The sequence below is a fragment of the Ostrea edulis genome, chromosome 5 (assembly GCF_947568905.1).
Source record: "Ostrea edulis chromosome 5, xbOstEdul1.1, whole genome shotgun sequence".
Lineage (NCBI taxonomy): Eukaryota > Metazoa > Mollusca > Bivalvia > Ostreida > Ostreidae > Ostrea > Ostrea edulis.
The window spans coordinates 10,045,197-10,117,285 of record NC_079168.1 but is presented as its reverse complement, the minus strand read 5'-3'; the positions used below and the strand labels follow the sequence as shown (position 1 = coordinate 10,117,285).

At 34.5% G+C, this 72,089-nt stretch overlaps 1 protein-coding gene across 4 annotated transcripts; it reads right to left on the bottom strand.

Moving 5' to 3' along the window:
• Positions 1-32,781: 32,781 nt before the first annotated feature.
• On the bottom strand, positions 32,782-68,057 carry LOC125649534 (calcitonin gene-related peptide type 1 receptor-like). Of its 4 annotated transcripts, none has more exons than XM_048877118.2 (13): positions 67,714-68,057; positions 57,825-58,053; positions 56,776-57,677; positions 47,098-47,198; positions 45,996-46,102; positions 45,438-45,612; positions 42,822-42,972; positions 42,282-42,348; positions 41,315-41,381; positions 40,847-40,938; positions 39,763-39,889; positions 38,631-38,672; positions 32,782-37,089 (listed from the first exon to the last, which is right to left on the bottom strand). In XM_048877118.2, exons 3-13 carry the CDS (start codon positions 57,281-57,283, stop codon positions 36,856-36,858), a joined length of 1,671 nt encoding a protein of 556 aa, XP_048733075.2. In that variant the 5' UTR covers positions 57,284-57,677; positions 57,825-58,053; positions 67,714-68,057; the 3' UTR covers positions 32,782-36,855. The 4 variants fall into 4 exon arrangements, with proteins under 4 accessions (XP_048733075.2, XP_048733076.2, XP_048733078.2 ...); XM_048877119.2 differs by having other exon boundaries at positions 56,776-57,461; XM_048877121.2 differs by having other exon boundaries at positions 56,776-57,155.
• Between the last annotated feature and the right edge of the window lie 4,032 nt (positions 68,058-72,089).

Genomic DNA, 72,089 nt, shown 5'->3' with positions numbered 1-72,089 from the left:
AAAATATCATACACATTGTCTACGTAAAATTATCTAAATTTTCTAAACGCAAATAATTTTATGATGAGCTAGCTACTTTGTTCATTTCGTTAATCAGAAAATATATCAACGATAACCTGTTTGAGAACCCGCCATCATTTTTCTGCTTGTGAATCTATCGCCACAAAAGACATGAAACTGATAGTTGATGAGACAAGAAGCAATAAATGAAAATGTGTGAAAAATGTGTCTAAAACAGCTGCAATTGTCTTATAGTTCGTACAATAAACACTTTTCTTTTCCTCTGTGTCATTCAAGTCCAGTTCACTTTGATCAATAGGAATTATAGTCGTGACTGACGAACAACCACATGCTTTAGTTTGGTGAACAATCCAAATTAGATTCCTTGAAATTGACGATCCCGGAGTTTGATCACTTTCTGTGAAATAGATGTCTGTAATAATAATCACACTGAAGGTAATCAAAGAACTGTAAGTCAGAAGGACAAGCATGTAGATAGAAAATAACGAGACTGTGATACTGGATTTGGGAATATTGGAAGTAACCAAAGTAAGAAACACGGATAATGACAATAAAACAGTGACTGCAAACGATATACGTTCACCCGATTGCACTGGTACAATGTATGCAAAAAGATTGATAATCGCTAAAAATAGGATTGGAGCGAATATGTTCATCAACAGAAATTTATTTCGCCGTTGCAGTTTTATCATTACTTGAAATACAGAATTGTCCATTTCTTCGTCTGTGTAGGCTGTTGTACGAACTGCAAGAAGTTTCCACAGTGGGTTTTCGACGAACTTGGAAAGGCTCACCTTACTGGGAATAAAGTACACTTCCTCTGGAAATGCCAAAGTTATGATGTCAATATAACACGTGTGGATATCGAAAGGGAAGTATCTGGAATTTGGTGAACATATAGTAGAGGATCGGAAACCCAGAATATATTTCGCACTTCCATTATAAAAATACATCACAGTCAAGTCATCACTTTCGATGGCAAACATATCGAATGCGTTCGGGCTAAACAATTGCGGTATCCACACTTCTGTCTGAGGGAAACGAACAAAGCCTATGTTATGATAAAGTGCTGGATTCCATGTCAGAATTTCATCTTTCCACGATAGATACATACCTGTAGAAATAGATAAAATTCCAGCTATTTCGTCGTAATTAATGATAGATTTCAGTAAAATGTCTACAAAAACCTTCACAGGGTTCAAGTGATTGAGAACGGGTCTCAAATCCCTAGAATAATTTGTTAGAAGTTTATCATGAAGAGATCTCTGTACTTCGTAAGTAATTTCATCACAAAATGTTGAACGCGTTCGTGAATGCAAGAGCAAGAAAATTAGAAAGATCTGCCTGAAGGAAATCATTCTACGATCACTTGCATGCACAGTATGTCACGATGAGACATTAAATCATAGAAATAATCAACGAATTATAAATATCAGACGACCACGCGTTTTTCCCTTCAGATCAATTAATTGTAGTTCTGTAACAAAGCTGCTTTATTGGCGTGATATTTTCATAATGGTAGCTATTACAGACGAACTTTTGTGTCTCAAATGTAAATATCAATTCCCATTTATTTATATACTATCACACAAGGGGCGGAAGAATGCCTGGTTTGAGATACATTTGCAAAGTATGACACGCATTACACTATTCCATAATAAAGAATTATGATGTGTTTTAAATCAATGAATAGATTATGCCAGATATTATGAAACCACGACCGTTATAATAATGGTAACATCATTCTGCACTGCATTCAACTGAGTGTACTTTAAAAGAAAAATGTGGATAATTCCATACTGGTTATTTCCAATGAAATTTCCCCCAACTTATTATTAGACTGAAAACAAAACAAAACAAAACAACCACTATACTGTAAAGATATTGAATATTACCTTCAGGTTTATGAATACAGGTCATGATAAGGCATAGGTGGACAATGGTGTAAAGGTACGCAAAAATATTCACATTATCGAGTGAAAATTCACTGAATTCATGACATAAGGGTGCAAAGAAAAGAAAAATATTTAAATCAAAAACGTATAATGGGTAACCCACAGCCGTGGTTTAATTCATCATTGTCGACACTGTGAGGCTGGCCGACATTTTTTTGTTGTTGCCATGCAAGACATAATTGCAAAACTGAATCTTCATTGAATTGACTTGTAAACGCCCTATTCAACCATATCCATACGGTACATATGGACAATGTAGATTCGCAACACTGTCTAATCTGCCAAGCATGTGCGAGGCAAGATTACTGTAAAAAGGAACCTTTAGGGCATACATCTCTCTTGTACTTATTTGATTACCATCGATATTTATCATACAAAAATTAAAACATTGTCAAGAAAACAAGTACTGGGGAAATAATGGCCAAAATGATAGATCATGCAAAAGATACAATTAACTAAGATTTTCAAATTTGTACTTTAGAATAACACTGAATTTTCTTTGAATAGCTGAAGTAGACGCTTTTTATACATTTTATGTCATATTTACCTCTTCACAAGAATGTGCCAACAATTCTTTGATAATTATATTGATCATAATTTTCAAAGTTCAGGCATGGTGTATTTCGGTAAATATCTATGGAAAGTATTAATTTTTTCATGAAACATGATTCATGATCTGGTCATTGTAGTATATTATTCCTATGGTGTGAATAAGTGTTGCATTCAAACCCATTGCTTATACACTGTGTGTGTTTCAGTGTTACAAAAAGTGGTGAAATAGTTCCCCATGAAAAGATGAAGATAACGAACAGAGAACAATCCCATAACTCCAAACGAAATACAAAAATAAAAGGTCGGCAAAGTCGGACCCCTGGACATACCATAGGTGGAATCAGGTATCTAGGAGGAATGAGGATCTCCTGTCGACCGGTCACACCACCCGTCAGTCCTATATCTTGATCAGGTAAACAGAGTAGTCGGTAGTCAAAATCAGTGTGTAAAGAATGGTGTAAAAATTGGTATGAAACCTTCCAGACAGCATTTGACCCAACGACAGGTTGCATTGCCAAAGCAGATCGTCATAACAACCATACAATTTGCGAAATGTAGACTTTAAACGCAATAGCTGGAACCCTTGTAGCATGAACGTATATTTCAATAGCTTGTCTCGATTAAAAAAAACTGATCATTCATAAAAAGTGCTTGTGTATCGAATTAGTTGAGACATATAAACACTATATGCAGATAATGGGATATTGATACGTAAATATTTTAAGTTGGCGATAAAAAGCTGAAATAATCCCGTTTGTCATCAAGTTGTTTTGTTAGTTTGCCAATAGAATGTCAATGGAGGTTCTTAATTTTGTATTTCTTACAGGAGTTATGAGATTGATCACTGATACTTATCTTCACCTTTTCAGGATGCTATGATGTCTTTTGTTTTTAGTTCGCTGGGTATATAGAATTGAGAAAGAATGAAAATGAATATTGCTAATGGATAAAAGGTTGTCGATATATCTAGATGTCAAATCAAAGGCCACAGAAAAGTGTTTTTTCTTCAAATCTACAGATTTTGAATGAATTTTGACTCGTAAGGATATAAACACAGGCCAACTAAGAGAGAAGTACAATTCTATTTATTGGGAATTCCAACAGACTGTTGAAGATCTGATCATCAAAGACAACGACGATATTGTCATGTTTTGTGATTTCAAGTTTCCTAAAAGTTCTTTAGAAGTTTATAGAATCCACATTTGATTTCCACCACGTCTGGCACATGTTGTGGCACAGTACGTTTGAAGTATCTCCTTCAACGATGTTGATATTTTCATGAGGAGCAAAGATAGGGGCTTGGTAGAACATCTACTGATCCGGTAATGTATGTTTGTTTGTAAGGGTTGTTGTGAAATTTAGAAATTCAGTATATATACTGTAACTTATATTCATCCATCTGATTAACTGAGATGTTAAATGTGTCTAAAAGTGAAGCATGAGTTTGAAGAATTTCATATTTTGAAATGGCAGTTGAAGTAAAAATACGAGTACCAAATGTGGAATTAATGCAAAAGTCGGTTTAAAACACAGTTGTAATAAAAAACCTTTCAAACAAACAAAAATGTTTTTACAAACTTGAACCAAAAGATATTCCTCAAGTAACCTATCTAAATTTTGTGTTCACTTCTGGTTTACTAAACACAGAAGGAAAGATGGTACGTACTTTTGTTTTGATGTGTCTAATACGGGATTATAATATTCCCCGTATACTTTTAATACATTCTGACAAGGTTTTCAAGTTTTTCTTTTTCATGTTTAGCCCATCGTCTTGCATAATGAGTCTGGAAAAGCATATTTCGAATATATATGTGTTACCACAAACTACATGGTAAACTGAGTATCACACAACAGGAAAATAAAAGTCCTATGATTTCCTAAGCACGTAATGTACCACAAAACATAAATAAACCTTCAAGGACAATCTGTCATATCCTGATAGTTTGTTTCGTAATTGATAGTTACGTCCCAATAACTGATGTAAATAATATATCACCACTTCAATAAATCAATTAATATCACTACTTCAGTTGTTAAAAATGATTACATGGCATATCCCATTTTACAGTACATGGAGTAAAGAATAACTATAACATTTTGATTTTTATATATCTATTGACCACGTTTTCTTTTAAGTGCACACAGTGACCCTAATGGGGGTTTCTACACATGATGAACACATGACTAACCATCTTACTAGAATTCTTACTATTTTGACATTGGATATAGGGACCATAAAATTTGAAAAATTGACATGTAAAATGTTCAAATTGGGAAAATTTGAAAAAGGACTCCTTTCTGCTTAATAATCGATGGAAGTAAAGAAAAAACTTTTAATACATTTTTACTTACGATTAGGCAAAACATTATACATATATTTATAGCAAAATCTTTCTCAACGATATTGCCCGTCTCTGTCTAAACAATTCTAATAGTTGAATGTATTGAATTTAAATTCTACACATGTTGAACACAAGAATAACCATCTTGTTAGATTTAATTTGATCTATTTTGACAAATCACTGACATGTATTAATGTTATCCTCACGATAAATTAAAAACTAGATTTTTTGACATCATAGACAGTTGCTTCGTCAACAATAATGGAAAACGCAAATATCCATATCTAGTGATCAGTCATCCAAAAAATTACTTTGTTAAACACTACTCTGATTCCACCCACAAGTACTCTGAAGTTGAAAATAAAGATATGCTAGAGTTCCTCATTGACAATATCTTCGTGGTCTGTGGTGATCAGGTCTTCCAACAGTCTGTTGAAATTCCCATGGGCTCGAATTGTGCTCCTTTGTTAGCTGACCTGCTTTTATATTCCTATGATGCTGAATTTATTCAAAAACTTCTATGTGAGAAGACACATTCCCTTGCTGTGGCCATCCATTCGATAATTACAGATATCGACCATGTTTTATCTATTTACAAATAATAATTTTCATTCATATGTCAATTCGATATATCCCTGTGAACTCGAAATAAAAGACACCACAGAGTCGTCTTCTTCTGCTTCATACTTAGATACTTTATTGAAAGCAGAAATTAACGGCAATTAACAACTCAACTTTATGACACACAGGATGATTCCGGCTTCTACAATGTCAACGTCCCATATTTATGTAGCAATACTTCATGATCACCTGTATATTGTGTTTATTTCTCTAAACTGATTCAATACACAAGATGCGTATGGTCAATTTTTAAATCGAAGCAGGTTACTGACAACTAAGTTGATGTTGTGATTTACCTCTGTGTATGACACCAAGGGAGGCAGGATAGAGTGAAGACCTGAGCCAGTACTTATTTTCCTCTTCGCATGTGGTATTCTCTCATGTTACGGTACCAAGAGGTCTCGCTCATCACGGTTACCCGTGGGTGCGCCTTCTGCCTATTGAAGGCCGATGACCTTCAGGCAGTTGATGAATCTCTGGGTTCCGCCGGGGTAATTTGCACATTGTATAAATAGATTGTGACTCATACTCGCCTCAAATTGTAACTGCTCTTGCTTATTCAATAAAGATTTATAATTTATGATTTGTTGTATTAGTTGCTGCATCTGGAATTAAATTTACAAATCAAATAAACAATCTACAAACTCTGAGCAAGGCCTACTCTGAGAATGATCTAATCACCGAACAATTTAAAATGTACATGTAAAGATATCGATGTATATTTTAACTGAAATACAAATGAATGATAAAGTTGTGCATAAATATAATATAATATTTCTATCACAATTAAATTCCCATCAACATTTTACAATCAAAATGTTATCAGGACATTAGGCTGCCAACAATTTACTACTATAATTCGGATCTCCTCTTCTGACATAACATAGTTTTCCCAAGGAACGATTTTTTTTAGAATTGTGGCTCCGATTATGCATTTCCAGCATTAAAGTAAAGTCGAATTTTGCAAATGAAAACAATTTATATTAACTAGAAAACTGACACGGTCAGCAAGGGCCCCGCTGAGGGTTATTAGAGGAAAGTGACATCTGTAATTGATATAGCAATGTTTGGAGCTGGTATATATGTTAGAATTAATAATATATAAAGATACATTGGAATGCCAATTTGTGAAAAAGGCATCATGATGATGAAGCATATTTATGAGAGACTTATGCAATTTAAATTACTTCTGTTTGACACACACTCGTGACATCCACTCAAACACAACAGAGTGTAACAAAATCCCATTCTAATAGAGGATTCAAAATGGATAACTGATACAAAATATAGTACATCCTATTCGAAAAGGATTATGAATTTGACATATTGATGTCTTGGAAAAGGAAATTCTGACATCGGGGCTCTAAGCGTTTTCAAACACATTGTCATTTGATAAAAGTGTTCTACAGTTTTAAAAATAGAGATTAATATGTCTTTACATACATAAGTGAGAAAGTTTCCATTATTCCTAGCCGAGACATACCATGTATGCGCAAAAAATTCATGAGCGAATATCAAAATACTCACGTCTTACCGTCAACAAGCGCAGTGAAACACGCCATTTCGAGATTTTCGCCGACGAAAGCTCGATAACAGTAATGAATAAGGTACACTCATTTTGTATCTATTTTGTGACTTTCTTTATTAAAAGGAACAGTTTTCTAATGTGTAACGTGCAATTACTACATAATTCAATAACTTGAAGCATGAAGCAGTTTCACTTTGCAACCGGATATAAGAAATTTTATTTCGCATTCCGATCCCGATCGAAAGTTGTTGACTGGGAATGACGTGTTTTAATTCAATATACATGTAACATCAAACATTTTTTATATCACATTAAAAAAAACCAAATATATACACATACACAATGTTGTAGAGTTATTTCTTGTAAATTTTCTATATATCAATACAATGCATATCATAATTCAAATTGAATTATCTCCCTTAGACAGTGGTAAATAAATACGGTCACAATAAGAAAGATGATGACATTCAAACAGACAGACAAAGTGACATGACTTCAAAATCTATAGGTATCTTCCTCTTATTGTAAAGTATTTCTGTACAAAATTTGAAAACTGTACAATGAAAACTGTTCGAGTTATCGTGTCACAAAGAAAGTGTTCATAATGACAAAGATAATGACACACATACAGACAGACAGACAAAGTGACATGACCCCAAAATCTATAGGTGTCTTCCTCTTATTGTAAAGTATTTCTGTACAAAATTTGAAAACTGTACAATGAAAACTGTTTGAGTTATTGTGTCACAAAGAAAGTGTTCATAATGACAAAGATCATGCCGTACAGACAGACAGACAGAAAAAAGTGAAATGACCCCAAAATATTGGGCTTCTTCCTCTTATTGTACATTATTTCTGTACAAAATTTGAAAACTGTACGATAAAAACTGTTTGAGTTATCGTGTCACAAAGAAAGTGTTGACGGACAGACGGACGGACGGACAATGTGATTACTATAGGGCTTCCCACATTTCATGCAGGGCCCTAATTACATGAACTTTTAAGGACTCTTGATTGGGAAAAATTAGAAAATTGGGAAAATATAGGTGATTTTAGGATAGGGAATCGATCCAGTAACTGAATCCAAAAACATGCCGAGAAAAGTTCATAAAACATATCTGTGGTGTTTGAAAAAGTAGTCTCATTGCGGAACGCTACAGGGACGCAAAAAGTCTAGAACTAGTTTACGCAGGGACGCAAAAACTTTAAAAGTAGTTCACGTAGGTTTTCTTTTTCAAGTTCATCACTGAGCTATGGTTCAGATATCGCAAAAGCGCATAAAACTGCATAAAATTATATATCACCACCGTATTTAATCAGAGGTAAGTTCTTCAACCATCATCTTTTGTTTTACTCACGACACAATGCCGAAATACGAAAAATGTACTTTTTGAGACAAGTCAATAAAGAATTTCTTCTGCATTTTTGAAATGTAGAATAAAGGGATTAAAGAAGAGCGCATATTCGTGTCAAATCGAAAAGTAGAATGCATTATGCTTCATATACGTTTTGATGGTTAAATAAATGTACCCGGAATAAAAAAAAAAAGATGTATATTAAAGTCAGCGATTAATTCATTAGATCCATCGTCTCATCCGAAGAGTGCACTCTCAGACTTACCAGCAGGGTATTTAAGTTTGATATTGACAGAAGTGGTTGGTACACTAGGATGACGATACTAATTATGACTTATTCATGCGTACCTTTCAAAGATGTGAAAATGTCTTATAAGCAATACAAAATAAAGAATTGGGCAAACGCGGACCCCTGGATATACCAGAGGTGGGATCAGATGCCTAGCAGGAGTAAGCATCCTCTGTCGATTGAAGACACCGCCCGTGAGCCCTATATCTTGATCAGGTTAACGGAGTTATCTGTAGTCAAAATCAGTGTGTCAATCAATGCTATAAAGAGTACACAATTAAGAGCTGGGCAATGATTTATCTCATAAATACTATAAAGAATACAAAATTAAGAGTAGGACAATAATTGATCTCATACATGTAAATGCTATAAAGAATACAAAATCGATAGTAGGCAAACACAGACCCCCGATGAGTTGCCTTTGAAAAATAAGCATCCCCTGTTGACCCGTCAAACTAGCTGTAAGTCCTATATATTGATTTGGTAAACGGTGTAATCCGTTGCTAAACTTAGTATGTAAAGAGCGACCTAGCAATTAGAATGAAACACGTCAGACAGCATTCGACCAAACTGCAAGTTGTATTTCTCAATGAGGCAATTATAACGACTTTTTTTTTTTTTACGAAATGCTGACTTTAAACGAGACTGTTGAAACTCCTGTAGCATAATATTATTTATGAGCAACCAGCATCAGTTTGAAAATTGATCATACGCAGAACATAATCTCCGGTATCGAATCAATAGAGAGACAGCAACACCATATGCAGGTGATAATGGAATATTGCTACATTTAATAGGATTTGATTCGATGTGCAAATCAATATTCTTAATTGAATATTTTATCCGTGGTGTGAACATTTCAAAACAAATCTCCACCTGCCAATATGAATTTTCCTGATGTTTCAATATTGCATTAATGAGTCAATAGTTATCAAGACGTTTGTAAAAACAAATTTCCTGGTTAACCAAATGTTTTGATACCTGGTTTTCCTTTTATTAAACCTTTGTTTCGTGAATTTTGCATCGGATACCTTGAATTATATGTGTATAATTAAACAGTAACTGTTAATTTTTACTTCGGGGATTGATCATAGTGAAGCAGTAACAGCGACTTATAAAAGCAGATCTGTCTGAATGTCACTCAATAAATCTGTCCTTGAAACTTCATAAACTACAACACAATGGGGGAAAACAGAAACGTTTGGTATAAAATCAATTGGTGAAAACATATAAAGTAGCATTCCATGGATCGCGATACAAAGGTTTTGAAAGCAACATAGAACTCAAAAAAATTATTTACTTTTGTTATTTTTCACATGTATTTGAAACAAATTGTTCTCAAAATAATTCTTCACGTGTATAAATTTTCTTTTTCCGTGACATTACACGTAATTTAAATTGCATGCTGAGGTTAGAATTATTCGATTTCTGTATATGGCAAACTTTAAAAGCATATTTTGAATACTTATCAACCCGAATTTTTAATACATGTATGGAGATGTTTGATTGGTTGTTTTACGTCCTGTCGAGAATTCAGCTGTAAGTGATATACTACAAATTCAGACCAATCGTCGGCACTCAGAGCCATAGCAGTGGATGTTCTTTAAACATCAACTTGCTGCAACTCGGGATCTCCGTTTTTAATGTCATATCCGAAAGACTCTTGATTCTTACTTCTAAATGCCGAGCATTTCGCGAAAGAGCAGTCACTACTGATTCTTACGATTTTGGTTTGACGCGGTCGTGGCATGACGGGAATCGAACTAAAGACCTCCCGATTACGAAGCGAACGCTTTACCACTGAGCTACAGCGACCAGTATGTATAAAAATGTATGAAGACGAATGGAGATGGGAGACGGCAAACAAATAAATGCATCTTGCTCGAGAATTAAAAAGATTAGTTTATTGTCGAATTCCTACATTTCCCTCTTCTAATGGATTTTCTTTAGAATTTGAGGTTTGCAGTCATTCCGTTTCGTATGTACAGTTCCCCAAGTTAATGGTAATCAGCTGTTATTCATCAGCACATACATGTATATCTAAATACACGATGCTTCCCCGGAGGTAGATGAAAGGCGGAGATAGCAAACAGTGATCAATCTCGTAGCTCCTATAAGCAATACAAAACAGAAAGTTGGGCAAATGCAGTCCCCTGGATATTCCAGCGGTGGGATCAGGTGCCTAGGAGGAGTAAGCATCCCCTGTCGACCGGTCACACCCACCGTGAGCCCTTTATCTTAATCAGGTAAACGGAGTTATACGTAGTTAAAATCAGTTTGCCAAGAACGGTCTAACAATCGGTACCAAACACGTCAGACACGCAGTTGTGTAAAGTAGGGCCATAGAAATATGTCAGGAAAAAAGCGTTAATAAACGGATCAATTTGTGACAAATTCTGTAAACACAACCCTTTTATACAAAAACAATATGTATAAATCATTAAGTGCATATTGACCTCTTATACATTTTTCACCAGACCGACAGTCTCTACATCAACTCTGTATCACGTGATCAAACAACAAGATAAAAAAGTATCGTGTATGTATAAATCGTTGAATTGGCACGATATCCAGATATCAATGCAAGTTGAAGTTAATATAACTTCAAAACATATTAATTTCTTAATTTGAAAAGTGCTGAGAGCAAGTTTATTGTGACTTGTAACATGTCTAATATTTGTATTGAATATGCAAGATGCAACGATTTTTGCACATACGAAGTTGAATCTAGCCTGAAAAACATATTTTCTGTTGAAGTCAGAACTTGCTCTCCTAACTTTCCTTTGGCACTGAAGTTCACATGTCACATAAATCAAACATCTTTCACTTAAAAACCTCGGGGTGTCGTGCCAATGATGGACTTTTTATGTACGGAAACCCTGTTTATGCAAATGAGTCCATTGTGAAAGTAACTATACGTGTATATTAGGGGCGATATCAAGATCACAATATAATATGAATATTACTTTAGCATGTATGCTATATAAAGAAGAAATTGAAACTTTTTCAATATCAAAGAGAATTAACATAACCCATTTGACAGAAACTTTTACGCGATTGCAGTTTACCGTTTGACAGCGGTGGTAAATAACGAAACAATATTTTGACATTTCCAACCGCAAAAGGACTGTAGATATGTACGTCATGACCTTCGTCATGACGTATTTTTCATTGTGACGTCCTGCAATATGCCACTGCGGTAAAGTATATTTATGTACAGCACTGGTATTAAAATTTTTATTGGGAAAGTCTTAACTCAACCGCGCAGCATTTGCCCTTATGATAGGTTGTATGGGCAAATTAGATCGTTATAGCGACCATAGAATTTGCGAAATGCTGACTTTAAACGAAACTGTTGGAACCCCTGTACCATCAACTTGTTTCTCGATAGTCTGATTCGATTTAAACTTGTTTGTCAGTAGCTTACCTCAATTTAAAAACTAACCATACGTAGAACAAGTGTATCGAATCAATTGAGAGATGTAAACACAATATGTAAGTGATAATGGAATATTGCTACATAGATATGGGAAATTGACGATGGAGAAGTTGAAATCATCCTGTTTGTCATAAAATTGAGTTGTTAGTTTGCTGTTAATATCTACTTTCGATAAAACATCTAAGTATGAAGCAGAAGTGGACGACTCTGTGGTGTCTTTTATTTCGAGTTCACTGCGATATATTGAATCAACATATGAGTAAAAATCATCTATTATACTTGTAAATTCATACTCAGTCATGATTTCGTTCTATCTGTATCACGGACGAAAAGATATTTTAAGCCATGCTTGCAACCATTGATTACAGCAAAATCAGATCAAGATTTACAATCTATTTTTGCAAATATACGATGTTAGCATTAAGGACCTGAAAAGTAAACCTTAATTTTGGAAAAGCGTAGTTGAAAACGACTATGTTGGATTCTATTGTTTTCCTTTCAAATTTTAATTGTTCACAATAATCTTTTTAAGATATTGATATTTATTGAAAAGAAACAAAACGCCACAGTACTATACGTCACTCATTCGCGACAAAAACATATTGGATACCTTCAAACCACCTCTAGGGTGGTGTTGCTGATTCTAGAATCAGTATTTGCTTTCAAAAATCAATATATAATCAGGTTTCAAAGATCTCGTTTAAAGTCAATGTTTCGCAAATCTTCACCTTTCATATGGTCGTTATTACAGTCTAATTTGGCAATACAACCTATCATTGGGTCAAATGCTGTCTGACTTGTTTCATACCGATTGTTAGGCCGTTCTTGACGCACTGATTTTGATTACGGATAACTCGGTTTTCCTGGTCAAGATAGATGACTCCCAGCGGGTATGACCGCTCGACAAAGGATGCTTACTGCTCCCAGGCACATGATCCCACCTATCGTATTTCCAGACTCTGTGTTTGCCCAACTCTTTATTTTGTATTGCTTATAAGACTTATGAGATTGATCACTGTTCGTAATTTTCACCTTTCATTCATAATTCGGGTTAGGTTTTATCGTAATCAAAGAAGATTGAAAAGTTCACAGTTCATAGGAGTGTATTTTTAAAAGAAGGAAAGCAAACTGTAGAATAACGACCGCGACATTCCTTTCTTCTATTCAATAACCGTGGTAGAAGACTGGATAAGGTTTACTAATGTTATGCTGTATACACTGAATGTCGAAACAAGAAAACTGTTTATGGAAACTAATAAGCATGACATATCCATTTTACAAATAACCTTTTTAAAATTTTATTCTCCAATAACTGAGTAAACTCCAAGTGTTTCTGCATACATGAAACAATATAATAAAAATGCATTAATGATCATTTTAGGAATTTGGTATTATATGAATATTGCATGTAGTTGAGGGTAACAATGAAAATTTTCACTTCGAGAAAACCATCGTCAACCGAGGCGCAGCCGTAGAGACAATGGTCTCTCGAGGGGTGAAAATTTTCAATGTTACACTTAACTACAAGCAATATTTGTTTTATTATACTGAATGTTATATAAACAACAAAACATAAAGACTTACGTCTGTTGACATTTGAACAATCACTGTCAGGCGATATTTCAAATATCGATGCGGGTATTTTATTTTATTACAAACGCTCAAACGACGTCGTCTAACAAATTACGGCGAACCGCACGTGCATAGATTTGACGCATGTGATAATTCTTATAATATCACAGGTTGTAAAGTACTGCTATCCGTTGCTAAATACTATCACCTGGAACGCGTACTTTCTGTTCTCAGAGGGTAACAATGTTTTTTCAAATGCTTCTAGACCAATCAGATTCAAGTATTTTACATGAAAGTATAATAATTTTAAAACATATAATCATGTTGCATATTGTGCCACAATATACGCAAGAAGTGGTGTAAATCAAATATTTACGTTAGTTGGAATTCCCATGAACACAATCTTTGCTCCTTAATATATATATTATGTAGCCTGACCTGTTTTTGTATTCCTAGGAGAGATATAATATGGAAAAGTTTCTACATCAAAAGAAAAAAATATCTTGATATGGCCTTCAACTCGATATCGAGATAAATTGCCGACATTTAATTTTTTATAGGAATTATGAGATTTCTTGTGTGACCGGTCGATAGGGGACGCTTCTCCAAGGCACCTGGTCCCACCTCTGGTATATCCAGGAGTCTGTGTTAGCCCTAATGCTCTATCATGTATTCATTAAAGAAGTTATGAGATAGATCACTAAACGTTATATTCAACTTTCGTTGATTTCTGTTTCTTCCCTTCTTCATTAACAATATACACTTCCATTCATATGTTAAATCGATATATCACATCCAATTCGAAATATATGACACCACCGAGTCCTTTACATCTATTTCACACTTACATACTTTCCTGAACAAAGTTGTCAACGGCAAACGAATAACTAAACTTCATGATAAACGGGATGAATTCAGCTTTTCCATTTCCATACTCACGTAACAATATTTCATTATCACCTGCATGTAATGTTGAGATCTTTCAACTGCTTCGATACGTGAAACAATTTTTTGCGTATGCTCATTTCTTAAATCAAAGTAGTTTAAGAACAAATAAGTTGACGTTACAGATGTTTAAGCAGCTTCATTTAGTCTTTAAAAAAATCCTAATTATGTGGTCGCTATAACTATGTAATTTGCAAATGCAACCTGTCATTAGGTCGTATAATATGAATATCAAACTGATCATAATAAAATGGTTAATGATGGACGTGGCCAGTCAGCATGGAATCCTTACTCTTGCTAGGCATCTGATCCCGCCTCCAGTATTTCCAGGGGCCCGTGTTTTCCCCACCCTCAATGATTGTATTCTTTACAGGATTTATGACATTTTAGCTCTTTATTTCTGAAATATATTGATCGGATTTTGGTCGAAAGAGATTCAAATTTATGGCTTTCTACTTATGCAGCGATTGTGCAATTAATCAATCATTCTTTGAATACTGACTGTAAGCTAAATGATTCACTTTTAACGCAGATCTTTTGGTATCCAGCAGATACTTTTCCTTGATGTTCTGTTGACAATCATTATTCTTGTTCTGAAAAAAGTAGAATCGTCGAGAGTCAATGTTTACATTGTCGAGGTACACATTAACGCTGAAATTCTAATATTTGATCATTTTGTTCAGGATAAATTTGAATTATTCCAAAACTTATTGTTGTTATATGATTCAAAATAGCACATGCAATTAGTAAACGTTTTCTATTGCATGCCATGTATGATAAATGAAATCGCTGTCTTTTGAACACATTTTATTGACAATAACGTAGTGAATGGAAGAAAAGCTTACAATTTACTATCTCATCTACTAAATGAAAGGCGAACATAACAAACAGTGATCAATCTCATAACTCATATAAGCAATGCAAAACAAAGAGTTAAGTAACCACGAAACCCTGAACACACATAAATATAAGAATGGTAGTCATGCAAATAAATTGTAAATTTGTAAATATAACTAATATTTACATTAGTGCAGATAAATCTCATTGCAATGCACAATATGATCCCAGAGGGATCCGGGTTTGAAATTGTCCTCAGTATACCTTGCTTGTTGCTTGCTATTTTCATCCCGACCCGACCATGGTACAAACTCTCTAAACCATCGTCAGTAAACACGCTTTACAACGAAACTAAACCACCACCATTTTTATCACTCAGTACAACAGTGTATCACTCTTGTCACCAATGTAGTTTATCGATACTTGTCGTTTTTGCGTGTTATTTGTTTATGTAATATATGTCTCTTGATAAAGACGCGGGTTGCGTCGAAAATTTGAGTTTTAAATAACCAACAGTGTCATGGCCTTTTCAGTGCTTATATATATATATATATATATATATATATATATATATATATATATATATACATGCGCATTATTTCTAAATCAAAGACATAAAATTAATTCAGGTTTCTAAACGCAAATACTTTTGTTATGAACGCTTGACTTTGTTGATATTTTTAATCAGATAATATATCACCAACAACATTTTTGAGAATCCACCGTCATTTCTCTGTTTGTGAATTGATCGCCACAAAGGCCATGAAAATGACAGTTGACGACACAAGAAACAATGCATGAAAATGAATTAAAAATGTGTCTAAAACAGATGAAATCGTCTTGTAGTTCATACAATAAACACTTCTCTTTTCCTCTGTGTCGTTCAACTCCAATTCGTTTCGGTGATTATCTATTACAGTCATGTCTGATGTACAACCACATGTTTTAGTTTTGTGAACAATCCAAACTAGTTTCCTTGAAATTAACGACCTTGGGATTTTATCACTTTCCGTGAAATAGATGTCTGTAATAATAATCACACTGAAGGTAATCAAAGAACTGTAAGTCAAAAGGACAAGCATGTAAATAGAAAATAACGAGATCGTGATACTGGATTTAGGAATATTGGAAGCAACCAAAGTAAGAAACACGGATAATGACAATAAAACGGTTACTGCAAACGATGTACGTTCACCAGATTGTACTGGCACAATGTATGTACAAAGATGGATAACTGCAAGAAATAGGATTGGAGCGAAAATGTTCATCACGAAAAATGCATTTCGCCGTTGCAGTTTTATCTCTACTCGAAATACAGAATTTTGAATCTCTTCATCTATGAAGGTTGTGGTACGAACTGTAAGAAGTTTCCACAATGGGTTTTCTCCAAACCTGGAAAGGATCACTTTACTGGGAATAAAGCACACTTCATCTGGAAATGCCAAAGGGACAGTGTCAATATAACACGTGTGGATATCGAAAGGGAAGTATCTGGAATTTGGTGGACAGATAGTTGAGGATTAGAAACCTAGAGCATAGTTCGCACTTCCGTTATAAAAATATATCACAGACAAGTCATCACTTTCGATGGCAAACATATCGATTGCGTTTGTGTTAAACAATTGCGGTATCCACACCTCTGTCTGAGGGAAACGAACAAAACCTATGTTATGATAAAGTGCTGGATTCCATGTCAGAATTTCATCTTTCCACGGTAGGTACATACCAGTAGAAATAGATAAAATTCCAGCTATTTCGTCGTAATTTATTATAGATTTCAGCAAAATTTCTACGGAAATCTTGACAGGAACTAAGTGATTAAGAACAGGTATCACATCCCTTGAATAATTTGTAAGAAGTTTATCATGAAGAGATCTCTGCACTTCGTAAGTAATTCCATCACAAAGTGTTGAACGGGTTGTTGAAAATAAAAGCAAGAATGTCATAACGACTTTCCTGAAAGAAATCATTTTACTAAATGAAATAAATTATATATCTACGATCACTTGCATGCACAGTATATCACGCTGAAACTTTAAATCATACAAATCCTTAACGGAAAATAAATATCGGGCGACGACGCGCATTTTTTCAGCAGATCAATTAATTGTACTTCTGTAATAAAATTGCTTTATTGGTGTGATAATTTAACTTCCGGTATATCCAGGGGTTCGTGTTTACCTAATTCTCTATTTTGTATTCCTTATAGGAGTTATGGGATTGATCACTGTTCGTTATATTCACCTTTCATAATGGTAGCACCTCCTATTTCAACTTTGTATTTCAAATTTAAATACTAATTTCCATCGATTTATTTACTATTAACTCTTTGTACAGAAGGAATGAAAGGGTATCTAGTTTGAGGTCCATTTACAATGAATGACAGACATGAAAAGCACGATATTCTATAATTAAGATCGAAAAATTGATCCTGCTACATCCTGTGGAATAACGTCCGATATAATGTAAAATTTAAAGAACACATCGTATGTTTCCAAAATTTACAACATTATTATAGAAAAGCTTTTGAAAACGTCAAAATAATGGTAGTGTTGTAGTGTATATTGTACTTGTAAGCTGACCTTGTCCTGGGACTGAAATAAAGATATGTTTACATAAATATGTTTTATGCATTGTACTTACTGTTTTCAAAACAACACCCCACCCCCTCCCCATTGTGGTTGTTGATCTTGGCAACTAGGTAATGAGTAAAATCTTAAAGTTTTACGTTAGAATTTTACAATGAAAATTAACCTGTGTATTGACACCAAAATGGAATAAGCCAAAACACATCATTGACTAATGTTATATTATAAAATCAAGCAACAAATTTTGTAGATCTTCTCATTCCGGTTGACGGCAATGAGACGACTTGTAATCACCCCTAAACATCAATCGTAAAAAATGTAAATTTTCAATTAAACAAAAAACCATATGACTATGATTCCGGTGAAAGTCTATCATATATATGTGTCAAAATTGTCACCAAGTAATTCAATACATACAATATTGTTAAATCAAATCATTCAATGTCCATTCACAGGAACCAGACGGGCATTCTTCCACGTGGCGGAATTGGAATATTAACAATTTAAGGCACCCTCACCAAGTGGTGGAAGCGGATAGTTCCTGGAGCCAAGACCTTGCCACAAAATACCCCGACCAATTTCTAGTATAACTTTGGATACACTTCCCATCCATTCGTTATAAATTGTTCTAACCCTGCACGAATATTGTTGAGAAAATTGCATTGCCTATATTTGATATATGGACCGATTCCGCCTCAAAAAGCTCCATGTTCACATGTTTGATATCCAAATACTTGATATAACATCCCCTATTCCTTACTGTATAAGCCGCCACTGAAGTGTTGATTCTTTTTGCAGAATTTGTAATTTTTCTATATTATCTGATGAATACCATTTCTTTCTAGGCAATATTTGTTACCATACTAGCTTTGTATTGGGTAAAAGTTTCCTACTTTTGTCAGTTGTAACTTTCATATCTTGTATAAGCTGTTTAACTGGTGTGTATCCAATATTATTACCACCACAATGTACAATAATATAATCAAGAGGGTCATCAAAAATGTTTTGATCTTGTTGTACGTTTCATACCAGCCCATACCCCCTTTTCCTTGCCACAAAATAGACACAATTAATCTATCCATTAGTCCCAAGTTAACTCCATCTGGTCTGCCCCAATTCTAAATGAATGAGACTTGTACTTTTTACCCTCTAACCCTATTATCTACAAAACGTTATCTAAAACTGCAGTATCCTGGTATCTAGTGTGTGGTTATCCAATAAAATGACAAAACAACCTCCATTCACTGATGGTCGTAATGCTAGATATTCTTGAATAATCTTAATTGGTTGTATTTCAGACCCAAATTCGCTATTTTGAATAGTATTTTTTTCTCCTTCCCCTATTTGATCCACTTTCAAATGCTTTAGTTTTATTTGTATTTTAGTTTTACCTGTAAACATTGTTGTCTTCATAATCAATTGCATGTCCCGGATCTTTTTGGTTTTTTACTGTCATTTCCCCAACTTTAAAGAAACCAAACAATACTAAAGTGTAGGCTGCTTGAAACAGTTTGTATTAGTTGTACAAACCAAATGCAAACTTTGTAGTATTTATCTAAATATATGTGATGTAATTGGCAGTCTGGCATCATTTTTCTTGACCTTTCTTCTGTATATTTCTAAGAGTTTTTTTAACCAGAAAGCTTTGAGTTTCATCCCGATCGTTTTGAAGTTTTAGTTTGTAAAAGAAATAGCTGAAATGTAAGTTGCCACTGAGAGATTTTTTGCTGACATGTAACCTATAAATAAAACTATTTGCTCTAATGTATAAGGGGCCATATTTTGCTAAGGTGTAAGGAATCCTGGGAATCCTTAAAGCATCTTAGTCCCTGCTTGTATGTTTCCTGGGTATTTTCGGCTGTTGTTAGATGTAACAAGTTATTTACTTAATTTCTAACATCAACTTCTGAAATTCTACTGGTATTTTTTTTGGTATATTTTTTTTGCTTGTAAAGCCATTTTCTGAAATGTTTTAAATTGTTTACGTGACAGTGCATCTGCGATATTATTTTGTGTACCTACTATGTGTTTTGCTTTGAATACTATGTTGTTGTTTTTTTTAACAGCATACCTTTCGTATCAAGAAGATGATTCATTTTTGTTTTATTGTTTGTTTGTTAAAAATTGACTCCAGTTCATGGTTGTCAATATACTTAATGATCCATTTGTTCTTAAAGCACATTCCGCTCCATATGTAAATGGCTAATACAATGGGCACCAGCTCCAAAAATGACTCTTCTTTAAAAAATCTCTAATTCTTATTATGTTGGCCAAGATCAGAAATCCCATCTATATTCCCAGTATGCACCACATCCCAAAATTTTTGATATTGAATCAAATTTGGATTCTCAAATAATCGAAAGAACATTAAGTACATTTAAAATACCAAAACCTTTTATAACCCATTAGCATCGAATATTCGCTTTTTCAACACTTTACGCCATTATTACTCAGGAAAAACTAAAGCCTAGGCCTCTTGAAATCATAGGGAGCGGATATTTAAATAAAAATGGTGCTCAAAAATAATCATGATGAGGCATTGAAAAATTACTTTGTTAAACATCATTCTGCTCTCAAGTTGATATCTAAAGATGCTGGAGTTCCTTATTGGCAATAACTATGGAGTCATTGCAGATCATAATTTGCGAAAGTTGGAATTCCCATTAACAGAATTTGTGCACTTTTATACATATATTATGTGGGCTGGCCTGTTTTTGCAATCCCAGGAGACAGATTTTATTCAAAAACTTCTACATGAAAAGAAAATATATCTTGTAGTAGTCTTCAACTCGACATCGAGATACACCGATGACGTTTTATTTTTATAGGAATTATGAGATGCCTTGTGTAACCGGTCGACAGGTGATGCTTACACATCCTAGGAATCTGACCCCACTTCTGTTATATCCTGGAGTCCGTGTTTGCAAGTCCTCTATTTTGTATTCCTTAACGGATTTATGGGATTGATCACTGTTCGTTATCTTCAACTTTCATTGATCACTGTTTGTTGTCTTCGCTTTTTTTTTTTATAAACAATATTCACTTTCATTTATAAGTTCAATCCATATATCACATTAAACTCTAAATAAATGATACCACATGCGTCCTCCACATCTATTTCATATCTATATATTTTCCTGAGCAAAGTTGTGAACGGCAAACGAATAACTAAACTTTTTGATCAACGTGATGAATTCAGCTTTTCTATCTCTATACTCATGATCTTCCTTTATCAACTGCATTTATTGTATAGATAGCTCAACTTATTCGACACGTGAAAGCACATTTTCCATATGATCAATTTTTTAAACCAAGGTAGTTTAAGAACAAACAAGTTGATATTAAGATGCTTCAGCAGACTCGTTTAAAGTAAACATTTTCCAATTCTCTGTGGACGTTATGATTATGTAAGTTGCAAATTCATTCTGTCCTTAGATCGCATGCTGTGGGACACGTTTAATATGAATATTAGACTGTTCTTTACATATTGATTTTATTAACAGATGACTTCTTTTACCTGTTTATGATAAAAGGGCTAACGGTGGGTTAGCATGGAGTGATATCTCGTGATTGTCACATGATATAATTTCTGGTATTTCCAGGGGTTTGTGTTTGCCCTAATCTCAATGATGTAAAACTTATACGGTACCAATTTTGATGCACCAGACGCGCATTTCGACAAATAATGTCTCTTCAGTGATGCTCAACCGAAATGTTTGAAATCCGAAATGATGTACATGTATTCTTCATAGGATTTATATGATTTTGTCATAATTTCACAAACATACATTGTGCAATAAAGCATATCAACAAAATTCGCGATTTTCTCGTTATTGCAGTGTTTGGTGAGAAAATAATAGCTCTTTATTTTTGTTTTCAATATATTCATTTGATTTTGGTTGTAAGAGATTTGAACTTATGGCTTTCTACTCAAGTACAGGCTATACAATTAACTGATTGGTTATTGAATACTGAGTATAAGTTTAATGATTCACGTTAAAAGTAAACGAAATCTTCATTAACCTATTATGACTCAAAGAATTTCTTTAGAAATCTAATATAGAGTTACCAGTTAATACAAACATTATGTTATGCTCTGTGTATTTTGACTAGTTCGTCACGCAGTTCATTTTGGTATCTGACAGATACATTAGATTGATCATCTTTTGACATTGGTTATTTTTGTTCTAAAAATGCCTCAAAACGTGGATTCGTTGAGAGTAAAGGTTTACATGTTCGAGGCACAACGCAGAATTCAAATTATTCTAAAACGTATTCCTGTTATTTGATTAAAAGATAACACATGTAATTAGAAAACGTTTTCCTTTGCATGAAATGTATGATAAATGTAATCATTGTCTTTTCAACATATTTTATTGAAAACAATGTAATAAATAGAAGAACATCATACAAATTACTAGATTCTTTCCTAAATATAAGAATGGTAGGTATGAAAATAAATTGTAAATATAACTAATACATACATTGGTACAGATAAATTGAATTACAATGCACAATATGTTTTGTCATTGAATGTTAAACGATAAGATAAACATTTCACTATGAACTGTCTGTGCTGATCAAATAGAGTAAATAAATATATATCCTTAAATACATTTACTTCTGTGTTTAGTAAACCATTTTTATAATATTATGATGATGATTCTGATGACATACGGCCTAGATAAGCTTCAGTAATACTTTCAACACGTTAAAAATTGAAATTCCCGTTATCTATCGAGGCTGCCATAATGTGGAACTATTTTGTATTCAAGATCACAAAAATGAATACTGTTGACGTTACACCGTCTGTTCCGGTTTTGATGAGATTCTAAAATCATCAAATATGTGTATGTGGTAGATTTTACGAATAGATAGGTTGATGCCTTACTGTCAAGCAGTTAATTACAATAATGCGAAAGGGAGATGTACAAAGTTGTTTGTTTTTTTTCGAAATTCCTGACCCAACCAAGTCATCTGAAAAGAAAACACTATGTAAACTGTGGACCCATCATTTGCGTAATGACAAGTTGAGGTTCGAGACATTTGTATGAAGAAAAATGTACCGTCTGGCTGGTCTGTGACTCGACTGACGTCTTCTTTTCTTAATTTCTTCTTGCGAAAGAACGGGTTCAAATTTACACGGCTCCAAACTTAACTGTTCGGGACTTGTCATGTTTACAGTGCCGTTGATAATATAAACCGCAACCGACGGTTTGACGTCATCAATAAAATTTCAATGGCCGTTCTCGTAGCGGCGGGTAATTTAAGATACATGATAGATTGATATTGATTTAATTGTTAATCAAGGATTTTTGTTGTTAAAGTCTGTCATTTACGATATCAATAAGTAATTATTTATTCATAAAAGCAACAACGAGGTTAGGGTTGCCTTTCCCTCAAAGGAAATTTGAAATTGCAACAATTCCTCGTGATAAATTAAAGACTAGATATTTTGACATAATATACAGTTGCAACAAAAACGAAAAAAAAGTAAACATTCATGTATAGTGATCAGTCTTCCAAAACATTACCTTGTTAAAAATCAATCTGATTCATGCACAAGTACTCTGAAGTTGAAATACAAAATATGTCGGAGTTCCTCATTGACAATATCTTGGTAGTATTTTGTGATAAATCATCCAACAGTCTGTCGGAATTCCCATGGGCACGAATTGTGCTATTTTGTTAGCTAACCTGTTTTTGTTATAATTTTATGAACCAGTATATTCAAAAGCTTCTATATAAGGTAACATATATGGCTTTGACCTTCAACTCAACCTTTAGATACATCGACTACGTTTTATGTATTACCAATGATCATTTTCATCAATATGTCGATTCGACATATACCCGATATTTACCTGTGAACTCGAAAGAGAAGATACCATAGAATCCTTCAAATCATCTTCCTACTGAGATTTTCTATTGAAAATAAATATTAACGACAAACTAGCAAGACAACTATATGACAAACGGGATGATTTAAGCTTTTTCATCGTCAACTTTCCATATTTATGTCGTAATATTCCATTATCACCTGCATATTGTGTTTACATATATATCAACTGATTCAATTCGCAAGAGCTTGTTTTATGTATGATTGATTTGTAAATCAAGGCAGGGTATTGACGAACAAGTTTATGTTAGAGGGTTTTGAATAGTATCGTTTAAAGTTACCATTTAGCAAATTCCATGGTTGTTATAATGATCTAGTTTGCCAATACAAACCATCATTGGGTCAAATGCCGTTTGATGTGTTTCATACCGATTCTTAGGCCATTCTTGACACACTGACTTACACTAAGGATTACTACCTTTGCCAGATCGGAATACATGGCTTACAGCTGATGTGACCAATCGACAAGGGATGCTTACTCCCCCTAGGCACATGACCCCCCTCTGGTAAATCCAGAGGTCCGTGTTTGACTAAACTCTGTATTTTATATTGCTTATAGGATGAAATTGATCAATGTTCGATATTTTCACCTTTCATATACACTATTATCTATAAATCAAAGAAGTAACATTATCTTAAATGATCTTGTGATTAGCACGCTACCATGTCTATTTTGTTAATCAGATAATCTCAGATAACATGTTTGAGAGTCCACTTTTTTTTAGTCTGTTTGTGAAATTATTGCCACAAAGGCCAAAAAAATTACCGTAGATGACACAAGAAGGAATGCATGAAAATGTATGAAAAATGAGTCTAAAACAGACGAAATCGTCATGTACTTCGTACAATACACGCGCTTTTTTTCTTCTGTGTCGTTCAACTCCAGTTCGCTTCGGTGATTATCTATTACAGTCGTGTCTGATGTACAACCACATGTTTTAGTTTTGTGAACAATCCAAACTAGCTTCCTTGAAATTAACGATCTTGGGTTTTTATCACTTTCCGTGAAATAGATGTCTGTAATAATAATCACACTGAAGGTAATCAAAGAACTGTAAGTCAGAAGGACAAGCATGTAAATAGAAAATAACGAGACTGTGATACTGGATTTAGGAATATTGGAAGTAACCAAAGTAAGAAACACGGATAATGACAATAAAACGGTTACAGCAAACGATATACGTTCACCGGATTGCACTGGTACAATGTAGACAAAAAGATTAATAACTGATAAAAGTAGGATTGGAGCGAAAATGTTCATCATGAAAAATGCACTCCTCCGTTGCAGCTTTATCATCACTTGAAATACAGAATTTTGAATTTTATCATCTATGAAAGATGTGGTACGAACTGTAAGAAGTTTCCAAAGTGGGTTTTCTTCGAAATTGGAAAGGATCACTTTACTGGGAATAAAGCACACTTCATCTGGAAATGCCAAAGGTATGATGTCAATATAGCAGGTGTGGATATCGAAAGGGAAGTATCTGGAATTTGGTGAACATCTTGTAGAGGATCGAAAAGCAAGAAAATAGCTCACACTTCCATTATAAAAATGTATCACAGGCAGGTCATCATTTTCGATGGCAAACAGATCGATCGCGTTCATGTTAAACAATTGCGGTTTCCACACTTCTGTCTGAGGGAAACGAGCAAAGACTATGTTATGATAAAGTGCTGGATTCCATGTCAGAATTTCATCTTTCCACGAAAGATACACACCAATAGCAACAGATAGAATCCCAGCTATTTCATCGTAATCTATGATAGATTTCGGCCAAAAGTCTACAAAAACCTTCACAGAGTTCAAGTAATTGAGAACGGGTCTCAAATTCCTTGAATAATTTGTAAGAAGTTTATCATGAAGATATTTCTGCATTTCGTAAGTAATTTCATCACAATATGTTGAACGCGTTGTTGAATGTAAGAGCAAGAAAATCAGAAAGACCCTCCTGGAAGAAATCATTCTCTAAATGAAATAAATCTTAAATCTACGATCACATACACGTACAGCTTATCACGCGTACTATGAAACTTTAGATCATAGAAATCACAAACGGAAAATAAATACCAGTCGACATGGCTCACTGTCTTCAGCAGATCAATTCTGTGATAAAAGTGCTTTATTGGTGTGATACTTCCACTTCCGGTAAATCCCTGGGTCCGTGTTTGCCTAACTCTCTATTTTGCAATCCTTATAGGAGTTATGAGATTGATCACTGTTCGTTATAATCCCCTTACATAATGGTAGCAACTTCAGAGTAAGTTTTGTATTTTAAATGTAAACACTAATTTCCATCGATTTATTTGCTATTAAATATACGTACACAAGTAATGAAAGGATAATTTATTTGAGACCCATTTACAAAGAATGACACGTATTTGAAAAACACAATATTTCATTATTAAGTTGGATCAATTGATTGATCTTGCTACATACTGTGGAACAACGGGCGATATAATGTAAAATTTAATGTCAACTTGAAAGGTATTTCTGAACTACATTGAAATGGGTATACCTTGAACGAAGATACTTCCAATCTGGTACTTTTCAATGAGATTTACACCATTTATTACTAGACGATTCAAACGCAAGGGAAACAACCAATATATTGTAAGCATATTGAATATTAGTTTCAGGTTTATACTCCAAGTCATGTTAAGGCATAGAAGGCAAAATGATCTACGGATAACTCAGTTTACTTGATACCAAAAATTATTTGCATTATTGAGTGCAATTCCTAGTAGTGATGTTCCATTATTACCTGCATATGGTGTGTATACATCTCAGCCGATTCGATATACAAGAGCTTATTCTGCGTAGGATCAGTTTTTAAATAAGCGATGCAGGCTACTGACAAACAAATTGATTTCAACTTTCAACAGTCTTGTTTAAAATCAGCAAATTCTATAGTCGTTATGGCGATCTAGTTTGTCAATACAACCTATCATTGGGTCAAATGCTGTCTGACGTGTTTCATACCGATTGTTAGGCCGTTCTCGTCACACTGAAATTCGTTTTGAGGTGAGTAAAACATTTTACTTTTACATTTTCACTTGGTTAATTTTACGGTCCTGGGATAACTGTTGTTTCAAAGTGTCTATGATTTTGTTTGATAACTTATTTTGTTTGTATAGTGTGTATTTATTTAAGAAATAGGAGTGAGTAGAATGTATTCATATGGCTCTCGTATTTTTAGTATCATAATGTGAATATAATTCATAATGATTCTAAATTGTTTAAGTTACAGTTAATGCAGTTTAGTTTCAAGTGAACTAAGTGTGTAATTTGTGAAGTAAGCATTTAATGTAAGTTTAAGTAATACAGCGCTACCACGTGTAATTACATAAGTTCTCCTAAGTAATGTGGACTATGTGAGTAATGACTTGTATTAATGTGTACGTAACTTAATGTGTATTTATTGTGTGTGTAGGCCACGGTGTAATGACTCATGGTACTTGGTGTTCCACGTAAACCGGACCAAATGTGGACATCCATTGCTATTAACGAATACCTGAGCCAGCAGTGGATAATGATTATGTACAATATAAAGTGAAAGCGTTTGAAATCTTGTTTTTGATTGTTAATAATGGAAGCCATCCCGGTCAACCTGTAACAATGCAAACACATAATAAATTTGTATTTCAGAAAAACATTTAAAAGAGGTATAGCGCATTTGCTGACGATACGGCCGACTCAGAAATCTAAATGGAAAACACCGGTTTCGTATAATAGACTGGCGTGTTATATTTAAATATAAGGCCAAGGTTTTTGATGTTTCGTTAACCCCTATTTGGAATGATGAACAGTACAATATTTTCATAGACCTGTGCATTTATATTACACAACAACCCTTTTACATATGGCATTACTTAACTCACTGTTCTGACATGATTGCAGTGCCTTTAATAAATGTAATAAGTTCATTTGCCTTTGGTTGATAATTCGAGTGTTTAGGTTTGCCTAAATATCATATGACAGTTGCTACATGAGTTTTTATATTTTCTTTTGAGAAGTAAAACTGTATAACACTTCTTTTCCTCCCTTTTTACCTATTACATGCTGTGCATTTGTGTCCTTTTTCTTGTAGTATTTGTTATACCCCCCGAACGAAGTTCAGGGGGGGGGGGGGTATATAGGAATCACTCTGTCTGTCCGTTTGTCTGTCTGTGCAGATTCGTGTCCGGACCATAACTTCTTTATTCTTTGACTTAGGCATACCATATTTAGAACACAGGTGGTTCACCATGAAACGATGTGTCGAGTACCGTCATGACCTCTATATGACCTTGACCCTTGACCTCAAGGTCAAAATTAAAGGGTTTTTTTTTACAATGGATTCGTATCCGGGCCATAATTTCTTTGTTCTTTGACATAGGCATACCATATTTGACACATGAGTGTATCGCCATGAGACGATGTGTCTTGTACCTTCATGACCTCCATATGATCTTGACCTCAAGGTCAAAATTAAAGGTTTTTACAATGGATTCCTGTCAGGGTCATGCCTTCTTTGTTCTTTGGCATAAGCATACTATATTTGACACATAAGTGTATCACCATAAGTTGATGTGTCGGGTACCTTCATGACCTCTATATGACCTTGAACTTTGACCTTAAGGTCAAAATTGATTATAGGGTTTTGACATAGTCATACCATAAGACATGGGTGTATCACCATGATACTATGTGTCATGTACATTTATTACCTCTTTATGACCTTGACCTTTGATCTCAAGGTCAAAATTATAGGTTTATGCCATGGATTTGTGTTCGGACTGTATCTTCCATTTTTTTCTACAAAGGCATACCATATTTTTACACTCAGGAAAGAGGTAATTTATACCTATTAACAACACCCTTGGGAGATTGGGGTAAGCGGGGGGTATTCTTAGTGAACATTGCTCACAGTACCTCTTGTTTAGCTTTTCGTCAGTCACATTACGGTTTGAAAATCCTGAGCACACAGGAACATGTTAGTGTAAACAAACGGAACTACAATAATCTCGGAATAAATTCTCTTTCTTTAAATCGTAACTTGCAAATATTAGAAGTTATGATGAAAATGACTGATATTTGTTATAATATATGTATCACATTTAAAACACACCCCCCCCCCTCAAGAAAACGACCCCCAAAAAAAATGAAAAGCAAAAAAAAAAAAAAAAGTTTGGAAAAATATTGGACTTGAACTCGGAATGTATGGTTTAAGTGTAAGATTACCGAACACCTAAACCATTTGGGCCACCCAGGCATGTGAGTTTAAAGGTTTAACGTTTGACAGGCTGATAAATCTCAAGGTAAACTTTGAGAACGGTTTTTTTTCATATTTTATCCATTTTCAACAAGGGGGCCACCTTAAACCAAATTTCCTCAAACGAACTTATATACAGTCATAATCAAGTAAAACAATTTCAGTGTTTTATTTCTGGTTTAAGGTGGCCTTTTGCAACAGATTGCAATTTTTTATGCCCATTACGTTACATCTACTATATACTCTATATAATCACGGTGATGTTTATGCTTATCAAATAAACATATTATCAACATATCGATATCTTTATTAAGTAATTTGGGTAAACACAAGTATAAACTGACATTGTATAGCAGAATATTTGTAAAAAATGATATTCAAGAAAAAGGTATTTATGTAGGCGAAATTGGATACCAAGTGCGCTATACCCCTTTCTTCAAATAGCTATGTGCCAAATATTCCTTTAATCATTATATAGATGATAATGATCTGAAACTTCAGGCATGGTGCATTTTAGTATGTCTGTGGAGATAATTCATTTTGTCATAAAAACAACATGATTCATGATCTAGTCATTGTATATTATTTCTATGGTGTGAATCACAGGCAATAGCATCGCTTGGGGGTCGAATTTACTATATAAAGAGTAAAGGTATAGAACTCTAAATATAGGGTACCCAAGTTAGCCGATGTAAAAACAATAAATTAATTGATATAAAATTCTACTTTGTATTTTAATTTATTCATACATAATCAATCTACATTACTACCAAAGTTCATCCCGAAATTCCGTATACTTCCCAAGATATGCAGAAATGAACTCCGAAAAATGCCTGTTATTTTTTGGTTGACTTTTAGCTGGGCCCTGACACTATACGACTACACAGAGTGTTTGAGCATTGCAACAAGATATCAAATAAAATGTGCAGCATAAATATCATTTTTAAAATGAATTTCTAACCCCAATACATAAAATGAAGTCCGTAATAGCTCCAAGTGACTGAATTTTTTTAAACCGTCTGTACTTTCAAATCCCAACCATTAACGGTAGTTATGACTAATTACCCAAAAGAGATGGAAGGACCCATAACGATTTAGAGACTCAAATACTAATAATGATCAATATTGACTCATTATAGTACATGAATTATGCTAATAACAAGCCTTTATAAATATACAAATGTCTTATTATGTCTATTTTTATCTAAATCACAGTATCACAGGTGTTTGACGATTGATAATAATGATGTCAAAGTGGGTAGTTATAGGCACCGATGAAAATGATTGTGATAAAATGAAAGTACACACGGTTTTAAGTTTTCAGTCACTTGGAGCTATTACGGACTTCATTTTATGAATTGGGGTAAGAAATTCATTTTAGAAATGATATTTTATGATGTACATTCTATTTGATAGCTTGTTGCAATGCTCAAACACTCTGTGTAGTCGTATAGTGTCAGGGCCCAGCTAAAAGTCAACCAAAAAATAACAGGCATTTTTCGGAGTTCATTTCTGCATATCTTGGGAAGTATACGGAATTTCGGGATGAACTTTGGTAGTAATGTAGATTGATTATGTATGAATAAATTAAAATACTGAGTAGAATTTTATATTAATTAATTTATTGTTTTTACATCGGCTAACTTGGGTACCCTATATTTAGAGTTCTATACCTTTACTCTTTAGATAGTAAATTCGACCCCCAAGCGATGCAATTGCCTGTGGTGTGAATAAGTGTTGCATTTAAACCAATTGACTACAAAATGTGGCAGTTGTCTTCTATGCTACAATTTCGAACAAATGGGAAACGAATTTCAACGTATCTTTCAATGTTCAAAACAGAGTACATTATAGTAACTCTTACTTTAAAAGACGCAAGTCAAAGAAAAATTGACAGGCAGTTATTGTTCACGTTTTCGCATATAATATATGGTAAAGAAAGTGTTGCACGTCTCATGTTAATTTCCCTAAAGGTGTTGCATGAAAGATCGAAATAAGTTAATCAAATATATGATAAAACCAATTGGAACATATGTCTTGATTTAATAATTTTAGAAAATAAGTTTAAAAGACGTGTATTGACAAAATTAGCCAAAATATTTCGAGTTTAAATCAAGCAATAAGCGAATTATATTATTTTTAGCGTTAAAATGGAGGGGTATCCCCGAATTTCAGAAAAACTGCCTCCGTGAAACAAAATGAATTTATCATGAACATGTTCTTCGAGTTTTCCTCTTTAAAAATCTGGCGCTTTGAAATTTTGTTTCACGAGGGCATTTTTTTTGTAAATTATAAAAAAAAAAATGGAAACGACTTCACTGGTATTATTTTCAACTTCACCTGTACGTCAATTCTTCTTAGTAATGTATGGCCTATGCTTGGTTCAGTGGATAAGGTCGTCGACTCATATATATATATAAAGAGGTTTTCTATTTTTAAAACTACCGAGTTCGACTCCCTCACAAAAGCATTTTTTTTCATATTACGTTTTTCATTTAGATCTTTTTTTCTTAATTGAAACACGCTTCTAGTTTTTATAAATGTTTCACATCAAATATCTGTTTATTACCATGTGCCGAGTTTGAAATAAACTTCCATCCTGGACACTGTCTAGTTTGTGAATAGGACTCTCAAAAAACACAATGAATACAGCATGCAATACCTGTGTTTTAATAGCCGAGGCTGCTAACGAGAACTTGTATGTTTTTCTGAATGAAAGTTGTTGATAAAGGCATGGTGCCTTTTACGAAAAACCGTTGTGAACTATGCAAAGCTTTGGAAGAAGAATTATAAGGCCAAACAAGGTAAATAAGCGTTAAACAGTTTTTGAGTTTATATGTATTCCAGTAGCAAATTGCTATGTTGAATCAATTTTTACAGGTGCATGTACTTCGAATAATGTTGAACCTTATTAATGAGTATCAAACTTCCCATATTTTGTTTTGTGGTCAGAGTCATGTACAGTTGCCAATTGTTGGTTGTAGAAAATAATACATACGAGTATAAGAGCGTTTGGACTGTAGTATAGAATATTAAATATTTGATACACTCGTAACATGTAACCGTATACATTGTATCTGATATTCAGGAAAAAAGAAGACAATTCAATTTTCACGATTTAAAAAATTATCTTTAGACTACATGTATAATGTATTGACACATAAAATGTATTAGGTTTGCCCTTAGTATTGGGGAATCCTTCAAGTATTTAAATGGCAAATACGCAATGAGTATAAAAATGAATGAAGATCAGTTCTACGTCACGAGTGCTGGCACGGAGCTCCGATTAGGGAAAATTCCCGCTTCGGTGCAACACCCTCTTTGGTATATTCAGGGGTCCGTGTTTGCCCGACTCTCTGTTTTGTATTGCTTATAGGAGTTATGAGATTCATCACTGTTTGCGTTTCATCATATAAAATCCGGGTATCCGATGCAAAATTAGCCAAATAACGGTTTCAGTAAAAGAAAACCAGGTATCATGAACCTTGGTTTTACACTTATTAGTAGCCTGAACATGGAAGATGATCAGGAGATATATACTAGCGGAAAAAAGAAACTGTGCATTATTTGATATATGAAAAAAAAATAACAATGAACAAATTTTATTTTTTGTAATTCTGCTAACAAATATATTCGTTACAACATTTCATAATCCATTAATGTTAACGTCGAATAACTTAAATTTCAGCACACACGAAAGACACTGGTATTCGAACTTGAATTAACAAAGTTAATAACACGTGTGACCACCATTTGTATTCACGCATGCTTGACAACGGCGCCTCATTGATGCCACTAAAGTGTTCAGAAATGCTTGAGGAATGTTGTTCCAGATGTTGGTTAATGCCCAGCCTAAATCAGCCAATGTCATTGGCTGATTTAGTAAACGGCGTAGAAGTCGTTCCATTTCATCCCAGACGTGCTCGATCGGCGATAAATCGGGGGAAACAGCTGGCCAAGGCAAGATATCGACATTCTGTTGAACAAAAAAAGTCTCTGACTACACGTGCAACATGTGGCCTTGCGTTGTCTTGCTGCAGAGTGATGTGAAATTACTGTCTCTGTATGAAGGGTATCACATGGCGCTGAATAATTTCGTCTCGATAGCGTACGCCGGTGAGATTCTATTGACAATTTGTATAGGGGTCCTTCCACGTACTGTTATTTCACCCCACACCATAACGCTACCTCCACCGAATTGTCGACGTTGCACACCACACGCGTCCTAGTACCACTCCCCAACGTGACGATACACTCTACAACGACCGTCACTGTTATCCAAATGAAATCTAGATTCTTCAGTGAACAGAATATTGGCCCAGTCCTGTATTCTGAATCGCAGATGTCGTCTGCACCACGCTAGTCTAGCGATACGATGGTGTTGAAGCAGTATTGGGCACCTCGTTGTACGTCTTGGTCTGATGTTGTGCTCGCGAAGACGATTACGCACAGTTCTTGGACTGATTGGTCGAAGTCCAGGAATGTTACGAGCAGTTAAACTTGCTGTCTGGAAACGATTTCTCAGTTGCACAAGTCTAATGTGGTTGTCCTGTCGACTCGACGTCACACGAGGACGCCCAGAACGTGGTTGATCCCGAGTATTACCAAGATTGTTGGAAACGTCTCCATAATGACTGGGTGGTGTTGCGATGAACTCCAAATTGTCTTGCTACGATATTTTGTGCCATTCCAGCTTGAAGCATCCCAACAGCACGATTACGTTGGTTTTCGCCGAGTTGTGGCATGACAGAAGGGTAAATTTTGTCAAAACTAAAGTGCTTTCCTTAACGAATAGTGTCCAAACAAACCTTTTACACTTCTTACTCCAAACAGTATTGGCCAATAAAACTCGTGCGTATGAACACTTCAATAAACAGCATGTGTTCACTAACCATGAAAAAATCCGTGCATCTGAGTCGGGTACTATCCGGTATTGTTCAAAAACATCACTTTTATCAATTGTTTAGATTTTATAAATATAAACAATAAATATAGAAAAAATATACTAAATTTTATAATCCAGTTTCTTTTTTCCGCTAGTATATAAATATTGCATGTAGTTGAGGGTAACATTGACAATTTTCAACCCGAGAAAACCATTGTCAACCGAGGCGTAGCCGAGGTTGACAATGGTTTCTCGAGGGGTGAAAATTTCAATGTTACCCTCAACTACATGCAATATTTGTTTTATTATACTGAATGTTATGTAAACTGGAAAGCAGAAAAATTTACGTCTGTTGACATTTGATCAATCACTGTCATGCGATATTTCGTATTTCGATGCGGGTACTCTCGTTTATTACAAACGCTCAAACGACGTCGTCTAGCAATCTACGGCGAACCGTACGCGCATAAATTTGACGCATGTGATAATTTTTTATAATATCACCCGTTGTCAAGTACTGTTACCCGTTGCTAGATACTATCACCCTGGGGCGCGTGTTTTCTGTTCTCAGAGGGTAACAATATGTTTTTTCAAATGCTTCTCGACCAATCAGGTTCGAGTATTTTACATGAAAGTATAATAATATATTTTGACAAACCTCTCCAAAACTATTTCCTGATTAATTCAATATTGAAACTTCATGACAGTTCATATTGACAGGGGGCCATTTGTTATGAAATTTCCACAACTCGGATAAAATAATCAAGTAAGAATATTGATTGCATTTCGAATGAAATCTGGTGCATTAAAATTGGTACCATATAAGTTTTACATTACGACCCCTGGGTCGAGGCCTCTGCTGGTGGACTGTTAGTCCCCGAGGGTCTCTACAGCCCAGTAGCTAAGTACTTCGTTACTAGCTTGAAAATACGGATGTATATTTAATTGCCGTGATAAAATTTAGAAATTCACTTAAAAATTAAGGATTATCTCCCTCACGCATAGCTCTTGTCCTTAGACGAATTTGACTCCACTTCTTTTGGCACACTGTTTTTGGCTATAATAGCTCTAAAACATCATTGTTATTTCGGATTCCAATCATTTCGGTTGAGCATCACCGAAGAGACATGATTTGTCGAAAAGCGCATCTGGTGCATCAAAATTGGTACCGTATAAGTTTTACATCATATTAAAAGTAGCAATATTCCATTATCATCTGCATATGGTATTTCAGTTTTTCTACTGATTCGACACCCGAGATCATGGTCGGCGTATGATCAATTTTAGAAACGATGCAGGTTACTGGCAAATAACCTGATGCTACATGTACATGTACAGGAGTTTCAACAGTCTCTGTCAAAGTCAGAATTTCGCATATTGTCTTGGACAAAAACAACCTATAACATAACCAAGGCGTATTGCCCCTAACTTTGCAGCACTTGTAACCCGCGTTACATAATAACCTAATAAAAAGTTGAAGTTAACGAACAGACCCCTGCGCATACCAGTAGTGTGGGAAGAGTAAGCATTCCCTTGCGACCGATCACACACGCCTTGAGCCTTGTATCTCGATCGAGAAAATGGAGTTAAATTCAATGTGCAAAGAATGGTCTAACAATTGGTATGAAACACGTCGGGCAGCATTTGGCCTAAGAACAGGTTATATCGTTATAGTACCCAAAGAAGTTGCGAAATGCTGACTTTAAACGAGACTGTTAAACCCCCTGTAACATCATCTTATTGATCAGTAGCCTGTTTCGATTTAAAAACTGCGTATTGAATCAGCTGAGAGATATAATCACCATATGCAAAATATAGTGGAATACAGGTATTCCTACATAAATATGGGAAGTTGATGCTGGAATAGCTGAAGTCATTCTGTTTGTAAACTAATACGATACACACAAGAAAGCTTTGCGTATGATCAGTTTTTAAATCAGGCAGGGCTACTGCCAAATAAGTTGATGTTACAGGGGTTCGAAAACTCCATGGTCACTTAAACGATATAATTTACAAATACCACTTATCATTTAATCGAAAGTTGTCTGACGTGATTCATACCAATTTTTAGACTTTTCTTTTATTATTAAAAACATATTTCCTGCACTTCAATATTTTTGCTATCTTCGGACTCCATAGTGCGATGTATTTTACATGTAGGTGATGTGTACGATGTATTACAAAGGTGAAAACAACGAACGATCAATCTCAATATTACGTGCAAACAAAGATGGATTCCTGGACATACGAGCGGCGGGATAAGGTCCCACAGAAGGGGCAATCATCACCTGTTGACCAGTCGCACCTGACATGAGTTCTGTATCTCGATTAGGTAAACGTAGTAGTCCGTAGTCAAAATAAGTAATATACATTATACATACTTTGATGTAAAAAAAACAAAAAAACAACAACAAACAAACAAATGTTGAATGTAGGTGCTTACAATTTGTATAATTTAACTATCGGTAAGGTCCCGTGATAATCCGGGTTAAAATAGGTCCTCGAGACCCCTTGCTTGTCGTACAAGGCGACTGAATGGGGGGGGGGGGGGTTCCATCGGATGATGCCGCAAAAACTGAGGTTCGTATCACAGCAGGCGTGGCACGACAAAAATGCATCCCTGCTTAAAGGCCGTGCGAGCCGAGCATAGATTTAAAATTTTCAGCTATTCACTGAATGAAAAGATTCTTAGGTGGGACTTTAAACAATATACAACCTACCAACCAACTACAAATAAGCTTCCTTTCGATAAATCACACTTAACATTGTTTTCAGTTAAAGATCGGAAATGCACATTTTAGTATTCGAAATATGGCATGTGTCCTCAGGTGAAAGTCTTTGCACCTCAGTACGTTGTGAAGTGACGTTATAAACAATGGATGTTGCATGTGCAGGATGTATTATTTGGGTCAGGTGAGTGTGAGAGGAAGTGCTGAACTTGCGCCCTCTAAACCGAGCGTATATATGAGGACATCTCCGTTCCATGGCTCTTTTACAGAAGTCCCGGACCTAAAAATAGTAAATAAACATACAATGTTTCATAATGCATTAGGTTTGGATAACACGAAAATCGGGTTCCGCACACTAAAACAAAGCACATATATTTTCGATCAAGGAGCTTCGATATCGACGAGATAGCATTTGTCCAGGAATGTATAGACTATAATAAGCCTGGAAAATACTCTGACATGTGTTACCGAAAAATAGATAGTCAACTGAGTACCAAAGAACAAGAAAAGAAAATAGTCACAGGTTGTTGCTTATGGTTCATTCATCTCGTCATCGTATTTTCGTGATTAATAGTTACGTCCCAATAAATGTAATATCACTACTTCAAGTGTTGGAATTGGTTACAACGCCCCCATCCCATTTTACAATAGATGGAGTAAATATTCCCTATAATATTTGATTTGATTTATCACCTGGCCATTTTTTCTTTAATACTCTGGGTCCGTACAATTGGGAAAATTGACGCGCAAAATGCTTAATTTGGGAAAATTTGAAGAGGACTACTTCGTGTTTAATAATTGATAAAAGTGAAGAAAGTATGTGGTGATGCATTTCAATGATGACTAGGCAAAACAATATATAAATCGATATAACAACTCTCTATCTAAAATATTTAATAGTTGAATGTATTACATTAAAATTATGTACATGTTGAACATATGGGCAACCATCTTATTAGATGATTTCCATCGGATTAGTTTGTTTCTAATGGCATTTCATTGACATGTATTAGAACTAGTTAAAACATATTCAGATGTTCTTACCTGTGTTTTAATTTAAACAAACATTGATCAATGAGGGTGAAATTTCATGGGGATGATATTTTTTAAACCCCACCATCCGCTTTACAGAATACCACTTTACCACTCGTCGAAAAAATTCGGAAGTTTTTATCCTCGCATAAAAACTGCCTCTTGAAACCAAAGTCCTCAAGTTTGCACTGTAATGAACTGTTCCTTTTCAAACTTTTTTGGTATAATATTTGGAAATATATGGCATAATTGTGTAACAATTAAACTTACTAACCAAATGAATAATACACAAGGTCTACTCAGCGAGTAATTTAATCAACGAAAAATTTGAATGTAAAGATAGGGACGAATATTTCATATGAAATACTAATAAATGATAAGATGATATTTCGGTCGCAATTAAAGCTTCATCGATGTTTTACGATCAACCACTTTATCAAGACATTAGGCAGTCGACAGTTTGCTAGCACCATTCTTATTTACTAACGGGACGTACTACTCCTAATAAACACGGTCGTTCTTGGCACACTGATTTTCAGCAGGGATTACTCTGTTTACCTGATCAAAACACAGGCTTCATGACAGGTGTGACCGATCGATAGGAAATGTTTACTCCTCCTAAGCACCTGATCCCACCTCTGGTATAACCAGGGGTCCATGTTTGTTCAGCTCTTTATTTTGTATTCCTTATAGGAGTTATGACATTGATCACTATTCGTTATCTTCACCTTTCAATGAAAATGAACCTACTTCAGTCAATTAAAACTAAAAGAAAATATATGTATGTACCTGTTTGCTGCAAAACACCCACAGAATAGATACAAGGGCACCCTGGAAAAAAGTGATTTGTATCTATAATGAACTTTATTAATCTTACAACAAATATTTGAAACAGAGAACAAACCTTTGAATCAGACCGTTGTCCAATAATACAAAGAACCTTCATAATTAAATCAAGTAGAGGATATGAAATCATAGAACTAGGAGATTCCATTGATAATGCATAGCAGGCAGAGATAATCGCAAAATAGGCACGGCGCATTTCATGATAAGGACGAGGACAATGGGCTTTTGTGGTCATCTGTATATTGTATTTAGCGACAATACTACAGTTTACTACAACAAAACACTTTCATACGTCGAAAAACTATTATACTTTAATTTAATAGATAGTAAAATACATGTATTGTTATTACTGAAATTATGCTAGTCTTCATTTTTAAAACATCGACATTGATCAACGTTATATTTTAATAGTAACAGATTGGTCTTCATACTTCCACCCCCCAATGTTTGGTCATAAAATGTCTAAATTTTTCAATATTCTATTCCATATAATGGGCATAACAAAGAGTTCAGAAATTGTGTAGTCTTTAGGGAGTGGGAGAAGTGAAAAATAAGACAGTCAAGATGTGATAACGAAGGGCGGGTTGATTACAGTGATGCATGTGATTTGTATCATCCCTCTTTAATCTTCGTCTTTTCAATCACTCAGCATGCATTTTTTTTTTATTTTTCACAACGTATATTTATATAAGGATAGTGTGTCTTACTGATTGTTCAATAATCAGGGCAGTGAAATGAATTCTTTTGGTTTTTTGAATAGTTTAAATATTAAATTTGAAAAGTTTAAAATATCAAAATGTTTTACAAATGGTACATATTGCGTTTGACGGACTCAGATCGCAAGGTAGTCCAAGTGAATCGTGTGACGTAATATTAGTTTTCAGAACAATTTTAGATAAAATGCTGTCAGTAAAATACTTATATCATACTGTACACGTAGGTAAATTAGCATCGAAACTGAAATACATGAACTCATGAGACCATGAAGCAGAAAGGAACACCACATTGCTCTATTTTCAATATTCTTGTAAAATTGATATCCATAATTGAAGAAGTAAACATCGAAGTATGTTACCTGCAATCCTTCCACTACCCTGTATACTACGAAGGACCATGTTCCCTCAAATACATGGAGTACCCAGGCTAACACGAAGTGTGAGCCAAACAACGGAACAAGGAATATCAGGGAACGAAGGGGTTTTCTGAAAAAGAAACTAGTATTCAGTAAATAGTAAAAATCTACGCACGTTAACTATGGATTTCCGTCTACATTTCTAACTCGTATATTTTAAAAAGTTTTGCAATTTTGCTAATGAGATTTTTTTTATACAAAGTAGAATTTATTAGTAATTAATAATCAACTTTAATACCAGTGTTACATGTGATTAATTAATTGCTCTTAATTGCAACTCCTTTTGATTAGGGGGTAGAAAAATATCTTCCTTGAAATCAGGCTTTAAAACGTCATATATTTCAAAATGCCTATTGATGAAATAACTATCTAATTTGTCAAATTACTTTACATTGTTGAGTAAAAGATGGGTATTCTTCTTTTTTCATAGTTTAAATTCATTTGCAATTGATCGAAGAGTGAACATTTTCGCCGTGTTTTGGTCTGTAAACAGATGTTCCCCCAGTGAAACAACAACGGTTTTGGTTTGGTATATGACAATTTATACTACATGTGAAAAGGAATTGTATTTCACGGGGAAAAGATGTTCTAATAATTTATCCGTTTTCCATTCACTTCCATCGTGAAATACGTGATTTTAACCCACATTATAGTTATCTTTCTTTGTTTTGTCAGATAAATCAACTTTTATAAAGATCCATATACATATCTATATATTGACATAAAAATCATTTTAAAATAATAGCTTTTGAAGTTGACCAGAAGATAGGCGGCGAAACTACCGTTCGCAGTTCTTTGTAATGTTAATATATGTTTGCTTTCGTGTATTGATATGCATTTTAAAAAAATGAAGATAATGAACAGCGATCAATCTAAAAACTCCTTTAAAAATACGAGTAGGGCAAACATGGACGCCTGGGCACACCAGATGCGAGATAAATGAAATGATGAGTGCACTAACTGAACACACACCATGCATTACATACATTTGATTTCAAGTTTAGTACTTCTATTATATTGTACATACGGTAGAACAGGGTGAGATGCATGGGGTGTCCTCATATTCCTGCTTTTCGTTACAATTGCTACTTCTATCATTATCAGGAAAACCATGTTACACTGAAAAGATATGGAGTATATTCACATCATCTTTTCAAACGGTGGTACGTTACAAAGGCATACATAGATATAAATAATATCTCATAATGACTAATCATTTTACTCTGTCAAGCTCCATGTCATGAGTCTCGTGAGGGTTTTTAGTTCTTTCCTCGGTAACTTTACAATAAAATCTATTTTCGTAAACATATTACCTCGCTAATCAATACACGTGCATTTTAAACCAGTCATTGAAAATAAGTTATATTAGAGCATACAGCAAACTTTAGTGTTTTAATCCATCTTGATGATTAAAAGCGTAAATTTTCGTCTCTCTGAAATTCGGAATGAGAGAGACTTACAAAAGCTAGGAAAATAAACTTAGAAATTTACTCACCAATACAGGTATTACATTTGGTCCAATTACTATGAATTCTAATTCTAGGACTGAGTAAATCCAGCACCTGTAAGTAAAACAATACAATACAATTAACAGCAGATTTAGGTCTCATGATCCTTACCCAAATCAACCTGCTCTTATTGAGAAAATGAGTCATTGTAGATATGGGGACCCTTATTATAGAACAAAAGGGTAATAATTGCATCAAATTAGTTTATAAATATGGAAAGTTCTGGAAATGGTATTTTTAATTTTATTTCTTGCATTGCCTCTGCTGGTGGACTGTTAGTCCCCGAGGGTCTCTACAGCCCAGTAGCTAAGTACTTCGTTACTAGCTGAAAATACGGATGTATATTTAATTGCTGTTATAAAATTTAGAAATTCATTTCAAAATTAAGGATTATCTCCCTCATGCATAGCTCCTATCCTTAGACGAATTTGACTCCCTTTTTTTTTTTTTTTTGGCACGCTGTTTTTGGCTATAATAGCTCTAAAACTTCATTGTTATTTCGGATTTCAAACATTTCGGTTGAGCATCACTGAAGAGACATTATTTGTTGAAATGCGCATCTGGTGCATCAAAATTGGTACCGTATAAATTTTACATTTGAGAAGTTTTGATTGTGCTGTGCTTGAGTAAAAGATGTTTTTATTTTTTTTAAAAACCACGATACCCTTGTAAAACACAATTATCTCAGCTGTTATGACAAAATGTTGGCAATTGCACTAACATGAAACTGGAGGGATTTAATATTTACAATTCTTAAGAATGCACCGTAAAAATCAATCGATATCAGAAATGCTCATTTGTAAAAGCCATGTATATGTTCATTGTGAGAGGAATTCTGATCCCACCTCAGGTGAGATTGATCAATGTTCGTTATTTTACTTTTTCGTATGTGATAATCGTATGATTTTGACGTGAACTAATTCATATTCATAGAAATAAATAATGGATACATACTTGTAATCGTAGCGATTGATAGATGTCCTCAAAGAAGCATATACCACCGTCGGAATGAGTGGAATTCCTGCATAAATAAAACTTTATAATTCACACAAAACGTTAAAATATGAGGGGAAAGATAAATCATTGATAAGTATGCTTACTTATTCATTTATTTTGAAAATAGAAACAAATTTTGAAAGTTTAGAAGAATTGCTGAAATTTTGTAATGTTCACATTATAGATCTTGTGCGTTTTTTTCTACTTAATTGTATGCTTTTTAATGGTTTGCTCAGTATGTTGTTGAGTTACGCTCAATGGATAGCTTATTTGTATGATTGAAGGAGACTCAGACCTAGTTCTTGTATGATAAATCAAGTGGGGGCCTTTGGCCAAAGTGTACACTGTAATCGTTAGTACTCAAAAGGTTTCGTGAAAACCAAGGCCAAAACTGAAGTTATCACACACTAAATCTTCATAGACAATGGATGATTTATCACACACCAAATCTTCATACACAATGGATGATTTATGTTCAATTAAGCGGTTAAAGCTTACCCCATCCTATGAAATATAGCCACAGTAGACTTATTTCTTTCTTAAAACTGGGGAGGAGCGGCAGGAGAATGCTAAGTCCTTCAACAAACATCCAGAAATATGTGGTAGATCTTAAATATCTCTGTGCAATATGTATTGCCTTGCACAATGGCTGTAACAGTTAAAAACAATCTAGTAAATACACGACACAGCAAATGCAAGAGTATCGTTAACTATTGTATCACTAGTATATATGATTATAGCAATATCAACTTTCATATATCGATTCTATATATCACAGTGAACTCTAAATAAAAGACACTACAGAATCTTTCAAATCTGCTTCACATTTGGATAGACGCTAACGGCAAACTAATAACTCAAACTTTCCCATACTTTTATACCACTATTCCATTATAACCTGCATGTGGTGTTTAGATTTCTCAACAGACTTGATACACGAGAGCATGCTCTGCCAATGATGAATGTTTAAACCAATGAAGGCTCCAAATAAATAACTTGATACCTCTGGTATATCCAGGGGTCCGTCTTTGACCAACTCTTTATTTTGTATTGCTTCTAGGAGTTAGGAGATTGATCACTGTTCGTTATATTCACCTTTCATGATAAAGGGGCTTCAACAGTCTCCTGTCGACCGATCACATCCGCCGTGAGCCCTTTATCTTGTTCAGGTAAACGGAGTAACCCATAGTCAAAATCAGTGTAAAGAACGCTCTAACAATAGGTATGAAACACGTCAGACAGCAGTTTACCCAATGACAGGTCATATTGGTAAACTAGATCATAATAACGACCATAAAATTTGCGAAATGCTGACTTTAAACGAGATTGTTGGAACCCCTGTAGCATCAACATGTTTGTCAGTAGACTGCCTCGATTTAAAAACTTATCATACGCAGAAAAAATTCTTGCATATCGAATCGATTTAGAGAAATAAACACCACATACTATTTAAAAGTTAAGAAATACTACCTTATACCAATAAAATTAGTATTACAGGGCCTATATGAGCTATATAGTATTTTCTGAGGCAAAATCGGCTACGTCTCCAGAATGAATGCTTCTTCAATCATCATGAAAAGGTGAAAATAGCGAACAGTGATATTCATGAACATGCTAGATTCAAATGTTCCTCTATTGATCTCGTAAAAGCATTCTTATTGTTTAGAATTATTGTATTTTTTGTTAGCGTCCTATCGGGAAACATACATCTGTTCATTCAATACTGTATATAAACTTTTTTCCGCAATACCTTATTTTCGCTTGGATACAGTGTTTTATCTACTGGTATTCACGAGACAGAACTTTCACAAATCATTATTTTCTGCTTAATCTACAGTACTATGTGTAAGAGTATATTTGTGCGAACAACATTTTTGCGAATCATCTCCTGATATTACGCGTAAATAATGTTCTCCCGAAAAACTGATTTACAGTATGTGAAAGTGATGATGGAGTACATCAGTACAGTAATATTGCATAACCAAACTTTTTAAAAAAAAAATTGCCACTTTTGAACTTGTGAAGAAGTTGTGGAAATGAACAGGTTTTATGGGATTAAAACGAATGATTTGCAGCAAGTATAACCAATGAAAATGTTTTTGTTACTGGAGGTAATTGGCCTTTGCTATGCGTTTCGTATTTTTGTAGCAGATATTAGAAACGTCCTGAATACATTCCTTATCTATTTTGCAGTATACATCAAATGATTATAATTAAATAACTAATTCGGCGTCCCTGAATATGATCAAATTTCCTGTTCAAAAGGAATTCACATAAGCTGATGACGTTATCATTCTACTTTATATCCCGATGAACTAAACATATCTTGTTCTTTTAAATAACGTTTGTCTCGTTCGGTTTCACAGCGTATGATTGAAATTGGCAAGTCCATCTAGGACCGATGCTGAAGGACGATAGGTTCACAAAATACGTGGTTCAAACCTGATCATTGCACGATTTTGAAATATTACGTTGTGAGAATCTATTATACAATTTGTACAGATGAAACTTCAAACTATCAATAGAGATTTAGAAGTGGCAAAGCTTTGTAAAAGTTGTGATTTTCTTGGAAACAAGAATATTCACGAATATTAAATAGTAAATATTCATTTATTCCAAATCTATGACAACCTTAACGTTTTTATTGATAATCAATATATGTTGATCAATCCTACTCTTACACTGAGAAAAACTGGATCGGAATTTGGGTGCATATGAAAGATTCGTCAAAAGCCAAGGTTGACATATTTGAATCATTTTCAAGGATTTGAGAATGATGATAATGATAATGCCATACATCGAGGTGATAAGAGTATGGTAACATAAAAACAAAAAGATGTTCAACATGAATCTTACTGATGATTTCTAGGTCCTTCATCTGTAATTAACTTAATCAAAATTCTGGAAAATATCAAGGGCTTAATAATGCCATTGTAAACACATCTCAACAAGCAACTTTAAAAGTATTGAACGATCAACACCAACACTGGATTCGGACTGGCAGTATGTTTTAAAACCGTAACATATACTCTCACCATACACTTAAATTGACAAGTAACAACCAGCATTTAAAGTTTATGATTTGTTATACGAGAACTACGAAACAATATTTACCGAATTCAGATCTATTTGGCTGGGTTCTTTGTGCAGTTTTGTAATGTGTTCTTTGGCAATTACTTCGTCCCAAAGCAAAGTTACAAAGCTTACAAGTATCAGGGAGATTAGAAAATGCTGATGAATGCGAAACATCCGGCGGGTTCCTCCCGGGGACTCGGTGTTTCCGGAAAACCTGGAAAATAGAGATTGAAATTTCTAAGGCAGGTGAATGACATATACAGTCTACTCTACTCTCATTGTATTGTATTGAACTGTTTATTATCAGTTCGGTTATATTGAACTTTGGAGATAATGTATAACGAACAGTTAAGGTCGGTCCCCTGAATTTCATTATCTATGGAGTAATCTATATTTTGTTTGCCTTTCCTCTTCTACATATAATTGCCTCCCTTTACATCTACGAAATGTTTAGGTGTGTTTCGTGCTCTATAGTTTCAAGCCCATGCTGTTAGATGATTAAAAGTCCGCCAGGATATCGTGGGCTTGAAACTACCCCACGTAACGTTAACAAAATTTATATTCAGTAGCAGAAAAATTACCCAATTATCATCTTACTTGCAAAATGTCAGGATTGCTAGGGATGGCAATGTAAATGCCAGACTTATGAGATTTGTTATCAGAGTAACCAAGATCTCCAACTCCAGGGATTCCTTTCCAATTACCTGTAAAATATTTAATTAGCTGATCCTTAATACAGCTGTTTTCATTATATCACAAATCAAGTGACTGAATTTGTTTGTATACACTGTATATGGCTGAGCTACTTGCTTGACAAAGAAAACTAACGTAAGTCTCACTTTTAAGTTACAATTTGTGATGTTGCCCCTATGCGATGACAACCTTACATAACCCCTGATATATATCATATCAAGAAATTCATAAAACATCTTGACAAAACGTTCGAGGCATTTCCGTAAAATACTGGTAAAGGTCTCATATATTTTGCAAGAACTCAAAAGATATGCATCTTTGTGATAGTCAGCATCAAAGTATACAAAAAAGTGTGAATTGAGTATATACTAGTATTTAAGTTTTCTTCGTCAAACGAGATCTGTCGGCAACTTGTTAAATACTAATATTTACATTCACTGAATGTTTGCTCTTATATTTCTTTTAAAATTGACATTGCTTTCATCATAGACAATGAATACGTTTTTGTTGCAAACTAGTTCGATCCGGGTTTTAGTACCACCTACCCGCGCAATCATTACCATATATGGAACGTCGACAAGGTCAAAGAGAACATTGGCTGTTCCGTTTAAAGTAACAAAACAGTCAACGACATGGTATTTCAGTACTTAAATCTAGTTTATAACTTTAAAAGATACATAAAAATATAAATATAAACAGTAAGACTGATGTCTTTCTCTTTCCTGTTTTACTTCCGGTGATGAAGGTAACAATCAATGCAGAAAATAATTATATACTATAGTAACCAGCTTTTTTCTGCAATGCTATCAACCTTCATCATCCGACAAAACAAGAAAGAAAGCATTTTATTGTTTGATTAAACCAAGCGATTAGTTACGATACAACTGTGTGCCACTGTTTAGTTGTTATCAATGTGGAACATACATGTATTTGAAATCCTTGCGTAGTATTACTACAAAAATTACAAAACACTGATGACATTATGTTATTGGGATAAATTCCTTACCGCTTTCTCTTTTTTGCAAACAGTATAAGCGCTCAGTGTACCATTTTCAACGACGTGTTCTTTCCATTCTCCATTTGGTAAGCATTCTATCGAGAATCTCTCTGCAATTAAGTCCTTCCAATAATGTATATAAGCATAGAATATCTAATGACGTATCTTCAAATGTATTTGAGTTTCAAGATTTTTAATGACTTCGTGCATTATTTCTATATAATGCATGAATATACAATCATGATTTTTTAATTCTGCTGTTAAAAGAGAAAATTTAGTTCAATGCATAGGAACATATGTACACAAATACCTGTCTCAATGCATAATGTTATGATAACCGTATGTAATGCTAGACTGCTCCCAAGTCAATTTTAAAGGAATGTGTGCGGTATTAAACAGTATTTTGTTCGATGTTAAAGCTGACATGAATTAATAAATATAGTATAATTCTATATGTCCGCCATATTTCTCTGCTAATCCGCCATATTAGTTGGAATTTCTATTGTTATATGTATCGGGGTTCGCATGGTATATAAGGGGACGAGCTTTGCTGCGCTTCACTTCACATCAGTGTCTTCGATTTACCTGTGCGGGTAGCTTCGACAGGTAACGCGTACATCTCCGATACTAATTTATAGGACATCAAGAAGAAATGAAATCACATTTTGGAACACCACGCAGTGCTCAAAATTATAATAAACATATCGTACAGTAGTAAATCATTCTAAATATATATATTTGGATAAATATATATAGAATGCCTTTTCTTTACGTGAACGTGCGTACATTTGCAGTAAATATGTCAAAACTATACAAAAATGCGGAGAAATATTTCATCTTTTATCTATTGATAAAATGGAATAAGCAAAGAGTATACAATCTATACCATTCACAATTACTTCAAATAAAAGGCAAATACATAAATACTACTGTACTTATAAAAATGGCATGTATGCTCGCCATAAAAACGCATCGAATGCGGACGACTATTTACCTGGGCCTACTCGTAATATCTGTAAAGGACTGCAGATGTACGTGTACACTTGTCAAAAATACTCTAAGTAGTAGTAAAACTCCCTTTATTTGCATAATCCATGAAACAAAACGATAAACTCCATTTGCATTCCAACAGTAAACAACATTGTCCATTGTACAGACTGCGACACACTTAGCCCGTGCCGATCAGCTATCTTCAATCAGGGGAAGTATCAGAGTATAATATTTAACCTGTATTGTGCATGAATCCTTATACCATATGATTTACTGGTCAGAGTATTGCAAATTTATAAATCAGGAAATCGTTTAGGACATAAATTTGCATATACAACACTGTACGAGTGTATGGGATGAGAGAGAGAGAGATAACAACGAGAGAGAGAGAGAGAGAGAGAGAGAGAGAGAGAGAACCGATGATCTTGTAATAATCGTGCTCTTATTAGGACAAATGATATCGTTAATTCAATAAAAAGAGATCAGTACTAGTAACTCAATATTGCTCTCATTAATTGATAATACAGATTTATTTGATTCATTTAAAGCACGTATTAATTAAAAATTAAACATATCTTTAAATAATGTTATTTTCAATTACTTCATTTTATGCTAATTTGGCGCTCAATAGATATTATATATCTATGCCATTTTGCGTTATTACATTCTGCGTCTAACTCGACGCAAATTGTACTAATGCAAAATGTAATAATCGAGTTTATCATATTATGCGTCGTTATCAAACATCAAGGGGAGAGGACAAGAGTGTCTGTCACCCACCTTTAATAAGAATATCCATTTTTTGTCAGTTTGTAATGCAAATAAAAGATACATTGAGTGACAACCCCTCCCCCACTTACCCCAGCTTGAAAGTTCTGATATAATAGTAGAAGACACACACCACCACCAATTAAGAAAATGAAGATATGAGGCACTCATAGTAGAGGACTCTAACCACCCCATGCGACCCCCAACGATTGAAGAAAATGTAGTATAGGGGGAAATTATTGAGGTAGTCAAAGTAAAAGACTCTTTAACCCTTCACCCCACATTAGGACTTTGAACATCGGACAAAACATCTTGGTTTGTTTGGGTGTTTTGTTTTATTTTATTGCTGTTTTCTTTCATCTTTTTTAATTATTTTTTTAAATGGCAAGAAATTTTGAAGAATCCAATTTTCCATTTTTTCCCCTGTTGTACCCCCCCCCCTCCATGAAAAATGACGATACATGTCTGGTTATTACATGTACATTTTGTTTTGCAACACATGCATGTATACTAATTGTATGGTGCATGTAGAATTGCACCCTTTACCAAGTTTTCCTTCATTTACACAGTGTAAGGAATGGTAAATCAAAATCACAAAACAAAATGCATAAAGACCAAGATATTTTCAAGCGTAGGAACTTCATTCATGAATACATAAATACATGTATTCAGAAAAATCGCATGCATTGCAGGACTATAGCATTTGTGTGTTTTAACGTTTTTGTAACTTGCCATAATGATTACTTTGAGGCTTGAGTGTAATTTATTCATAAATATTTTCATTTCGTAGATCTGGCGCAATGGCCATACCGCTGTACGTAGAAATTTCAAATTCAAATGTATTCGATAAGATGTTAGTATGCATAAATCAGTAAAATTTGTGTTGAGCTTTTATTTGATATGATACAATGTCAATATACTGTAATGCGTTAGTAGGATATGCAGAAGGCAAGAGTATAAACATTTTCTTTTTTCATTATCAGTATCAATATCTATATGATCACGAAAAAACATTATATAATTTATATCCGAATTCATTTATACTGATTTAGATATCAATAAAAACAAAGCTGCATAGTTTGGGAGAGGGGTTTCTAATGAGTCTGATGAAATTAAAAGAAGGAACCCAACATTTGCATTCAAACTAGATATACTTCAACATGAATTAATTTCTGCTCTGACTGAAAGCATGATTCTAAATTCGGGAACGAATCTTGCATACAAAATAATTAATAGGGGAACACATAAATTCGAGCTCCTTTGGAATTTAATGAAATGTAGATATGTACCTTTCTTTCAACACGAATTGATATGTTGTTTCAGGCACGAAAACAGGGGGTTGGGGTGGGCAGGAAGGCTGGTCTGCTTTCCCCACTTTTTTGACAATTTACTTTTTCCCGTTATTCTAACATACAAAGTCGGTATTTTCTACATGCACAGTTCAAACTAATATTTTTTTTTTAAATTTGTAATGAATTCAATTATAAGCATCAACTCCTGTAAGTTTCCAATATATTGTCAATCACAAATTTTTGAATAGCTGGAAATTTTTAATGCTTGAAAGCTTACATTTATATAAGTGATCAATTTTCTTTCCTTCTGTGAAATGATATATTATAAATCGAAGTAGAACAGTCTCTCTCTCTCTCTCTCAATGAATATGGACATACAGAGACCGTAAATAATTATGTGGTTCCAAAAGAGACAACAAAACTATATTTTCGTTTATAAATTTCCTTTCATGTGTCTTTGTGTAATGAACTGTTTATTATGGATTGCAAATGTAATACACGCATTTGCACACAGATGTATATTTTCGATCATTATTCCCTTATTTGTATATCCAAGTTTGTATATGATCATCGAAAAATTTTGAATTGTGCACGAAATATATCCAACCAGATATTAGATTCCCCATTTCTATAAACTGCAAAACCTCGATCAGACAAGCATTCAATACAGGAAAAATTTTCGCCTCTGACATCTCCCCTGATTGAAGACACACTGTTTGGCACGGGTGAAGTGTGTCGCAGTCTGTATAATGGAATGAGCACGTGTTGTAAAGTTATAACGAGATACAAATGGAGTTTATCATTTTGTTTCGTGGATTTATCAGAATAAAGAGAATCTAATATTTTCGGTAAGTGCACATCTCCGATACCTGTTGAATAAACGCCCGTATTTGATACTTTTTTCTGGCGATTATACCTTGTGCATTGCATATTATGCATATGGCATGCACCTTTATTTTGCAAGAATTGATATAAATAATATATTTTATGCTCTTTGCCTATTCCATTCTATCAGTATGTAATTGGCATATGATTTATCCGCATTTATTTTATTAGAAAATGCAAATACTTGCATGCACTTACAAGTATGGAAGAAAAGCTATTTTTTTTTTTTTTTTTTTTTTTTTTTTTTTGCGCATTTTTGTCTAACTTATCTAAACTTTCAGAATGTTGCATTAGTATACAATCAATATTTTGTAATTTTGAGCAAAGCATAATGTTTTAAAATGTTATTTTATTTGTTTCTCATTCCCTATATATTACTATCGGAGATGTGCACTGGTCGAGTCCACCTAGAAAAATCACTCAGGTGTGACAATCACATTTGGGGTATATACGGGTAGAGTAAATTAGGCTACCTGAAAGAAATATGGTGGATGAGATGAGAAAGGTGTACTTATTTATTAATTCATGTCAGCTTTAAGAACCAGTATTTTGTCGGGATGATAAATTATGACGTCTCTATATGAGTGAAAGATTCTCAAGAGGGACGTTAAACTATCTACAATCAATGTACAGATTAGAATGTATAGGGGCATCGGCCCTACCGTCGTCAACGGGTCTCATATAAATGTGTGGTTTGTAGTGGAAATATTTGTTGTTTCATCGGCAATTAAACTAAAACAATTAGTAGTATTAAGCTTGTGAAAAATATAGTGCCAGAGTTGCATCCAATAAATATCAGCGAGCTCATTTTTATTGTGATACGATCTTGAAATCAGAGACTATTCTGCAAGTAATAGGAAGATGTGGTCATCCTCTGCCCTAAAGTTAATTTAAGTGACAAAACTGTTCTTCTCCTCTGTGTGGCCACATAATAGAATATTTTGTTTGCCACAAAGATAGATTGTCTTTCAAATGTTTTCAAGAATTGATGAGCCTCTTACAATCTAATCTTGATAAGCACTGCCCAACATTGTGATGGCGTCCTTCTTGCTACCCTCTGCAACTGACAACACGTTCTCATGCAGTCAGTTGAAGACATTTGGAGTATCCTGGCTGACTGAAATGACGATTTACCATAGGTTCGAAATTCCCCCACTCATTCACAGCATATTTCAGAAAGGCATGTTCAGAGCTGTTCAATACTACCATGTATTGTAATGTTCACAATAAACTCTGAATATTTCAGCCATTGATATTCATATGCATGTCTAACCAAGAATGGTGAAAGTGCCTTTCAGTACTTTAGATGCCGGAGATGAAGAAAAACAAACGAGGAAGGAATATTTCAGGTATTTTTGATTGAGAATCCTTTTTGGAGACCATCAATAATCATGACCGAACATATTTGTTTGTGTAAACGTTTGTGTAGTTTGTGGTGACATGTCGTCTTTGATATTGCTGACCTGTAGACGTTTCAGTGGCATCATTTTGACAGACAGCAGCAGACTTGACGTACCACTGAACTACCAACACTGAAAACCCCCATCCTTTTCAGTGAACTTTTTCCGTCGCTTTTGAAAAACCTGCAACAATTTACTACACCTTTTTGTTCGGTCATATGAGAAACTGTTTTTTCTTTATTTCAACTGAAGATAGATATTTAACGAGTTAAAGCGAGAATTGAGCCTAAATATTTAACCAAATTCAAGTTAAAAATTTATTTAGATACTCACGATTACAAGCGACAATATATCATATTGATATGTAACGAGTCGATATGTATTCACGTGCTCCTGATAATGTTCACGATAAAAGAAACAATTTTCATCTCTTGAATTTTTTTAATCACTGATATACTCAATGAAAGGTGAAGATAAATGAAGAACAAAAATCATTTTCAATAGAATTATAGACAGACGTCTCTATATAAATGAAATTTGTTTTAGAATGGGGCATACAAAACATAAGAAAAGTATTATAAGTCATAAATGCTTTTCATAAGTATATAATGATGCATCTTCCCAAATCAAGGGTCTGTGATCCATCATATTTCTCACAAACACACACTTGACAAACTTGACATTTAATACATGTAATATTGCGCAGTGATCCTGAATGCGCTTAACAGAAACGAAGATCTAAAGCCACCAAAAAGTACAGCGTAACACAATGATCAAGGTGATCAAAATGCCAGATACCTACGTGTATGTGAACCTATAATTTCAGACTGAACAATCGTTGAAATCTTTAATCGGAAAGCCTACCATCTAAACAGAATTGCGTAATTCTTATTTTATACAACTGTTTTACAGCTATTTGAATGTCATATACAGATATGATACCGCAGTACTCCTCGTGCATTGAGTGACGTTTAGTTTAAGAAGAGCCACCACGATTTACTGATAATCTTTTATTCTTCAGATTTAGTTTTCCCTTACGTAGCTGCATCGTTGTATCTGTTACTAGAATGTTTGAATTAGGAACCGGTCCTTCATTTTCATAAAATTATAAGCATTCAAATAACTCCCGATGACATGTACATTGTTATTATGTGTTCTTGAGATCTAAATTAATGAGTTGCTTTATCTACTGCATACACTGTATATTACTATTCAGGATGAATTGATAGATATAAAGTTTGTTGTACAGTGTACTATATGTATACGAATAATGAAGTTTTGATGTACATATTTCAGAAACTAAATTACATTTTTTCTTTAGAAATGAAGCGAGTTGAGAGAATTATAAGACCCATTTAAGAAAGACATGGTACATTTGTACCACTATTAAGTATTTACATAGTACATTTGTACCACTATTAAGTATTTACATAGTACATTTGTACCACTAATAATTACATGGTACATTTGTACCACTAATAAGTATTTACATAGTACATTTGTACCACTAATAAGTATCTACATGGTACATTTGTACCACTAATAGGTATTTACATAGTACATTTGTACCACTAATAAGTATTTACATAGTACATTTATACCACTAATATACATTTGTACCACTAATAAGTATTTACATAGTACATTTGTACCACTATTAAGTATTTACATAGCACATTTGTACCACTAATAAGTATTTACATAGCACATTTGTACCACTAATAAGTATTTACATAGCACATTTGTACCACTAATAGGTATTTACATAGTACATTTGTACCACTAATAAGTATTTACATAGTACATTTGTACCACTAATAAGTATTTACATAGTACATTTGTACCACTATTAAGTATTTGCATAGTACATTTGTACCACTAATAAGTATTTACATAGTACATTTGTACCACTAATAAGTATTTACATAGTACATTTGTACCACTAATAAGTATTTACATAGTACATTTGTACCACTAATAAGTATTTGATTTCAGTACTTCACCTGGTGATTTAATGTTTTAGTTATATGTTCTATATTCGCAACAAACTAGGGAAATAACAGCATGCTGATTTAAGATATAATAGGTCCATACATTGTAGCTCTTATTCAACCAGTGCCAGAAGTTTTAGAAGGAATTATTTTGCCTACAACTCACACGTGTCAGGAATTATTTCACTACCAAATCTCCACGAAGACCCTTCATTCGCTGGTGCATGTTTGCGCAAGTTTTCATTTACAATGCTAACCTTGATACAGAGGGTCAAATAATTTTTCAATTTTTAAAATCGCCGCAGTGGTCTAGAGGTTAGAGCGTTCGCCCCGCATGCGCGAGGTCGGGGTTCAAATCTCGGGTGACAGTTCCATCGCCAAACGCTCGGCATCAGGTGTGAATGTCACGGGTCCTCGGAGATGACCTTAAAAAAGCATGTCCCGTGTCACAGTAGGTGGAGCACGCTAAAGAACCCTCACTGCTCAATGGTCGTAAGGGCCGAGCATAGGCCTAAATTTGAAGCCCTTCACCGGTCTTGGTGACGTCTCCCTAGGGGTGAAAAATTCTCGAAGGAGACGTTAGACAAGATACAATCAATCAATTTTCGAGGGCAAAATATGGAATGAAGGAAATAATTTTTTAAAAATTCAAAACGAAATACATATTTCTAATATATATATATATATATATATATATATATATATATATATATATATATAAGGCCAAGTAAAATTAATTAATAGATTATCATTCCCGCCCGCCCCTCGAAAATTGCCCCGCCCCGATTTTTTTTTATTTTTCAAAATTACGATTTCCGGATATTTTTATGTCCGGTCCGGTATCGTAAACGTACTTTGTTTCACTTTGCCTTTTAGAAACCCAAATACACATGTAATTATGAATTATAAAACCTTTTCTCAATGAGAGAAGGCATTGTCGAGGTCAAGAATACCATGGCGAAAAATAAAAAATAAAATCCTCCCACCCGCCCCATTTTTTTTGTGAAGTTTGAATGATAATCTACTAATTAATTTTACTTGGCCTAATGGGCAAGTGAGTAAATAGATATAGCAGTAAACATAAGGTTTTTTTTATCATTTGCAATTTTTTTCATTGATATATAGATATAAACAGATTTAATTTCACATTTAACACCCACTCACATACATGTATATCCACACGCAAACAGTTATTTATGTAGACAATTTCAGTGCGGGTAACATAAAAGCTTTTGGTATATTGATCAAAGCTCTTGATAGTAAGTTTTGATATTTAAATTTGAATTAAATTAATCAAGTTACAGGAATTATTTTCCTTTTTAAAACAATAAAATGTCAACGCAATGTTGATAGAGAAAATTGGATATATTACGCAATCTTATTAGGTATCCATACCATGGGCATGCACTAATTGCTATATTTTGAATATTGATTTCTTCATAGAAATAATGCATACCAGGTATGCTAGCACTGAGTGCCCCGGCGGTTCTGTATCAGACAGTGTAGGTAATATTCCCAAGTGCAGTCTCATTCGGTATATCCACTTTGGCAAATTACTGTTACAGTATTGTTTTGTTGTGATCACGTGGTTAAATAATCTTAACTAATAGGTTTCGTAAGTTTATTATTACTTAAGAGAACAAGCTTAATTTGGACATTTATGAACATTTTATGTATTAAAAGAATGTCTGTACAGATGAAGGCAATTAAAATACTTTTAATAATATATGTAATCCTGCTTTATGAAGAAGAAAAAATGGGCCGAATCCAACGAACTTGATGATAAATGAATATACCTACGTACGGGAAAATATAATTTCACAGCGTAGCGAGATTGGAATTGAGTTCTTAAGTAGCCTTGGGGTTCAAAATATGTGTAGATAATAAAGTTGTTTGGAGCATAAAAAATCTTCCAGTTCAAACCAGTGATGTTTTACAGGTCAGCTGAAATATCGATCGTAACAAGTAGAGAGAGAAAATATTTAAGAAAGATAATAACAGGGAAAAGGGTTACAGTTTTAGATTAAATTTATGTACATTTTGACGTACATTCTGAGGAGGAAAACTGTAGTCAAATTCTGTGTGTATGTATGACTCTCCAATGTTTGGCACCATCTTGTCAACAACTTTCACGCACTCATCAAACGTACCCAACCAACTTACTAAGCATCTTTAAATATCTAAGACGAATCTTATAAAAATTCAAGATGAAACGTAATATTCTACATCCATTAAAACTTTTAAAATTTTTTACAGTCACTTGGACGTAGTGCGTGTACTAATCATTTAACGTTTACATATAACAATGTACAGACACACTTACACTTCTGGTTAAATCCGGGTAACTTGAGAAAACCTTACCTGATTCACCGCTCGGAATGTAGTAAGATGGACAGGGTAAGTCTAATATGGTTCCATTAGGAATGGCGTCAAAGCACGATATCCCGTCCCAGGTGATGCTGCATTGGAATTCTGTATCGGATCCCGAAGTGTTGGCTGCCTTTTGTCTTTCGCAGCAATCTCTGGCTGCTCTGGAACACGACACCCAACGCTGACAGTCGTCTGCCGTCAACCCAGTACAGACCATTGCGACATTCGTTGCATTGTCAATTTCAGGCACAAGGGAGTAACCTGTGGGAAAAGCCCTATTAGCGCTATTTGACACAAACCGGTAGTGACTTGAATTGAGAACTGGATCCCACAGAACTACGGATTCTTCACGGAAATACATCTCTAGGAGTCTGTGACAGAAGAGAGCAGTTGTTACATTGTATATATACTCAATACCGTAAACACACGGGGGCAGCATTATCCATCCGTTGGTGTTATAGTACAAACCTGGTAATACAGCGCGATCGTGCTTTCGCATTGAGAGGAGACAAAGGTGCTATTTTCGAGAGCACACATCTTATGTTAAAACATAACACCACAATCAGCGACTATAATTCGCAGTAAATGTTGACATACTGTCCTATTTTGGACACAAGCTTTATTTTCTGCAGTGTGTACATCCGACAAACGGAAATAAAGCTGTTACCCAGCGCCATCTGCAGAAAATTTACAATAATGAGTGTATTTAGTATCAACTCACAAATAGAAAAACGTATTGTACATGTACAAAAGTTTGGCATTTTTTGTCATATCGTGAGAGATAACATTCACACCACCTGGTTCATACAAATGTTCGTTTGGGTTAGCTTATTGAATCTGACAAAAACACGACGAACGGTACAGATCAGACAGGGATCTGCGATATAATGATTCTGAAATTAAATAATTTTATGATCAATAGAAACGGAAATGATAAAAACTCATTTCAGGTTTAATGCTGTTCCAAACAAACAGAAATGATATATGATAAAAAAAATATTCAAGAACAATTTCATTTCAGCTAACGATATCAGGCTCACCTGAGCTAGAGTTTTGGAGGAAACTTTACAAATTGTCCTTTGTCGTCGTTAACTTTGAACAGCACCCTGGCAACAAATCGTCTAACATAAAGATGCTACTTGTACTCAAAGTTTGTACTTTTTTCATGACGTCATGACTTCCACTGAGATGACGAAGGGATAAAAGGATTTCAGAGCTTGATCCCAGAAACGTTCACTCGAGAGCAGCGAGGATACAGTATTCAAGCATCTATAAATAGCGTGGATTAAAGGCATCCATAAATAGTAAAGATTAGAAATATTTTAGATCGTAGAAATTAAAAGCATTTTTAGATAGTAATGATGTAGATTCAAATGTGTTTGAATCAAGACTCCCTGGACTAATTTGGAAATCTAAAAATGAGTGGGTTTTAAAAAAAAATCTTTCCAATGGCAACTTTAAACATTCCAGTTTGTCTACATATAGTGATATTATTGTAAATAATATGTTTTATGCATTTATATGTAACAATACACCGGTACATTATTTTGCTGGCTTTGTGACGTAACAATACACTAGTACATGTGTGACGTTAGATTATCTCTTGACGTAATAAATTACTGTATGACGTTATCAGTATATTGTTATTATCGTTAGACGTTTCACTTGTATTAAACGAATCATAAGAAAAGATAAGAGAAGATTCAGATAACACTTCAACATGTAAGTGCTGATATCTTTCTGTTTTGATTCGTTTTTTCTTCATCGGAACTTGGGTACTGTGAAGGGTGAAATCCGGCGTTTTTACATTAATTATGGCAGATCTAACTGTGGTAGCGGTGATTGGACATTCATACATCAGAAGACTTTCAGACACGTTTTTAAAAGTTAATTCGGGTAATGTAAATCTTTGTTTAGACCAAAGCCGATTCTCTGTAACAATTCGTGGTCAAGGAGAATTAGCAGTGAGAGGCTTAGCGACATCTAATCTGTGCAAATTTCTCGAGCCCCAGACATTTGTTTTTCGCAAATCGGGGGCAACGATGTGTTACTACATTCACCTGCAAGGCTTGTAAGAGACATCATTTCTCTTACGGACTTTCTGATCCATGGTACGGGAGTCAAACACATGATTGTAGGTCAACTTATTCGTCGTGACCCCAAAAAATCACCGCTAGGATATAACGACGCGGTCGTTGAAATAAACCTGATCCTGAACTCTGCGTGTGCATCCTTACTAAATGTGACATTTTGGAAACACAAAGGTTTTGGGATAACCTCCAGTACCTTGGGCCCGAAGGAGTACATCTGTCTACAAAATCTGTTAACAATGAGCCAGTACCTATGGTCAAATACCTGAGCAGCATTAAATATGCGGTGATCAACACTTGCAGGCGACTAAGGCCATTATATAAATTAATTAGATTATGTTGAAGTATGACATCGTCTTGCATCGCATGTAGCTCTTAAGTTTACAAATTGCAAGACAAGTTTATAGATTTTAAGAACATTTAGGTTGTGATATAAATAATATTAATGTCATGGGTCAATGTCAATACAAACATTTAAAATATATATGAAGTTGGCTCTCGAAATGCATCGAGAATAAGGATTTCTAAGTAATCGATATCATTTGTCCAAGATGTTACATATGTAGTTCATAATATACAGGTGTACGATCTCTAAGTAATCATGTTGCTTTTTTAAAGAAATTGGTTTGCTATGTGAGCTGCCAGTACATAATCTCTAAGTAATTCGTGTTACTGTTCTAAGATGTTAGTTCACTATGTCTCAGTACATGATCTCTAAGTAATTCATGTTACTGTTTCTAAGTTGTTAGTTCACTATATTTCAGTACATAATCTCTAAGTAATTCGTGTTACTGTTTCTAAGATGTTAGTTCACTATGCCTCAGTACATGATCTCTAAGTAATTCATGTTACTGTTTCTAAGTTGTTAGTTCACTATGCCTCAGTACATGATCTCTAAGTAATTCATGTTACTGTTTCTAAGATGTTAGTTCACTATGCCTCAGTACATGATCTCTAAGTAATTCATGTTACTGTTTCTAAGTTGTTAGTTCACTATGCCTCAGTACATGATCTCTAAGTAATTCATGTTACTGTTTCTAAGAAATTGATTTGCTATGTGAACTGCCGGTACATGATCTCTAAGTAATTCGTGTTACTGTTTCTAAGTTGTTAGTTCACTATGCCTCAGTACATGATCTCTAAGTAATTCATGTGACTGTTTCTAAGAAATTGGTTTGCTATGTTAACTGTCGGTACATGATCTCTAAGTAATTCATGTTACTGTTTCTAAGTTGTTAGTTCACTATGCCTCAGTACATGATCTCTAAGTAATTCATGGGACTGTTTCTAAGAAAATGGTTTGCTATGTGAACTGCCAGTACATGATCTCTAAGTAATTCATGTTACTGTTTCTAAGTTGTTAGTTCACTATGCCTCAGTACATGATCTCTAAGTAATTCATGGGACTGTTTCTAAGAAATTGGTTTGCTATGTTAACTGCCAGTACATGATCTCTAAGTAATTCGTGTTACTGTTTCTAAGATGTTAGTTCACTATATATCAGTACATGATCTCTAAGTAATTCATGTTACTGTTTCTAAGAAATTGGTTTCCTATATGAACTGCCAGTACATGATCTCTAAGTAATTCATGTGACTGTTTCTAAGAAATTGGTTTGCTATGTTAACTGCCAGTACATGATCTCTAAGTAATTCGTGTTACTGTTTCTAAGATGTTAGTTCACTATATATCAGTACATGATCTCTAAGTAATTCATGTTACTGTTTCTAAGAAATTGGTTTCCTATATGAACTGCCAGTACATGATCTCTAAGTAATTCATGTGACTGTTTCTAAGAAATTGGTTTGCTATGTTAACTGCCAGTACATGATCTCTAAGTAATTCATGTTACTGTTTCTAAGATGTTAGTTCACTATATCTCAGTACATGATCTCTAAGTAATTCATGTTGTTGTTTCTAAGAAATTGGTTTCCTATATGAACTGCCAGTACATGATCTCTAAGTAATTCATGTTACTGTTTCTAAGTTGTTAGTTCACTATGCCTTAGTACATGATCTCTAAGTAATTCATGTTACTGTTTCTAAGTTGTTAGTTTATTATGCTTCAGTACATAATCTCTTATGTAATTCATGTGACTGTTTCTAAGAAATTGGCTTGCTATGTGAACTGCCAGTACATGAACTCTAAGTAATTCATGTTACTGTTTCTAAGTTGTTAGTTCACTATGTCTCAGTACATGATCTCTAAGTAATTCATGTTACTGTTTCTAAGTTGTTAGTTCATTATGCTTCAGTACATAATCTCTATGTAATTCATGTGACTGTTTCTAAGAAATTGGTTTGCTATGTGAACTGCCAGTACATGATCTCAAAGTAATTCATGTTACTGTTTCTAAGTTGTTAGTTCACTATGTCTCAGTACATGATCTCTAAGTAATTCATGTTACTGTTTCTAAGTTGTTAGTTCACTATGTCTCAGTACATGATCTCAAAGTAATTCATGTTACTGTTTCTAAGTTGTTAGTTCACTATGTCTCAGTACATGATCTCTAAGTAATTCATGTTACTGTTTCTAAGTTGTTAGTTCATTATGCTTCAGTACATAATCTCTATGTAATTCATGTGACTGTTTCTAAGAAATTGGTTTGCTATGTGAACTGCCAGTACATGATCTCTAAGTTGTTAGTTCACTATGCCTCAGTACATGATATCTAAGTAATTCATGTTACTGTTTCTAAGTTGTTAGTTCACTATGCCTCAGTACATGATCTCTAAGTAATTCATGTTACTGTTTCTAAGTTGTTAGTTCACTATGCCTCAGTACATGATCTCTAAGTAATTCATATTACTGTTTCTAAGATGTTAGTTCACTATATCTCAGTACATAATCGCTAAGTAATTCATGGTACTGTTTCTAAGAAATTGGTTTACTATGTGAACTGCCAGTACATGATCTCTAAGTATTTCTTATAACTGTTTCTAAGAAAGTGGTTTGCTATGTGATCTGACAATTCATGATATAAGTAAGTACTGTTTCCAATATGTTAGTTCACTATGTCTCGGTACATGATCTATAAGTAATTCATACTACTGTTTCTAAGATTAGTTCACTATGTCTCAGTACTATATCTCAAGTTATTCCTGTTACTGTTTAAATAAAAAATGGTTTACTATGTGATCTGACAGTATATAATTTCTACATTCTACATTGATGTTACTGTTTATAAGACGCGAGTTCACTAGGTACCAGCATATGATATGTTCTTTCAGTAATCGGGGTTACTGTTTGTAAGTAATTGGTTATTTTGTGGACTGCCAATACGAGCTGTTTAAGTAATTACAGGCATCGATTCTAAAATGTTAGTTCATTATGTACCAGTACATGATCTATAAGTAATTCATGTTACTGTTACAGATATAGTTTACGCTATTAATTTTAAGAGCAACTAAATTTGGCAAAAGCTTTAGGTTGGGAAATATCATGTAATTGTAGCAGGGGCTATTTTCCTTATAATTTTGAATTCATACATACATTGTAACTATAATAATAGTTGCATTTTCCTCAGTTGTAACCATGCCGAGGAAGCGGCCAGTCGCACACGAGTCTGCCAAACAAAATCAAAAAGAACGAAAATTGATAACCAGTCGGCGAAAGCAGTCAATCAGCCACTAAACATCGATTACGAGAAATTAGCTGCAGATATTTTGAAACAGCAAAATGACAGCAAGAATCAAAACCATGTAGAAACGGAGGAATCAACAGAGTCAACTGTAGCTCAGTCCTCTGGCATCGTGGATCAGCCGAATAGTCCTGACACTAGCAATAACATCTCTACTTTAATTAACCAAATATTTAATACAGAGAGCTTTCAGGGAAGCTCCATACTTGGCCAAACAACCAACACACGTTCCATGCCAGCTTTTGCACATTTGACACCGATAGCATGCGACTTAATACAAACCTCTCTCAACCCTGCTACAAAAAGGCATATCTACATACATGGGATAAGCTGTGTCATTGGTCAGCATCAAAGCTTACTCTCCCATTGCAAATCTCTACAATTTGTAACTTTTTGGCTCACCTATATGAAAACAATTATTCGGCAAGCACGTTAGCATCACAGGTTTCCGCCATTTCATTTCTTCATAAAATTTTAAACTTGCCAAACCCATTTTCTAGTACAAAAATTGTTAAAAGGCTGTCAAAAATCATGTCATGGGGCAGACTCGCGATTCCCAATAACAGGAAATTCTCATGAAACTCATCAATGCCATACATCATACATGCTCCAATTTTCTTCACCGTGTTTTATTGAAAGCATTGTTTCTCACTGCCTTTTTCGGATTTTTCATACTAGGGGAATTAGTTACGAAGTCAAAACAGGCTATAGTTCAAGTAATACAAAGGTCAGACGTCCATTTCGAAGCAAAAGAAGAGAAGTTAACCAGTGTAAGCTTAATTTTACGTCATGCAAAAACTATGCAAGCTGACCAATCAATTACTATATGCTTAAAGGTCCAGCCTGACAAGGAATTCTGTCCAGTTTTGCTCTCTTTCACTATTTGCGTAAATTCAAACATTCAAGTGGTCCCCTTTTTTCAGTTTATTAACGGGGCCCCAGTTTTACATTCATTTGTTTCAAAACAATTAGAGGCAACTATTTCATTCATGGGTTTGAATCCAAAAATTGTACAAAGGTCACAGTTTTCGAATCGGAGCAGCAACACATGCAGCTAGGTTAGGTTTTTCTGAAAATGCGATACAGCGAATGGGTCGATGGAAGTCCGATGTTGTTAAGAGATATATAAGGACGGGTTCTTTTACTCTTTTGATCTAAGGAGTCAGATTATGTCTGTCATATTCCCCTGTAGGTGTCACTAGATCACTCAACATTAGATGGGTCAGATTATGTCTGCCATCCTCCCATGCAGAGACCGTCTTCAGATAAACATTAGATGGGTCAGATTATGTCTGCCATCCTCCCATAGACCGTCTTCAGATAAACATTAGATGGGTCAGATTATGTCTGCCATCTTCCCATAGACCGTCTTCATATCAACATTAGATGGGTCAGATTATGTCTGCCATCCTCCCATAGACCGTCTTCATATCAACATTAGATGGGTCAGATTATGTCTGCCATCATTCTATGACTCTTAGTATATGTAAGTTATTAGTGATGAGTAGGCCAGATTATGTCTGCTACTTTCTCCGACACCTGTGCTGCTAGTATACATGTACTCCTGTATGTGCTAAATAGGTGACACTGATGTAATCCAGGTCATAGAATCAGGAGTTTTGCTGGCTATTTGAAATTGTATAAGTATTCTGTTGTGTTATGTATCATTGAATTTCCTTTTCTCAAGATTTTCTGATATCAAAGAGGATTTTCTTTCCTCTGGCATGTTTATATGTTGTTTCCCTTGGGTGGCGGAAAATCCAATGTTTATTGAATTTTGGTGGCCTATTGTTTGTTGCCACCTTATTTTTCATCCTAGTGATTATAATTTTCACACTATATCTTAACATGTAACTTTGGGAAATCCTAAACCAAGTCTATGTACAATTTGATAAGAAAGTAGGATCTCCCTAATTGTTTATCTTGATATCTTCTTGTCATTAATAAATGACAGTTTTACAACTACAATAATTACTTGTTTGTTGAGATGAAAAATAACTAGCTGCGGGAAACATGTTTTAACTTCTAGATTTATCATATAGAAGGCATAAATATAAATATGCTATACTATCATTCGACATCTAGTGTACATAATTATTGTTCACGAGATCGTGACTAATTGATGGGACCTATTAAAGCTCCAAATGTTTGAATTACCACTCTGGGTGAACACAAAAACTCCGGTGAGACTTATCACCCACGAGCCTGTTGTAAGCGTCGAAATAGTATGTTTGTAAACAACGGAACAAACTAGTTCAAATACTGTGATGGTTTTACGGTTCCCTCCCAGATAATATGAAAATCCGTTTCATCTCACGCACGATTAACTGTACATACTTGAGTCGGAGTAATTTTCCAGCTACGTCAATTACAACCACACAACGTAACAAATAATGGTTTATCGTATTATACATTCGTCGTAATAGTGCAGATGCAAGGACAAATTGTAATGGAATAGCAAGAAACGAGATGCAGTTTCGTCGTGTAAAACGTGTCCATACGAAATCAAGCGTATATGAACATGCATGTATGCATCTGAAAATGACAAAAAATAGGTAGTCAACCAAGTCTGGGGGTGAAATAAAAATTAAAATCAACTCTCTCTCTCTCTCTCTCTCTCTCTCTCTCTCTCTCTCTCCTAGTAAAGCACTATATAAGTATACCACTTAACCTTAACGGCTGTGAATTCTAACAGAAATGAAAGTTTATTTAATGTAAACATAAAAACAAATCTGTTTTGAAAGTACATGGAAGTATATGCTGCAACGATTCACATCGGTATACTATTCATAGAGCATTAATCGCTTCATCAAGTAGCGGCTCCGTTCATAACTTCATAACACAACACATTAAAAATATGGCAGCATAAGGCGTTCATACCCTCATGTATTTTTAAAATGAAATTTATTTCTTAAAATTACACTCAGCTTGTCTACCTAAAATACATGGTTGTGCTTTTCAAATCATTTACATTTGTTTGAGTTTACGAAACAGAATTCATAGGTTTTCATCTTTTCTTATATTGTTCTACATTGTCAATATAATGAACAAGTGAACGGTAAAAAAAAACAAAAAAACCCACAGTGATCAATCTCATAACTCCAAAAAAATTTATAAAATTAAAAGTAGAGCAAACACGGACCCCTGGACATATCAGATGGGGGATCAGGTGCCTAGGAGGAGTAAGCGTCATGTAATCTTAAGGAACAATGCTGAAAAGATCAGTTTCCTACTAAATTCCAAAATTCACACAATCATGCCCGTGACCCTCTGTCTAAGTCAAACTGACATCATGGACCAATTTTCACCTCAAATTAAATATTTCATGAGTATGCCATATTGCGAGTAGATATCAAAATGTTTGTCCTGTCAAAAAGAATGCAAATTCCCCAGTCACACTTATTGTTCAAATAAAGATTTTGGTTTTATGATTAATTAGGAAAGCAATGCCAAAGCTTTCAGGAACCAACATTTTCTCTAGATATATATTTCAAGAGAGGAATGTTTGAAATCTAATAGAAGGTATTCAAATATAATTTGTTCAGGAGTCAGAAATTGGGTTTATTCAAGTTTACATGTAAATGTAATCATTATTTGGTTTTTCTTTTATATTGTTACATTTCTGCTTCAGTAAAAATTTACATCTCTTCTTATAGCTGTTTTAAAAAAATAACAAAAACTTTGGTATGCCTTCTATTAATGTTTTAAAAGGGTTTAAGCATTATTTATGTCTGAATACGTGAACTTTTAACATTGATTTGATGCATATTTTCAATAATTAGACGATAAAGCATTAGAATGGATTTGGTTGACTTTTTTTTATTTTTCATGTATATCATATAAACGTATATGTTACATACATGTAGGCTTAGGAACTGTGCTAGAATAGGTAGAGAAAATCAAGCCAGTTTGATATCGGCGGAACGTTAAGGTTTGACGTAAGCCAGCTATCTCGCAAATATTTACGATTTTCAAGAGATGTCAAGCAGATGACGGGCGCGAACATAAATACAACAGGTGTTATTTATTACAAACGTTTTATCTCGTTTACAGCAAACAGAAACCACAGGAAAATATTGCACAACCTTCTCTTCCCTCCAGTATATTTTTTAATTTAGATAAGATATCCTATATGATAATCATCTAATAATGTTTCTGAATTTATTTTCATTTTCGTCTATCTCGTATTTCAAGTCAGGATTATCATTGTATATGCGCGCAAGAAGTAAAAGGAGTCAATATCCGATAAAGAATGCCAATTGAATTTAAGACGAAAGTATTTCAAACATTCACTAATAAGAAAATAATATTTACATTGGTGCAGAATACATGTATCTCGATGAATTATTGAGAAATATTTTCAAAAGATCGACATAAAAAAGGAATTGTAGCATAATCAAGAAAGAAAAACATGTTTGATCACCGACATTCGATCTTCGGGAACTTATGTTTGATGTTTAGAGTTAACGCTCTTACCGATTTAATTAACAACTGGGGGACGCGTCGGGATTCACTTCCGTGGCGATAACGCCGAATTTCGTCTGTTGTACGAAATATTGGATCGTGTGATTGATTGCTTGTTTTACGTCCCGTCAAGAATCTATCACTTATATCAAGACGTCACCAGATGTAGGTGAAAGAGACACTATAGCTCATTTTCCACATTTTAATAAAGTGTTTTTTAAAACTTGTTTGACACGCTGTTTTTTGACTATATTTAGATCTAAAACTTCATAGTTATTTCGGATTTCAAACATTCCGGTTGAGCATCACTGAAGAGACATTATTTGTCGAAATGCGCATCTGGTGCATCAAAATTGGTACCGTATAAGTTTTACATTCATTAAATGATAAGAATCATATCGATACTCAGTATGAAAATTGTGAACAATTTGGATGCATCAATTTGCTCTCAGCTGCACTTTGAAGATCATCCGGAATTCAAAAGTTTCTTCATGCTGACTCGGACTTTGTAATGCTTATTTACATCACGTGATTTTTAATGACAGCGAAGGTGTCGTGTAAAAAAAAAAAAAACTTAGGGGGTTCATCCTCGCCTTTCAAATATGAATATTGTTCCCTGCTTCTTCTGATTAAGTAATTAAAAATCATTATTTTAACAGAAACCCTTCCACGTTCCTATTGACCATTGTTTTTACAATAAACACGTGTTGTGTTCAGATAAAAATAGCACTTACTTTTAAAGCAGTGTCTTCGCTAGTCCAAATGGCAGAGTTAGAGAGAGCCAGGACCCCCTCCCTTTTTTCACCACAAATTTGTGAGTAAAACTCCATATTTGACACCCAAAATGGCTGTGTACTTTGTTTTTTAATCCCCCTTCGGAAATCCTAGATCTACCACGGAGTCCTGCGTGCGTTTCTCCTAGCTCTTTGTTTTCCAACGGTCATACTGATCCCAAAGTAAGTTTTAGTTCACGTACGAGTTTTTATCTCATTCTATTTTTACCTCTTTCCTAACAGAATCTGTCAAAATTCTGAATCTATCCACTACACTTTCTCTCACTGGACGACATGCTGCACTGTTTATCGTCTATGCGCATGTGTCTGAAGACCGATAGGAGGGGACTCGATATTTTTTGTTTGTATAGGACATCAAAGAGTATTAATTTTTACGTTAAAACGAGAATTTTATACTTTAGATAAGTGTTTTTTCGCAAAGTTCATACATTCAGCTATGCAACAAAAATTGAGAAAGCGCTGGGAAAATTGTCATTTCATGATTTTTGCGCAAAATGGACTGTAGTGTCTCTTGAAGTACCACAAATTTTGACCTACATGTATGTTAGGTGATTGGAGCCGAGTCGGTAAGAGTTCTTTAACGTACCAATGCCTTGCGCGACACGGAACCTCCGCTTTTAAGGTCATATCCGAAAGACGGGTGAATCTCATCTCTTAATGCCGATCGTTTGGCGAAGGTGTAATCACTACACCTAGTATGTTGACGTCTTAGGTTTGACGTCCCGTGAGGGTCCGGGTTAGAATAGGTCCTCAGTACCCCTTGTTTGTCATAAGAGGCGACTACGTAGGGCGGTTAAAATGAGAGATTATCGAGATACCTCAAAATGTGTAAAGGATCATTATATATTACATTGTATATAAGCGACACCCGAATATTCAAGCATACCACAAATATCATGACTGGCTTTTTTCAAAATGCATTAACCATAACAATTCTTTTTTTTCTTCTGGTAACAAAAGAAATGTTTCTAATGAGGCATCTATATTTGAAACATCAAAGCCATATCCCTCTCGGTTTCAAAAGATATAGCCCAGGTTAAAGATTTTGAAAGGCGGTCAAAGTCCAAGGTCACATGGTAAAAAGCAATGGCCTCTTCATGACTTATTTATATGTGAAATATCAAAACCCTATCCCCATTGATTCAAAAGATATAGCACAGGTTAAAGGTTTTTTTTAAAAGAATGTCAAAATTCACAGTAAAGGTCACTAGGTCAAAAGTGTTGATATCAAAAAAGGTCTCTCCACGACCATGAGGAATCTATATGTGAAATATCAAAACCATGTCCCCCTTGGTTCAAAAGATTTCGCCTAGGTTAAATTTTTTCTTAAAGTGTGATGCCGACACTCACATCGGGGTCATGACAATAGCTCTCCGGACAGTCATCCCGGTGAGCTAAAAACGGAGCTTCCGTGTCGCAGCAGATGTTGGATGGATATTGAACCCTCACTGATACGGCCCTGAGCACTAAATTTGTGGTACTTCGCCTACAACTGGTAACGTCTCATTATAAGTAAAACATTATCGACGGGACGTATAAACAATCAATCAATCAAGTTAATCCTATCCAGTTTAAAAATCGTGTTAATTCAAATTTTTAGCAGGGACTTCATTTTGTGGCGGAAGGATTGTTTAAGTTCAAAATCTGCATGATTTCCGTTTCTATTTATCCAATAAATCGTCACTTGTTAATCCCTTATACTTGTTGTTGACATTTGGAACTACCAATGTAATTCAAATGATGTAATTCATTGATTTGGTTGATATATTTTTCCAAATAGAACATCAATTCTCTCAAAAAAGTCTAAATCAATTTACCCGAAATTTTGTATAAAAATTCAGTATTTTGGTCAATGATTAAAAATAGTATCTATAACCCCCACTTTCTTAAATTCCATTTCAAATTTTAAAGCAAAACTTTGTATTTCATGTGCCATTTTAGAACGAAGTGAATATTAACTTAGTGAATATTGAACTTATGTTTTGCATACATATGTACTCTGCTCGCTGGGAATTCCTTTTGATACCAGTCGCGGTAGCTCAGTGGTTGAGAGCTCGCTTCGCAACCTGGGGGTCGCGAGTTTGAGCCCCGCTCGTGCCATGGCCGCTTCGAACATAAGTCATTAAAATAGGTAGTGATTGCTCCTCCGCCAAACGATTGGGATTTTGAAGTGAAAATCACAGGTCTTTCGGATATTTCTCTCTTGAAACGGAGATCCTGTGTCGCAGCAGGCGTTGGCACGATAAAAATCCTCACTGTTACGGCCCTTAGTACTAAGCATAAGTCTGAATTTGTGGTACTTCACCTATGTACAGCTGGTGACGTCATAATATCAGTAAAAAGTTATCGACGGGACTTATAACAATCGATCAACCAATAAACCTACTGATAATAGATTGTGCATTGTTTAACGTCCCACTCGAGAATTTTTCATTCATATAGAGGCGTCACCATTGCTGTTGAAGAACTGCAAAATTTAGGCCTACGCTCGGCGCTTACGGCCTTTGAGCAGGGAGGGATTTTTATCGTGCCACACTTGCTTGCTGTCTCATCCGAGGAACCGGCCCATTTACTCGCCTCTTGTGACAAGCAAGCGGTACTGAAGACCTAGTCTAACCTGGATCCCCACTGCTAGAAGAATTGATAGAAGAATCAATTCATTTTTGTGGCAATAACACATGTTATTGAAAATGGTGACTTGGGGGGTTGTACTAAAACTCTCTTGAAAATTTTCTTCCGTTTGGAACAATTATAATTTACGTCGTATATCTTGTAATAAACAATGAAGTTCAATATATTCAAATTTTAAAAAAAACATAACGAAAACGCCAGATGACATCATAAAAGATATTAAAAACATTCATCGTTGCAAACTATCAATGTATTAAGAATGGTTGTATCCTACGTTATGCTTTCATAAAATGGCTGTTACCAACATTATACCGTATAAGTGGAATTTTTAGCGAGACACAAATTTAACGATCTTTCCATAAAAACTGGTATATATATTCAGCGACAGCTAATTTTAGCGACTTTATAATTCCAGGAAAGATAACTATTACCTTTCATATGGAATAAATTCTTAGCGATATTCAACTTTAGCGATCTCATCACTCTCGGTAATAACACCAAAATTAAACCCTCGCTAAAAATTCTGCTTTTACGGTATTTTAATTATCATTAATAATTGTCTTCATTGCTAAGTTTTCTTCCTGGCGTTTATGGTATACTTTTGTAATGACGTTGTCTGTTCACTGATGTGATTGGGTTTTAGGTGAGTTTTCTACTTGCTAACAACAAATGAAGAAAACGAACGACTGTGCCCAATTTAATAGAAATTTTCTAACTGTGTTGAAGTGTTTGATCAAGTGGTAGGGGATCTGACCGAATGCTATATATCATTCAAACCAGAATCCATTGCGTCACCTGATAGGATATATATTTCTTAATGGTACCTTCACACTCACGGATTTTTCTTACGGATCCTTACGTATTCCACAATTCCGTAAAAGTACACGGATTGTTACGATTTAAACACTTTAAAGAGCTATTTAAGAACGTTTTAAGAGTAATTACGGGCCATTTACGGTTTATAACGAGTTCTTGCGAAGCATTTACGGCACACATTTACGATTTGTTCTGAGTGAACATGGATAAATACGAGCAATTTACGAGCTTTTTGGGGATTGTTACGAGTATATTACGGAAATTTACAATTTAGCTTAGCTTTTACGTACATGTATAAATCACGACCTGTTAACGTGTTGATAACGTGCTGTTACGAATAGTTTGGAGTTAGTTAAGATTGTTTACATTTATGACTCAAAAGCGTTAGCAATTGGCTTTATATCATCATTCGACAGCTGGCATTACTTGTAACATCATGTATGTATATTGTATGCAATGTGTGTAACTTCTTTGATGTCTTGATAACAACTGGAGGAAACTGTCAGATTTTGCGTCTTTTATACCTTTCCTTAATCGTAAAGTTTAATTAGTACTCGTAAAGTAATCGTGTCTATACGTAAAGTGCTCATAATGACTCTGAACAATCCGTAAAGCGATTGTAACCGACATGAATGAAATCGTAAATATCACTTAGGCATTCGTAATAATCCGTAAACACTTTGTAAACTATCCGTAACATATCGTAAACTAACCGCAAAGATGCGTAAAAAAAACTTTTTACGAATGTTTTACGGATTCTTACGAGCAGTTTACGTGTTCTTGCGACCAGTTTACGATACTTACGGATTGTTACAAGTTATTTACGGGTTATTTACGGAAAATGAAATCCGTGGACAATCGTGAATTTT

Coding starts and splice junctions, on each gene's coding strand:
- LOC125649534 (XM_048877118.2), bottom strand. CDS start 57,283: ATGCGAAAGCACGATCGCGCTGTATTACCAGGTTTGTACTATAACACC. Junction 42,973..45,437: donor GCCAAATAGATCTGAATTCG/GTAAATATTGTT, acceptor TAACTGTTACAG/CCATTGTGCAAGGCAATACA. Junction 39,890..40,846: donor GCATCTCACCCTGTTCTACC/GTATGTACAATA, acceptor TTTCTTTTTCAG/AAAACCCCTTCGTTCCCTGA.